This window comes from Pyricularia grisea, assembly GCF_004355905.1.
Source record: "Pyricularia grisea strain NI907 chromosome Unknown Pyricularia_grisea_NI907_Scaffold_2, whole genome shotgun sequence".
NCBI classification, from domain to species: Eukaryota; Fungi; Ascomycota; class Sordariomycetes; order Magnaporthales; family Pyriculariaceae; genus Pyricularia; species Pyricularia grisea.
In genome coordinates, this window is record NW_022156717.1 from 512,032 (window position 1) to 580,491 (window position 68,460).

The following is a 68,460-nucleotide window of genomic DNA, read 5'->3' on the forward strand; positions in this document are numbered from 1 at the left end:
CAGATTAATATATATTTATGGGAGAAATGTATATTTTACGATTGGCGTTTGAACCATGTCCAAAAGCAATGTAACCTGGGTTTGTGAAGGAGTATTCCCAATACGGCACAATCTACCAAGTTCGCGAAATTGCTGAAAGATTCGAACCTGGTCCTCGCGGGGTGTGTGGAGACGACTGAGTACCTATTTGGCTGAAATCCGGGGATAATACTGACAGGGGCTGCCCAGCTCCTGGTCCGACGGGCTTGAGTACTTCCTTGTACCTGTGTCCAGCTGTGGATCGATGAAAGGGTACGCAAGCTTGGCAACGACATGGGCTTATCCGCGTTCCCCTGTAGAACCTGTGTTAACTGCCACGATGCGGTACGTGGTGATTGTGAAACGCGTAAACACCGGTTTTACGCGCACTGTTGGCTCGCGTGGTGGCGTTGGCTACTTAAATAACGCCTGCCTTATAATCGATTCCTTTTCTCCTTTGTTTATCCCCAGGGTAGGGTTAGGGTTTTTTTGTGATCGGTAACATGCTGGTAATTGGGATATTTTTGACGCAGTTGCCTATGACGTTAACCATATTATCCCAAATGAGATGGTTAGCGATGAGGGGCAGTACCTCACCCGGTGTTATTGTTCGCCTGTACAGCGACATACCGGATTGCGCCGTATTATGCAATAAATCAATCGCATATCAATACCAGAGTGCGGCCAGGGTGGGCAAGTCAAATATAAAGGTGCACCATTGTTGTTGTTGCAGGGAATTATCGAGGGAACGATGGGGTTGTATAGGTGTTGCTTTCAATTGCAAAAAAGATGTCTTAAGAGATCCATTGCCAGCATGACGTAAGAGTCATAGCCCCGCATTTCGGTCGCTGGCTTAAAAAACCATTTCCCCAGCAAAATTTCCCCAACCACCTAACTAGTATAGTCGGAGTCGAAGTCAGGAGACGGCGCGTTATGCTTTTTGCAAATTTTGACATGTTTGATTTGCTATCGTTGTCTTTTCGTTTCCGTTTTTCGCTTACAATTAATTCTATGGTTTGCGGAGGTATGGGTTAATTCGGCAATTATGGGAGAGCTGTTCAGGAGCTATTGAGTCGAGGCCTCCAGGTCGTGTCTTTATACAGAAAGTTGTTCGCCCAGTGTAGGGGGTACGGATTGCGTTCGGCACGTTTGGAGTGGGTTGCTCGTTGATGTGACTGCACCGTCGAGTCGGGCTTTTCCGTCATTCGCTGCCGAGGACCTGTTTCCCTGTTAACAAAGGAATTTATCCAGCGTGGTTAAAAAAATATGATCTAGGCGTTTATCTACTAGTTTGTTGTAGGACGTTCTTTTTTCTAACCAAGCATGGCGCCCCGGGGGGTTTAAACTTTGTTTTTTATTACGTTAATTGATGGATTCGATGCCCATTTTTAGCGCTGATTAAGAGCCCACCCACCTATTTAGGACGCTGACCGATACCCAGTTAAATCGACAATTGAGCGTGTCCAGAATTGCATCTGTAATCTTACCTTCTCGCTGTCGTATCATATTCTGTATGTACGGTCCGATAGATAATCCGTGATTTGACTAAGCTCCCAGTGTAATGCCCAGTTTGCATAAGCAGTAGTCTGACAAAGCAAGCTTCCCTTAATTTGGCCTAGTGCGACAGGTACTCCACTTGCCATGCATCTTTTTATTGATGCCTAGGGCGCTTAGGCCCTCGAAATCTTTCCCAGTCGTATCACCTTGCTGATTTCCTTGATCTTTTACAACGAGTAAAACCATCCACCATTGCTCATTAATAAGCAAGATTAACGTCCCGTACCCACTATCGAACCCCGATATTACCTTTTCCTTAATGCACTACAGAGATGTTATTCGTCTTCTCATCTCTCGCCGCAAACCTTTGCAAGCGAAACATGATGCCAGTTTTTCACCCCGCCAAATGCGGGAAGGGCGGCCGAATAATGCGGGAATGGAACGGTTCCTGCAAGTACTACAGCTCGATGTGCGTACGACGAACTCGATTTCTAAAGTTGAATTGCCTAACATCCGTTCACTTCTTTGTAAAAACGTTTTAATTTTATACACGTAACCGGAACGAAAGGCAAAGGTAGCACCTGTGCCTGGACCGACGTTTTGCTAAGGTCGCATTTCCGGTCAAATGGCATTCCAGGAAAAGTCGGACTGTTTACGTCGCCGCACCTTATAAGCGAGCGAGAACGTATTCGAACTGATTTCGTGCCAGTTTCCGAAGTAATTTTTGCTGAGCGGTTTTTTTATGTATGGAATACGCTATTCCAAAACGCGAACGGGGATGAGGAAAAGATGCCCAGATATTTTTAACTGCTCACACTCCTTTCGGTGGACATTTTTAACCATACCGGGATTAAAGTCGGCATTTACGAAATTAATATCGGCGGCCGGTGGGATTCGACCAACTGCTGGGACGACACGGTTGTCTGCGGTTTTAATACTATCGGGCTCGACCATACCCCCAAGCTTGGCCGCACAATCCCAGAGATTGCCCGGAACAAGGCGGGCATTATGAAGCCCGGCTGCCTGGCATTTTCCGTCCTTCAAACACCTGAGGTGCGCGAGCAGCTGGAAGAAGAATCGAATCTGGTCGGCTGCCCATTTGTCTTTACCAACGACCGTCCCTCTCGTGTTCCTGATACGGACAGGCCGGAGCTTCTTTTGGAGCCGGTGCGCAACAATTTTGCCCTAGCAATTAAACTAGCCGACGCATATCTAAAGTTTTGTTTGAATAGCCGGCTTTCAGACGAAGATATTATCGGTGCCGTCCATATTTACGACTGGCCAGGTCGTTTTCAGATGGTCGAAGATCCTGGAACCAGAACACGGTTTTATTTTGATTCCCCTGCCAATTCTTTGAATATATCTGTGTCGCTTAATTGGTTTATAACCCAGGTGCAATACCACGCGTCCGTCGCCCTACCCACTCCTTCTAAACCTCGACAGCCTATTAGGATCTTGATTTTCGGTCATGACTCCACACATCGTGACGCTTTTACGGTCGCGCGAGCAATTGCTAGCCACTGTTATGAACTTAAATTTGCCTTCGATAAGATTATCCTTACCAGCCATAAGCATCCAGTTAACGGCTTAGTGCTTTTTGGGAAGCAGCGTGCTAGCGAGACGATGGGCGTGTGGGAGAAGATGTATGGATCTCCTGTTGTCTTTTTCGCCGAATTTGTTGAAGATGTTTTGGAAAGTTGCAGCCCCATTAACGATTTGGGCTCACATGTGCTAATTACTGGACATACCAATTTGGTATCGTCGGCCTTACCGGTATTAATGACGGGGGTCAAATTAAAACTAAACAAACTCACCAGTTATAATGGGACCTCGGGAGGAAGTGGAGCACGGCTATAATGTTACGAGCATCTATCTTGTAATTCGTGGAAGGAAAGCAGTTAATTTGAATTTTCGCTGTCAACTTTATATATTAAAAAAGATTTACAACAAATAAATTACATTATATACTTGAAAATCTAATCCCGGGTTAACTTCCAAATTTAATCCATCCACGCCCCATTCCTTTTAGCTAGCGGAAATGTTTTGATCGAATATCGGTGCCATCCTTGGTCGTCCGCATTTCTGGGCATAATTTCCTAGTACGTCCAGCCAAATGGATCCATGACCAATAAATTGGTAATGTCGGCCATGTTCCAGAAAGAGTTTACCCGACTTTGTGGCGAGATTGTGTGCCTTGGTATCCCCTAAACGAAAATAAATCTCGCTTTGGGCGTACAAAACAACCATCCGCGCAGATTTATGATTACGTAACCACTGATTAGCGACGTTAACTGCCTCTTTCCAGTAGGACAGTGCCGCAACCCACTCTAACCGCATTAAATTTATTATGCCAAATCCTGAAAGTACAGCGAAAAGTGAGTGATTAGCTGATATATTTGAACAGGGCAAATCGCGAAAGCTCGAAAAAATTGACTTTGCCGCCGAAAAAGAGCGAAAGTTGACCGTTATATTTTTATATTTCTCCCACAATGCTTCCATAAAATAAACATTTGCAATTGCCAAAAGATGTCGCTTTCCGCCGGAGGAGAACGGATTAAGTCGAAAAGACAAATATTCGGAAACCAGGAAGTTGGTGGCCTGGGAAACAAATCCTAGCTCGCATTGGATTTCGTTCCAAGCTGAAAAAATCCTAAAATTGCTGGGATAAACCTTGTTAAACAAACCAAAAAAACGTTCGCCAGCCTCTTTAAATTTACCCTCGTGGCGTAAGCTTGTCGCTAAAAGCAGCTCGGATTCGACAAATATGTATTTTTCCAACGTCGAGGTCCCTGTGAAAAAACGGAATCTAGAAAGGGCTTTTTCGACCGACTGGTGTCCCTTGCAATTAAAAAGGCGTGCCCTGGCCTCTGACAGTAGGGCCTTGCCGAAAATGGCGTTCCCATACGCACACCGGATATCCAGGCTCTTAATACCAGCGTCCAGACCTACAGAAAAGTATTCCTTGTATGTCGACCTCGATAGAGAAACTTGCCGAAAACCTATTTCCACGGCAAGCTGGTTGTTTTTAAAAGAGGTTGCAACCTGAGATGCGATCCTCGTTAAAAAAATCTTCCATGCGGAATCGCGGAACAAGGACGCAGCCCGGCAAACTCGAACGAGACGTTTTGGGTGCTCGGTGGTGGTGCCTTTAAAAAAATAGCAGAGAACCCGGTTGAGGCAGGGTGTTATGGCGCGAACGATTTGGGTAAAGCTGGATATCACTAATTAGTCAAGAAGTTGATTGAATGTGGTTGCTTTTATGGCGTCGATTTGCTTCCCCAGCTTACTTTATAGGCTCCATGTAATAATCTGTTGGGAACACACGAAAGACAGTGTCGATAGCTCGGCGTTTCCATTCGGCCTTGTTAGGTGTATGCGCTTCCACGGACTTAAAAACGATAGGGTTCACCAGATATATTGTCTGGCTTTCCACTGCTGATAAAACGCAGGTTTTTTGCTTTAAAAACTTTAGGTTCAATTTAACCTCTTGTGGTGTAGGTGTTTTTTCAACCAAAGATTCTAATTCGCCGTTGCTGCCCCACTGTTTGCTAATCCCAGTAAAAAGGATTTCGGGAGCCCAGCCTCCAACGAAAACGAGCAACCGCAATATATTTTGAAATTCAGGTTGCAAATTTTCGAACTTTCGCAATTACTCCTGATAAACATCCCAAATAAAGCCAATGTAGTAAAGTTTGGGAATATTGGCGTCGCTAGGATTGTAATTGGTGGGACTCGGTATGTCCTACGCCCGGTATGGTGGAACAGAAAATTAATACGGTGTATCATTATGGCAAAGCCTCGAAACATCGATCCGGTAATACGTTAATATAACCCGTGGTTTAAAACATTTGGTTAATGTGAGCGCTAGCCCTGGCTGCGAAATTGGGGAAGCAAATATTACCTGCTGACCGATGGGAGGAATAGGGATGGTTAATCGGGCTGCCAAAAGGTATAAGAATATTGAAACGGGCTCAATTATTGCGGTGGGATAACCTATTGGGTAATTCTTACCTAAAAAAGTTTCACATGGTAAGAAATTGTCATTTGCCTTAGCTTTACCTGTCCCTGAATCGAAGCTTGTCTGTTTTCGTTTCAAAGAACGGGGGCCCGTCTCCGTGTTATTTGACTGCTTTTGCTTTAGTGTACATTGATGAACTGTAGGGTGAACCTTATTTTCTGTGGTCGTGGATGCTAGTCCGGCTGCGTAAAGAGACGGATGCATGTGGTTACCAAATTTTGGTATATAAATAAGTATCGCTTTGATTTTGTTTGATTTTTTTGATTTTTTTTTCAAAAAGAAAAATTAAAAAAGAGATAAAGAAGTGGGCAGAATAAGTATATACCGTGGTAAAAAGAATGATTACAAAACGAACAGCCATCCAATTATAGCCGTTTGTAGCAGGACCAAAAAAAATCAAATTTCAAATCCTTAGGTTTGCTTTGGATTACAGGTATTTCCGCATCTATTTTATTGAATATATGTGGCGGAATAGAACCTTTCGCAAATTTTTTCGTTTCTTTTTCGCCATAAGACTGAGCTAGCCTTAGAAACTGCATAAAATGAAGATTTTTAAGGCTTTTTTCGCAATATTTTAAATTCGCCCAAATATGGACATTGATGATGGCTTCGCGGTACTGTTTGCCGAGCTTCCTTATTGCTTTTGCTAACGCCACATTCCTAGCCGCGTCCTGCAACTGCATTTCCGACTCGTCCACAAGTTTATCATATTGCATATTATTATTGACCACAGGAAAGACCAAAAAAGATGATATCGCAGAGAGTGGAAAAAAGCTGCGTGGGGCTGCAGATATTTTTAAGAGGTGCGTAGGGCTGCAGATATTTTGAAAAGGAGCGTGGAGTTGCAGATATTTTGAAAAGGAGCACGGGGCCGCAGATATTTGGAAAAGGAGCGTGGGGCTGCAGATATTTTGAAAAGGAGCGTGGGGCTGTAGATATTTGGAAAAGGAGCGTGGGGCTGCAGATATTTGGAAAAGGAGCGTGGGGCTGCAGATATTTTGAAAAGGAGCGTGGGGCTGCAGATATTTTGAAAAAGAGCGTGGGGCTGCAGATATTTTGAAAAAAAGCACGGGGCCGCAGATATTTGGAAAAGGAGCGTGGGGCTGCAAATATTTTGAAAAGGTGCGTAGGGCTGTAGAGATTTCTAGAGAGTGAAATCGCCACCCCTCTATTCCGCAATCATTACTGTTAAGTTATCACCCCTGTGTTCCGGCCACCCCCGCATTCCGGGTGGGTGTACATTAGGGAACCTGCGAGAGGTTACGGTTAGTTGAATCCACCTTATTAACAAATTTGGCCCAACAGCAAACAGATCACACGGTTACTAGCCAAGACTTGAAAGTTGGAAGCCCAAATATGGGGTGTTAGGTCGACAAATCTATCTTTGTGCGATATGTTAGTAAGTTAATCAACTATTGATTAAACCCAGTGCGTTGCCCCGGTTTGTACAATCATCCTACCCCACGCAACCAAAGTGATGTGATCACACCGGGTTTGATAAACTGAATTGCAATTTCCAAGCTACTCGGATGTGGTATGCCTGGTAAAGCGGCATTTTTCCCACCATGCTACAATGCGTCGATATCCTTGGCACCCATCCCACCATGGTCGCATTCCGCGACCCAAATAGTCAAGATCCAACCTTGGCTGCCGCCGTGCACCGGATTAATGTCCGCAGTGGCAGACTTCGTGTTTCTTTGAGTTTAAAATTTTCAAGCTGATATAGTAGAGGCTGGGGATCGCTGCCGGAACGCCATCTGCATCGCGTAGCTTTATTATCCGATCACGTCGTCTCGCGGAAGACGCTGACGAAGCTACTTCCAGCTTTGAGAGAATATAACTAATAATATGGTGCGTATAATATGCCGTAAGTAGGACTCCTTTAATAAGGCATTCCAAAACCCGTCGCGGGCGCCCACGGGGGCCCATGGGCCAAAAAATACCGTAATTTACGGGCCCCCGTCTTATTTGCACGTTGTGGGGCATGTATTTTAATATTAACTTTAGCTCAATAAATATAAACTCCACAATGAAAGAAACCGCGGGTTCGTGGGCTGTTGGCCCACGGGCTTTTTAAGTAAGGTTTCGGGCCCCCATGGGCGGGTTTTGGAATGCCTTAGCTCTTTGCTAACAGTACTTTGCAGATGGGGCGTTCGTTGGTACAAACATGCCATAATATTGTATTATTTATCAAAATCTCCTCATCTTTACTATCTTATATTATTATGCCCTTGCTATACAAACCGTACAGATTGTGGACAAGCCTGGGTTCATATCTAGACCGAAAGGAACGGAAGAGGTAAGCTTCACTTTTTTGTGTCTTGCTCGCGCGAGGGCATCCATGGAACGGACCTTGGGTTTAGCTGTTCATGGCAATGGGCTATAGAGTTAAAATTAGCTCAAATAACTCGCACATACTAGTGGTTATTGCAAACGCAAAGGTCTACTAAAGCAAGCAGGCGTTAGTCAGGCAATTTACAGCAGATTTGATCGTTTTTGGTGTAGTATGGTATTTCTGGCCGATATCGAATGTGCGACTGAAGTTTGTTTTTATACCGGTCACACCACTCCGCAGCAATGGTCCTCCTATGACCGCAGCTGTAGTCCATCTATAGGGGGTATTGTTAGTCAATTGTGGTTTCCCGGATGGAAACATTGCTTGGAGGCGAAGAAAGTAGATAAACGGGCGAAAATCCATCCAATATACATATTGGTAGGTGCACATGATAGCCAAGATGTGCCGTTAAATGGAAAGGAAGAATTACAACCAAAAGGCATGCGATTCGGTCGTTTCAGGATAAAGGTTGCCTTAAGATGATTAAGTTGAATAACGAAGAAACTTTTATAAGGGCGGCAGGTCGATAGATATGCGTTATATTGTACAGTAATATGTATTTTTAGCGATAAGATGCAGAATGGAAAGGGATGGTGTTTTTTAAGGCTGGTTTTTTTGGGATATATACCCACGTTGACCCAAATAAGTTTATAAAAGGGCAGGGAGAGTGTAATATAGAGTTGAAATATTTACTGGAACCCTTACAAACGATCGAATTGTATATATTTGGAAAGGATGGTGGTTCTCCTTTTATAGCCTTGTTTTTAGCCTACAGTTGTTTGGAAAGCGCTAATGTCTTCCGCCTTTAATCTTCACTTCCAGCAGCGGTGTAAGCAGGGTTCGTAGATGAGGGCGTGCAAAAGTGGAGACGTAAGGGTGTAGTGGGTGGATATTTTATGTACTTGACAGTGGAGAAGCTAAAATAAGCCTAGATCTCGTTATTAGCCCTGGTTAAAAGGTTTAACAGCTGCGTATAAAACGGATTAATGTTGCCAATATTTGGCAGCTCCGATAAGTATACGATGCTGTAAATATATGCATTAATTGTTGAGATTTTGTTTTGCCCATTAACGGCTGGTACTGGCTTGAGGCGTTCCCAATATATAGTAATTATTGGCCTATTGAGTTTCGATGTTTGGTCCCCGCAAACGCCTGCGAGTCGCAAAATTCGCGTATGTAGAAGTAAAGCAGATAAAAACACCGCCTTGCATCGACATCTCTTGTATAATGCGAGCGGACTTTTGGTAGGTTTGGCTTATTTTTTGAAAATTGTTATTAGCAAAGTTTATCTGATGTGCTAGCCTGGCGAAGATCGCGATATCCACTTTTTTTGCACCCAAAGAATACCAAGCAAGGATAACCACGAAATAAATAAACAATTTCCACAAAGTTACCGTCCGTTCGAGTTTTTGCAGGGATTCCGTATAAAGCCATCCGTCCTCCATAGTTTTGGGCGCCAAACGTTTATTATAGAAACATTAGTTAGCTTGAAGTTCAAATGCCGAAAAGCAGAATGCTTACACACTGTCGTCCTTTGAAAATTTGAGCCTTTGTGCATCTTCTAAAATTGGACCAAAAAGGCAAAACGTACCCAATATTAAAGCCCCGGTTAATACGATCGAAAAAAAGGCTGCTAGGTATAGCGGAAAGCCTGCTTAACTGAGAACCTTGACGAAGGTGATAAAGGTCGATTCAACTTTCAGTATGGTTTTTCCGATAATAGTAAGTAAGTCGGATTTGCGGATTAATCGTTTCACTAAACGGTCGTTCGTTCTTTTCAACGTTTCGTCTGTAACGGTATTCAAAATGGGCTTTATAAAGCTCCATAAACGTTCCTAAAGGAGGTTTAGAGGGAAGGAAATGGCAGCAAGTAAATTATTTTCCAAATGCAGGAAAAACAGGATGGGATTACAGCCAACGCACATTAACAATAAAAATGTATAGGAAATCCATCGATAATTCCACCGGGCATCTTTAGCGCGATGATTGCCGAGCAAGTGAGTTTTTTTAGTTGCGAACATTTTGCGGCAATATAAAACAAACCGTGTGTGGCGATTACGATAGGCAAGCTGTATTTCTGGCTCAATAATATCCAGCCCATCAATTATATTCTTTCGGAACTGTGGGTGGTTTGGGCAGCGTCTTCCACTGGACGACGTAATAGGATAATGAAGCTGTGCGATGTAGATAGCAGATAGCCCTACCAGCAACCACCATAATGGCTTAAAAGTTCTAGATTTCGCAATACGAAGTCTGCCCCTTATGATAATAATGTCTGTATCCGGCCAGGGCGGTAGCCAAGGTCTGATCTTCCTTACCATTTGGGTTATGAAATACGGCCAGAGATATTTAGGCAGTACAGCATTTTTGGAAATTTGCCATGCATATTATATCCGAGTAGCATGGACGTTGCAGCTTAATTTATCAAACCCGGTGTGGTCATATCCCTTTTGTTCGGCAGGATTGCAAACCTGGGCAGCGCACCCCTGTATTTGATAAGAAACCGCTTGCTTTCGTGGGGTAGTAACGTGGGTCTGGACTTTGTTGTTCTGACGTTTCGCGAGCTGCTTTTGGGTTGCCCCACCCCCACTCGCCAAACCCAAGAGTTGGCCAGTATGGGTGCCCACTTTCCTGCTACAGCAGGACCGACATCAACTGCCCAGATACCATCACTGGAGATCCCCACATAGCTAACAATAAACACGCCGGGCGCGGAAGCTTTGCGTACTGCCGCCGATGGTCAGGCCACAACAATTTGCGGAAGACTCGGATCCAGGGTTGCCGGGCAGCGAGAAGCAGGAACAAACCGCCTCCTGATAATGTAGACAAAGTGCTCGTCATGTTACAAAATGCGCACTTCCCGTTACATATTCCCGTTCAGCAGAAACAGTCGTGGTAAAAGGACTGATCCTACAGAAAAGAATCAGTTTCGGTCTTCCAGATTTTTAACAAAAGCCAAGCCAATGCAAGGGAATTAAAGTGGCGAAGAAGCGAGGATATGGCGGCCCTTTTGCTAAAAACGGATGGTTTCCTAATAGGACTTTTGTTTTGTTGGATGTAACGAAAAGTGCCATAGTCAAAGTTCAATAAGCTTCTTGGTGCTAAGTTTGTGACTGCTATATTTCTAAAGCAGATGGGACGTTCAAAGCTGCAAGCGATCAATCAACCAAAACATCCAGTGCATTCCGTTATATTTAGCATAATGATCGGAAATTTAGTTGCGTAATCCCTCAAAACTTTTACAATTCGTAGAGATGGTTTCTTTTCTGGTATCGGGACATTAGGCTGCGAATCTTGTCAGACCAATTGAACATAACGGAAATAGGACCTTCGTCCATCGGTTTGGATGCTATACCCAGAAAAACTAATATTCAAACCCTAACCGACCAAAAAACGAAGTGACGGAGCTTATTTCCCCTTTTTACCATATATATAACTGCCCATTTAATAGCTAAAGAAAACTTTCAGCCAAAATGTCGTTTGTCGTACTCGTCAAATAGCGCCTGGTACTTTTCCCGGGTGGCTTCATCCCCTGTCCAGATGTCCACCGCCACAGCAATATCGTTTTTGCCATAGCCGACGACAGGAACTATCTCGGCGACGTATACAGCCACCTGACCGCCATTGTGGGCTTTCTTGTCGATGAATTTGGCTTCGTTATTGGTAACCACCGCGGTGTAGTACGGGTGAGCGAGTATGTCCAAAAGGACCGAGGCATTTGGATATATAAACGAGGCAATACCGTCGAAAGAGGTTAACTTATTTGAGGCCGGATTATCCTCGCCCGCGTTCTGTGGAAGGATCTGCCCGAATGCTTGGATTTGGAAGTAGCCAGTAATGCCAAATTTAAAAGCTAAAGGGGCAATTGTTTTTTGTGGGATTTTTAGGTCCAATGAGTTAGACCAAACAACACGCAAAAGAATTTACAATATTTGCAAGCTATTAACAGCCGGATGGTTAATTGACCAATGGGCGCATAAACTTCAAACCAATGTTTTAAAAAGTTATTACGTCGTATACAGGATTTTCTTTTTATGTAGTTTAACATCTGCATGAAGTTGCTGGCCACAGATGGAGTGATATTAGGGACGACCATATAAGCCGCTAAAGCTGCGGGGATGAGTATAGCGGCGTATGCGGCCAACACCGTGACCTGGGTATGCATAACGGATGTGCCCGATGGCAATATAACTGATGAAAGTCGTGCAAGATGGAAAGGAGCGGGTTAAGCAGGTGGCGAATAAGGTTGTTGTTGGTTAATCAAAAACCGGGGAGCTCGCCTTTTATGGTTGCACACGACCTTTTGCGATCCACGTAAACAGGGGGTTTGGTTCGCTGTCAATCCATACAATGGCCGAGGTATCCCGATTACCCGAGATTGCTCGCTCAGCCTACGGGTTATTAGCTAGGATTTACTGTAGTTAACAGGGATTAATAGCCCGGCAAGAATTAAATTGAATCTGGTCGCATACGGTGGTTAATCCCTTTACTATAAACAAGGGCGGTGGGGCTGCGTATATAAAATACTTCACGACGGTTATTATGCAATCGTTAAACATTGGATTTCCTGAAAACTAATGTACGACAAAAATAGGAAAGATTTGGAGAGATTACATTCGAAAACGCAGCATGTTTAACAACGCGTTGTTATTAAATTGATGATAACCAATGCGCAAATACTAATTAGCACGAATACAAAGTTGTGCAAACTTTAACACCATATGTAAAAGAGGGAAAAGGAGTTGAATGGAGAGGGGTTATAAACGTTATGCTGACGACAATGGAACTGTACCACATTGCAACGTTTTTTAGGTTATTTGGTAAGGATTAGCCAACAGTAATCTATTATATAACTTATATTTCCGTTTTCGTTCACTCGTTTCGATACGCCGCTTTTTTTCGAGGAAACCCCAGATAATTATAGCTTTCCAAAATTAACACTAAACCAAGCCATGTTTGCAAACTCTTCGACAGTTTTTCCTGAGGTAGACGGAGTTACCGTTTTCGCCCTACCTTCCAAAGGCTATACCCCCGATCTTAAGAACCCGGCAGAATAGAGTGCGCTGGCGCACTTCCTCGTCTTCGGGATCGTTGGGTTTCTGGCCTTTATCGCACTGTGCCAGCGCATGTTTACCAAGATTTTTCTCATTAAGGCTATTTATATTGAGGACTGGTTTATGTGCATTGTTTGGGTATGTATCTTTATTCTGCCTTTCGATATTGGTATATGTCGTCTGGTTATCGCCTGTTTATTAATTTTTTGACGGACAAATAGATCTTTTTTATGGTAATGCAGTCATTACAAATACATTTAATCGTTATTGGCGGTTTATGCCATCATATATGGGAAATGCCAATCGAGGTATTCGAATCCAGTATGATTGTAGGTTTTAACCTTTTTGCCTGTTCCTCCCTTACGTTCCTAACAGCTTGGCTCAATATAGGTCTCATATATTGTTGCGCCCTCCTTTATTTTTTGCAACGGCTTTACTAAGATATCGATATTGTTGTTTTACCGGAAAATTGCGCCGACCCCATGGTTCCACCGCATGATTTGGGCTTTAATTTGCGCAATTAGCCTTTATACGATTATCATCGCAAGCATGCTTCTTTTTGGCTGCAGACCTATTAGGTCTTTTTGGGTGCCAGAATTACTGGGTACGGGTCACTGTCTTGATGTAGCGGTCCTATATATGGCGATCGCAGTTTCGAACATTGTTTCGGATTGTATTTTGTTTATATTCCCAATCCCGATTATTTTTCCGTTTAAAATGCGTTGGGTCCAAAAGTTCGGCGTTTTATTTATTTTAAGCATTGCTAATTTCACCGTTATCACTTCGGTTATCCGACTGCAATTTTTACCTGCGTTGTTGACATTAACGGACATTTTCTGGGATGCAGGGCCTGCAAACGTTTGGTCGTAAGTTTTCTGTTTTTTGATCATTTTTGCTATAAATAAAAGCCCCATTTTATATTTGTTTATCCAGCATTTTCGAAGCCAACTTTTTTATCATTTGCGGATTTATGCCCATTTTGGGCAAATTCGCCAAACATTTTTGGGCTCCTTTCCGAGATAGTTTATCCAGAGGACCCTCCGGCGGAGACGGGTATGGTGGAAATATACGGCTCAGAAGGCATAGCTTCGGCATTGGCTCCGCGATATATGAACTTGGCGTCACCAAGGCGTTATCCTTTATGGGTCCAAAAAATGGTAACACAGGTTCGGGTCCGTCTTTAAGCAGCTTGAGGACAAGTGGCATGGCCGATTCCTCGACGCAGCTGACGGGTTGCTGAAGCAGTTGCTCTTATCTCCAGTGTACGGGCCTACGGGCGATAAGGGTGGACAGCATAGAAGGTAGCAAAGTAGGAGATGGCTAAGGGGCAAAAAAGCTTTCACTGCCACATTATTTTTTTAAAAGGCTCAAAAGCAAGCCACCGCGCATGCGAGTGCTATAGTTATCTAAATTCTTCATTTAATTTCGAATATAAAGCCCTAAAGTATGACGGAAGGTGATTGTGTCTCCGTAACCAACCCGCTCGATCCTGATGGACCTTTTGATGTCACTGAATGTTTCTTGGTATTGGAATAACAATAATCAACTGGCGCGTAGCATGTTAACTGGATTGGAGATTGTGGATGGGTACCTTGGTCACATCGAAAAAAGAAGACTTTATTGATATTGGAGTTATTGACTTGTCCGCCCTTAGCCGTTTACAAACTTGTGACTTTGGAACGTGTCAAAGAACGTGCCAAAGATGTGGCGAATGCCTTGCAGACTTGTGTATTTGGGCAAGGCAAACTGGTTAATTTTTTGAGCTGCTCCTCAGTTGTACTATTTCCCGTGAACTCTTCGCTGTCGTTTCCGGATGGCTTGGTAACAAGAACGATATCTTTCACTTTTGGGTTGTCGCGGTTAACAGCAGTATGAACCCAGTGGAAGACCACTCCTTTCGAGCTGCTCCCTGGGGTAAGGAATACGCGGAACTCCCCTTTAGCCGCCAAAGATATGTATTCCTGGTGAAACCAAGGTACATTGGCGGTGCACTCCTCGGTGGACACCTGCCCTCGTTTCCGTTTCGTCGTGATAAAGCTTTTCGGCTTGTCAACAAGTGGAAAGCATGGTATAGAAGACAGTCTTTCGTCTAGGATGCGCACATGGGATGAAGCTGCGCTCCAGGAGCGTTTGTATACTGTGGTTTGCTTCTTAATTAACGGACAGATGCCTGTTCCGAAACAAGTCTTGGGTCGGAACTGGAACTTCCATTCTGTAGCGGTTTTTGCGATGGTGTCCAAGATTTGGATCAGCTCCACCTTCCCCTGCTCCGCCTCCATTTTTCGTTGGTTTGGGTAGAGATTGACATGTTTTCTGTCTTTGAGTTGCAATGTTTGCACCCAGGGCTCAGGTGCCTTTTTGGGGTCGCCGTCGGTCGTGTTAAGGAAGAGGAAGGTGACCTTTGTCGAATCGTCGCCAGGGAAGTCGTCAAATACGTTTGAGTTCCACTCTTGAATATTAACCGTGAACTCGCCATAACGAGAATTAGCAAGTCCTGGGGATTATTCTGTGTATTAGCTGAACGGATAAAATTGGTTAAGCCCAAACGAACACTTTCGAGGCCGGAGGCCTTTACGAGAATTAGGTAGTTTACAACACAAACACGAAGGGAGAGTAGCTGAGTCCTAGGTGGCAGCGCTGAGAAGATGACCACTTCGAGGTGGATCTGATGGCCGTGGTTTTCCTCATGTACGACCAACTTTCTGGAAGCTGCTGGGGTCCTTCCATTACGTTAAATTAAATTTTACTGTCCGACTGTATACCTCGTGCTTTGCAGGGCCCAAATAATCCGCTTCCCTGGTTAATTTCAGTCTTCGTGCCGGCTTGTCCGGCGTGGTTAGATGAGAATATAGTACTACGCTCGCCAAACGTATCACATTTTGCTCTAATAAGGATCGTAATTGGGACCCACTTATCCCATTAATCTCAATTCCCTATATGGTGCCCCCTACAAGGTAATGGTTTTACAAATAGCGCTCGAATCCAGGAAATAAATCTTATCCATTGTTCTCACGCTTTTACTATTTTTATTTAATATGCCTTATCGTGTTAATAGCTGATATTAGCCTAATTAGTTATTTACACTCGAAGAGAAAACAACTTTTGGTATAAAGCACCAAATAAGAGCCCCTGGTGCGCAAACCAAGATTTGGCAGGATATTTTTAACCAGTCAACCGTGGCTGCCCCTAACAGCAGCATAATACAGCCAAGGTATGCATAGATTTGAGACTATTACATTCCCACAACCTTTGACTAACAAATATCGCACAAATGCTCCCCAACATTAGTACAAATCATTCGGAAAATAATGCCCACTCGCTTGGAACTTCACCAATCGTATCGCCAGCCTCAGATGCTGGTATTTCGGCTTCATCTTGTATAATTATTGCCTGCGATCAACGTTAAATTTCGGTTCCCGTCCGCGCCCCTTAAAAGAACAGGCGATTTGCCAAAACCAAAAAGTCAAAGGCCCGCATACAATTGCCGCCGTCTTCGAAAAGGCCGTCGTTTAAAAGGTCGATCCTGAAAAACAAAAGCGACCTTTCGCCACCGTTTTTCGACTTTCGAAACTTTCCCAGCCTATTATTTAATTAATTTCCCGAAAACGCGATCGATAATAACGATGCAAATGAAATATACCCTCCCGCATTTCGAATCCTTTTAGTAAGGTCGAGGCCAAAATCTAGTGGTCCCAATTTTCGACAGACGTCGAAGTCGCAGTCTGTGGAATACCATGTGGGTAAACCGCTGCTAAGGGTTATTGGTTTTAAATATTCGCCGAAACGATTTTTGTCGGACCGACAGCTCCGCTTCTTTCTGCGTTTTGAGGTTATAATACGATCCCCCACTATAATTACGGATAAAATACCCAAACCGTTTTTTAAGTTGGCCCCAAAATGCGGTAAGCAGCCTCGTAAGGCACCTCCATCACCCGCAAAATCCGACCTGCGAAGGGTTACAAAAGGTTAATTCGGCCAATTTGGGGAAATTCTTACTCCCTTCCGCTGTAAAAGTCGAACGCGCGGTTCGGTTTCGTCTGGCAGTGTCGACGAGCTCTACCTGGCGTGCGAGCGGGCGGCACTGAGGTTCGATACACCTGCGTTATTTTGCATTTATTTGGTTGCTCTTTTCTTTTTTTTCGTTTTTTCCTAAAGATTTATTTTAAAGGAGGAGCCCAACCAATTATGGTTTAAAATTGGTTTTTAACTAACACGTAATAGTTTGCCGACAGGTTTTCGGTTAAAAAAAATGGGGCTTTTCCCTATAAATTTATACCGTCGTCCTTTTCGCGAAGGTTGGGCTTGGCCACAAGCATTAAGCCTTTCGAGAGGCTTCGCGAATCGCTGCCCAAACCCAAAACCGCGATAGGTTCCCGGGGCTGTATCGACGAATAAAGGCCAAAAAAAATAGCAACTCCAACCGATTGGAGACCTTTTACCGTTGCAAACAGCCCCCATTTATCCAAATTTAAAAAAGGCGGCTTCCACGGCCGATTTACCTATGGAGCCATTAAAATTGGGTCGTTCTACCGTCGATTACTTTCCAGCCGACGCCAGGAGCAGCATTAATTATAGTAATGGTTTTTTAATCCGTTTTGCTGAGCGGAGTCCCATTAGCCCATTGGAGCTTATACCCGAGGTTTAATCGGTTATGCGCTCGCAGTTTAAAAAGTTTAAATGGGCAGATGAGTAGAAGTTAGACCAGGATTAGAAAACGGATAAGCAGGCCCAAAAGGAGCCAAGCGAACAAGCATTTAAAAAGGATCGAAAGTCGTTAAGGTCTAGGTTTGATCCCAGACCTGCTGCGGCAGGCAGACGACCCTTAAGACCATTTACGATTGACAGAAGCGGAAGGCGACCATTCGGAGGTCTCGTTGGGCGATCCACTGCCCAGGTTCATACTGCCCAACCTATAGGGGCTATTTTTACACCCTTGCTATCCGTTAATACGATCTTCAGGCCCGTTTCGTCGGCCACGATAGCCAAATCGCCCCTGTCTGCATTACCCGAGGCGCCTTCAACGGCGATAAGCATTGTTTCTCCCATTTTTGAAAATATGAACCCGTTCCCGGCGTTTAGGCGGGCCATATCGGACCTAATTCCGGAAAGGCCGGTATACCCTTACGATCCATTATTCGACAATTACGCCCTTAAGCAGCCTTTCCATATCCAATGGCGCCGCGGTAACGTCGATGGCCAATAATTGCCTGTAATAACCCATATGGCCTCGCCACCCATAAGGTTTTAAAGAAGTTTAACTTCCACTTTACCTTTATCGTTGGATTCCAACATTATGACCACGCCTTTTGGTACTTTTTATCCGGGACGACCGTTTGTCACTGAATCGATTGCGCGATTTGGCCAGCAGCGATGATTTTTTCGTTTAATTTGGTATTTAATCGTTAGGGGTTAACAGTTGCGCGGATTTCTAAAAGATTCCGAGGAGTGTATTAAGTAATGCAAAAAGCCCGGCGTTCCTGTAATTAGCTAAAGGTCGGGCCCGGAATGGCTGTAAGGCCCACCCCCGCTTTTCGTATTCTTTTGACCAGGCAGCCGCTAAAGGCAGGCCTCTCCAATCCTCGAGTTTTGCAAAAATTGTAATTATAAGATATTTTAGCGTAGCGAAGCTGTTTTTCGATGGGATATAGAGAGATCCAGAGATTTTAAGGATTAGGTAAACACATTAATTAGAATATATTTGGAGATGCAAAAGGAAACCAAGAATAAAAGACCTAATGGGTTACGAAAATCAGCTTTTGTATTTAAATCGGATTAAAAACAACGTTTTTTGATATTCGATTTTTGTAATGGCCAGTTAATTTGGGGGTGGGAGGGGTAGGGTACGCAACGTTAATGGATTCGAAATGGGCGGTTTATCGTTTAAGGGCGGTTTATAATTTATATCGGGCCGAACAACCTTTTACCTTAATGCTATGGAAAGTAAAAGAGAAGCGAGGAAGGCGCCGCAGTAATGGATGTTGAAGATGAGGAAGCATCCAGCACCGACGGATGTGCGGATGTAAATAAAGGGTAGTTGTTTTATTTTAGTGTTTTCGTAAGTTGCGGTTGATAACTTTATAACGGTTACCTTTATTACTAGTTCCGCAGAATGTGGCGTGACGGATGTTGTGGCGAAGCCCTAAAGTTTACCCGTTTTTTATAAATATGAGCAAGGCGATAATTGCATTAAAAGAGCCCGTTCGCATGTTAGGGCCTGCAAACGTATTTCGAAATATCATGCTCCTAATTAGTTAATCTCAAACCAGAAGTCCATTTGGCGTTTGAGAAACGATAGTCTGAACTTAACACTATTTGGGAATGGCTCGGGCGCTCAGAGCTGTATTAGTGTAATTGACAGGTGTAGTGATTGCATTTGGCATCGCCAGCGTGGTTCGTTTCTAGACATGACCAATCTGCAAAGGAGTGCCATGGACCTTCTTTTGGATACACCCGTTTGGGCACATGGCTATTTCGCGTTGGGTTGCATTACAGGGTGACGAGCACGCATCCGGTAGCCTTGGCGCTGGTGGGTAGTTGACAATTTAACCACGTAGCCCGTGATGGTTGTGTGGCTGTCTTGTGCCGGAGTTAAGGCAGCTAGTTTCAGCCTTTCCAAAATGCTAAGCAAAAGCCAAGCTGAAATTGAAGAGGGACTTTGTCAAAGGCACCACAGTCACAATTTAGCAGCTTCTCGGTGCTAAATTGTTAACTGCCATACTTCTGAAGCACATTGGATGTGCAAATCTGCAAGCGATCATGCGGCCTCACGCCACCCTCACCAGTATCATTGTTTGATCACCTAAACCGATCGTTTCCAGTAATATCATACTCTTGAAAAAAATAGCGACTCAGCACCAGCAGGGAAAAACGAAAGAGGATACAAGTACTACGGTAGAGGGTGGTTTTGTCTCGATATTCTCTTCCTTGTGGTCTGGTTTTGTACATGTAACCACCCAATTTACTCAGAAAATATAGGGATCAAAATTTAAACCTACTCTCACAAATAGAAATCTTATTTTTTCACAAGCACCAATGGACGCTAAGTAATAGCACCAACACATTGCAGGTGCGGTCAGGCTCTAGGTCGATGCATGGTCCGCTTGAATGAGGCATAGATATATCGAGCATCACACAGGAATCGATTCCTATTGGTACCGAACAAAGGGTAGAGTGCAAAGTCTTTCAGCTGCTCCTCAGTTGTACTTTTTTCCGTAAACTCTACGCTGTCGTTTCCCGATGGTTTGGTAACAACAACGAGATCTTTGACTTCCGAGCCGGTTAACAGCAGTATGAACCCAGAGGAAGATCACACCTTCCAAGTTACTTTTTGGGATGAGGAATACACGGAAATCCTCTTTAGCCACCAGAGGTAGGTACTCCTGGTGGAACCAAGGCACATTGGTGTTACCATCCTCGCCGTGTATCTGCCCTCTTTTCCTTTTCGTGGCCTTAACAAGCGGCAGACATGGTATCATTGACATTCTTTGATCTGAGATGTGCACATGGGTCAAACTTGCGCTCCAGGAGCGTTTGTATAGCTCTCTGATAAGTACCTGCAAATGATTTACTGCAGGTGGGGATATCGATGCAGGGCATCAGTTTGCATCGCCCGCCTGTGGAGTGTGTTTCCGTCCCTTGTTCCCTGCCTCTCTGCGCACTGCAAGCAGATTTCCTGTTTTCCCGGGCGGGAGGTGCAGAATCACCCACACGCCCAATTCAAATTTTGCATGTGGCGTTCCGGCAGCTGCACCCATCGGCAACCATGACGCGCTTGAAAGCTCTAGATTATGAGCACCAAGAAGTTCACGACGGCAGCCAAGGTTTGATCTCACCAACTATTTTGGTTGTAAAATGCGGTCAGGGTGGCGACGAGCATTTAGGGATATCGACATAGCGCAGCATTGGGGGCAAGATGCCGGCTTGCCAGGCATACTACATCCGAGTAGCTCGGAAACTGCAGCTCAATTTTTCAAAGCCGGTGTCGTTACATCGCTTTTGTTGCATTCGGCAGGATTACAAACCGGCTTGATAGGGAACCGTGTGCTTTCGTGGGGTGTTGCGTGGGTCGGGGCTTTTGCAAGTCCGTTGTGTCGTCCAGACAAGTCATTTGTTTGGCCTGCTCCACCCTCACTCGACCCATTTGCAAGTTCGCAAGGGCCAACCTGGTAACGGTGTGATGAGTTGTTCGGCCTACTTCGCAGCCTCGCAGGTTCCCAATGTTCACACCCCTCCTGCTACGTAAGTTGCTCCCGGCGTGCATTATATCCTAATGTAGCTAGCCCGGGCGCATAATTTGTATCCCAGTGCACACCTTTCGAGGGGTTAGGCGCCGCAGGAATTGAAGCGATTAGGGAGGAACCACAGGATTTTGGGCATCGGCGGAAGCGGTTGTGGACGCCTAAACCCCCGTCGTTCCTCCTCCACCGCTTCAATTTCTGTCGTTCCTCCGCCCACGCTTCAATTTTGCGCCAAGCACGGTATCGGTATCACACGATTTGGGGGCCTCCGCATCACCCATAGGGAAGGCTGGGACGACTGGACGGAAGGATCACTTCTTGCTGGACGCTGGCTCGGTAGAGCTTCTTGCTACTGTTGCACTTGCTGAACTTTGCGCGTCAGGGACTTGGATACCTGCTGCATCATTGGAGAAGGAAGAAGGCAAACTCCCCAGTTTGTGCCTGCCGACAAACGTGACACAGTCACTGTCAAGAAAGGCGAATGTTGCAAAGCACCGATACGAGCACCGAACGTTGACTCTATGCCCCACCCAAAAGTCTGCGGTGCCTCCTCTGAGTCGGCGCTAACTCTACCGTCATTACTGCTCTCAATATCCCACCCGAAAGCTTGAGCGTGTGAGCTCTTTCTGGGACTCACAAAGTGAATCGTCCTCGATACTAGGCCTATGAAGGCATAGGTATGGGTAGACCTTGGCGTACCTGGGCCACCCATTCGAGCCGCCGTTATGTCATGCTGTTACGGTTGGCTAAACGGTCATCTGACTATAGTGCATGCTAAGCGATTGGCTACAAAGGAGCGCTGGTTGAGCTTAGGGTCGTGAGGGATATTGCCACTCTTCTTTCCTCAGGGCAAATCAATGCGCCCAATTTCTTCAAATACTGCATGTCTTCAGTCCAACTATCCCACGCCTCGTCCCGCCTGTCGTTACCGACCCAAGCTACTACTCATGGTCCGTAACAGACTTGGCCCTGATCAGTGACTAGAATAAAGAAACACGCCAGAGCCAGCCCCCACCATCAACAAAATGTCAGGAGAGCAATTCCTTTTCTCCGCTGAGCTCATATGCCCGGAGGTTCAAGCGACTCTTCCCAAACCGTATTCGATCCGCCCCTTACGCAGATCTGACTACAGTAGCGGCTACCTCGAGACCCTTAGCGTTCTCACCGAGGTCGGCGAGATCTCCCGCAAACAGTTCGAAGAGCGTTTTGATGAAATGGTACGGCGGAAGGACACATACTACATTGTCGTCATCGAAGACACTACGAGCAAAAAGGTCGTTGCTACGGGGACCGTAGTTGTTGAACTTAAGTTGTAATTATATCAAAACCTTCCCGCTGCCGTTTTCTCATCTTGGTCACTCGGCAGCTAACCCGTTTCAACTTCTCCAGCATCAACGGCATCAGCAAGGCCGCCCATCTTGAAGACGTTGCGGTAGCCGAGGAATGCCAGAAGATGGGCTTTGGCTTGCAAATTCACAGGGCTAGAGACTTCATCGTGAGGCAGACCAGCTGCTACAAAGGCGTTCTGGACTGCCGTGAGTACAACGTCGGCTTTCATGAGAAGGCCGGCTACAAGCGGTGTGGCGTGTACATGAAGAAGCGTTATGATGGAGTCCCTGTTGAGGCTTTTCTGCCTGCTTCATCTTAAGTTGATCAGCAGACGGTTGCTACGGTTTGATTTTGCCTTGGCCTCGAGTAATATGCATGGGTTAGAAGCCAAGCGAAACATAATCGGGGTTGCTTGCTTATATATGTTGTGTGTTGGTTAGCAAGCACCGAAATCGAGGGTTACGGGCTCGGCAGAAATGGATTACATGAGATAAGATCATGTGATTTTTTCAATCGGTTGATGTGATTTTTCACTTTATGGTTATTTCCGTAGCTATGATAATAACTCATTCCCCAAAACGCGTTCAGCCCTGGTTTTTATTCCGGTTTCTGTCTCTCTCGTGACTTTCGTTGTCCAAGTCTTTGATTTACTCACAGAGGTGGCCCGTGCAGTCTATTTGACAAGATCCCTGCACCGTGTTAACCCAGCGAGGGACTTCCCGGATAACAAGGCACAGCAAGGCAGAAAGCAATAGCTCTAATGTACTGGGATGCTTGTTATCCGTTACTAAGATGGAGTTGAGCTTGGTCTAGCGAGTTGGGTAGCCGTGGCTGTGCTGCGGGATTAGAACATCGTACATGTAGATATAGAGAACTAACGACGAGGGAGTGCGGGGACAAAGGGAAATGCAAAGGAAACTGACAGGTGAGTGCGGCCAGCTCTAAAGCAACGGTCAGTTTTTCAATCCTGGCGCGTCGGTCAACAGCCCTGGTAGGCATCGTTTCAATCAATTGTGCGGGGTCTCATGTGGTATGCTGCCAAGACGATGTTTCGGAGCGTCTCTCTTAGATCTTTGCTGTCATGTTTCATCGTATTAAGGCAACGTGGATGTTCTCGCATCTTCTCGAGCGCATGGAGGGTCGTTGCAAACCGCCTCTGCAGGGTTTTAGTTGTTACGGAGTGGCGTGCCTGGGCGACTGCCAACCGTGACTGGCTCCACCTCACGTGACAAGGCACCAGGGTGAGTTTGTTGTTTGTTCGCTTGGACGCGTGTACGCGATTGGCACTGCGTGCCTTTGTTCTTCTTTACACTTAGCTTTGGATCTTCGAATAGAACCGCCCCTATATTGCAGCCTTGTCTCCTTGCGATCGCTTTCGTGACAGCTGCACGTCGAGGGGTTCATCATCCCCAGGGAGAGTGTATCGTGCGGGGAACGCCCGGGACCGCATAGTTGTACCACCTTTGTGGGATTGTAATGGAGGTTCCGTTAAAAATCCTTTTAATTTACTCCTGTGCTCCTGCTTCCAAAAGCTTGTCTTTAATCGTTGCGTTGGCTGCCCTAATTGCCCACCCGGTGGGTGTGCGCATAATTGCTGGTATCTCAGCCAGGGTAACGCCCACTGCTTCGCTCGTTTTACGCCTGAGGGCGAAAGGTTCGCGTGGGTCCAGGCCCGGCTGATGGACCCGGATTAGAACCTGGCGGTCGGGCTGCTTCCTGACCGGAGGGGGTGGGGTGGAGCCCCCCTTCGACGGGGTTGTAATCGCCGATCGTGCGGAGATTGCCGCGGAGGCAGCTACGGTAGCCCAACTGCGGTTCGCCGCCCCGGGCACCGTCGCTTTTCCGGCGCGGTTGTCCGCAGGCGAGCCCTGGTCGGTTTTCGGTGGGGACCGTGACGGAGAGCGGGGGCGTTCTTTCTCCCCTAACATTTGTAGGCGGAGGTGCCCCAACACTACGTCCTCGATCGACATCGCCAACTTGCGATGGTCTTCATACTTGTCGCCCTCGTGGTCCCGCAGGATGCGGGCGAAGTGGGCTTCGACGTTCTGGTACACCTCCTTCTGTACATCGACGTCCCGTTGCAGCTTTTGTATCAGCTGGGTCATATCGAGCCAGGCGGCGCCGTCGCTCGGGGGGTGTCTTGCAGCCGCATCCTTTGCGGGTTCGGCGGCGCCGTGGTACGGCCGCTTCGGCTGCTGCGAGTCTGGCACGTGTTGCGACCCAGCCAGGTCAGATGGCTGGGCCTGTGCAGGACCCCTATGAGGCCTGCGCGATGCTGCCGCCGCGGCAAATGCCTGTGAGGGCATCGCGGCCGCGGTCGAATGAGGGTGAAAATTTTCAATCTGTTAGTGTTTCTGATGTTCTAAATGCCGCCGCACTAGCAAAGGTGGGGCTGCGGGGCTGTTATGTCGGAAAGATGATCGCTCATGCCAACTTCGAAATAACTCAATATTTCAATCGAATTCACCTTTCTCCCAAACAGCAAATCTTCTCCGTCAGCAACCTTACATCTGTTCAACAGCTAGCCTACCTTACCCTTCTCAAGAAGCACCATCTTGTCAGCGTGCCTTATGAGAATCTTCAGGCTCATTACTCTTGGAATAAAGGGCTCGGTGTTTCGCCGACACGTCTTTATAAGAAGATTGTCCGCCACCGCCGCGGTGGTTGGTGCTTTGAAACGAACCAATTGCTTAATACGGTCCTCCTGTCGCTGGGATTCGACGTCATTCTGACAGGTTCGAAAGTCTTTAAGCCCTGCAACGGCAAATTTGGCGGACTTGTGCATTGTGTCAATATTGTCAAAATCGGTGGCGTACACTATTTGCTCGATGTGGGCTTTGGTGGATAGGGTCCACCCCAACCTGTACCATTGCTCGAGGGAACGGGAGGCATTGAACCGAACGGTTTACAACACATAGGACCTCGAGCGGAGATGCGAGTAGTGAAACAGGCGATTGCACAGCAGGTCGACCAAACTAGGCGGCTATGGGTATATTAGTTCCGACGTGGCCCTGATAAGGAGTGGCAGCCAATATGCTGCTTCAACTCGGACTTTAAGTTCCTGCCCGAGGATATCGAAATCCTAAACACGCATGGCATAAGCCGCACATGTTTCGCATCACGTGAATTGTTGCTTCAGCGATTCACAACATCAAATGAGCCCCTAACTGCACCTGGGAGAACGAATATGAAGGATGTTATGGATGGCGAGCTGGACGGCTTTATTGTGCTATATCAGAATAGGTTGAAATGGCGGAGGGAAGGGGATTTGCAACTGAGCCTTGAGTTCCGCACCGAAGCGGAACGTGTTGAGGCTATTCGGTTATATTTTGGAATTGTCCTTGATTAGGAGGAGTCGGAGGGAATTAAAGGCACTGCAAGTGAGATTAGGGGTTCTTGGTTTGGAACAGCCTTTGACGAGGAGACGATTTAACTACAGCCTATTGTGTGCCTTGCACCTATCATCATTATTAACGTTTTTAATGGCAGAAGTAAGCTGTCTTTCGATTTATTGCTTCATTGGAAAATGGAGAATTAAAATCAGAGAAAAGTAAATCCAAAAGTGAAAGATTGGTCGAGATATTTATAAAAGAACATGAAAGGTGAACGTGGCTGTACAGTTATTTTTAGGTGCCAGAAGTTGGGGGTGCCCGAAGTGGGGTACGCAACGTTAACCTGGGAATCGATAATGACAAACATCATACCTGTTGGTTGATGGGCAGACATGCGAGTGGACAGATCACGTGTGAGACCACGTGATCTCGGAACACGTCGCAGAGATTTCAACAGATCCATCCGATCACGTAGATAGTTATAGAAGATAGATGCATGCATGAGAATACCGTTATTTTGTTATGTTGTTTCTACCGATCGCAGCGATCATACAATTCCTATCAACAATACCTGCAGCCAGAGCGGATGCCATTGCCTAGCCTGCCAGCCCGCAGTATCACGGCTCACTACTCTGACTGGGTTTTAAAGCATCTGGTTTCCGTGCCTAGTAGACGCACCAGGCATCGAGCTGGTTTCGGACGTGGTACATGGGGTGGGCTGGTTAGGCTGGGTCTGCATTCATATGTGGCTGCTAAATGGAAAGTAAAGCAACAGATTTTTGACCATAATTGACGTGAGCTTATGAAGAGTTGTCCCACTACCCACTGCTACCACAAATTGAAACAAACAATCAAAATTCGCTTCCGAAGCGCCGCCCTCCACCGCTGCCACTCATTTATATCCTTAGCCCGCCAGGCTTCGGTATCGTGGCATCGTGCCCGGCTACGTGAGGAACTGGCCGAGCACCGTGCCGCTGTTACATCGATTTCGCGATTGAGCGAAACGGCCGATGTCGTTTTCACGATTAGTAGAGCGCGGTTTGATGGACACCCTTTTCAAAGTCACATGCTTATTGCGGTGCCCGCAAGTGTACTGCTGTACATGGTGGCCAAAAGGGGTCGAAACGCTATCCTTGTTGCATTTAGCCAGGTTAGTTAAGTGGGGCGGCGCCTCTTCCGAAGTATCTGGTGGAAGCTTTCTGGTGTGCATTTCATATTCAATCCACTAAAGACCTCCACCAGCTACTTTACTGATTGGACAGCGGCGCAAAAATGTGAACCTGGACCAGCAATACAGCACAGCCGCATAGTTCATTTCTGACTTGCTGCAGAGAGACCTTTAGGCGTATTACGTACTCGCCGGTTCCTTGGAGCGGAAATTCGACGGACACTCGTATAAAGGCATCCAGTGGTGTTACGGTGTAGCAAAGGCGCGTATACTATTACAAGGAGTTGCGAAAGCGGCTACCGAACATGTCATTTGATCAGGGAATTCGCTTGGACATTGGGGCTAGCGGGGATGAGAGGCTTTGGGTCATTGAAATCACTCCCTGGTACTCGGCCCACTACGTTTCATTGACTGGGTTGCCTTCCCCAAATACACAAGTTTGTAAGACATTCGCCAGATCTTTGGCATGTTCCATAGTTCCAGACTTATGAGCGGCTAAGGGCGTATAGATATATACTTATTCTCATCGACTTGGTCAAGGTAGCCATCTTGAGTCTTCAACAAAGAAGTCATCAGGATGTATCCAGACCTATTTGGGCAAAATGGGTTACAATTTTCGACTGAGTTCAAGCGACAGTCGACTATGAATGTGTATCTACCACGCCAGATTGCTCGAGAACCAAGCAGCCTTGCCGTGACCCTCTTGGCTGACCAGCTAAGCCCACGCATAGGGTTGTTTTCGATACAAGCACAAACCAGCACCCTTGTTTTGCGGCGAGGCGTTACTCCATTGCTTTCAAAGAATACAAGGTTGTGTTGAGTGCCAGGCTCGCTAATTGACTGCTCTAGCAAGGGTCATAAGGGGACCCACATACACATTTTAGGTCATCTACCCCAGCTTTTCTTGCCTGGTGCCCTTGCAAGGGACTGTGTTATAAACATAGCTCGAACCACGATTTTGTGAGCCAGGCTCGCTCATGGTTCTCGAACTTCTGGTCTACTCAGCCTACATTCAACTGATACAATTCTTGAACTCAAAGATCAAAAGGGCAAAAGGTCTTTTGGTGGCAGTCACTGAGCAGTAAGGTATGCAGTGTATCCCGTGGCTGCCCTGCATGCCTCTATCGCCGTTTCCCATGAGACCATTACCCGAGACGTCCATCCTCAAGAAGGGTGACCCTGCGCCGCCGCCACTAGACCCTCGAGCTTTTCCCAGGTTGTCTCCCAGTCAGCTTCCGGAGAATGCGGTTGACGACGATGAGGACGAGGACATGCTGCCTCCCGCCTCGATGATTGCGATCCTCCCAATAAAGTCAAGGCCAGGGAACATGAGGCTTCCACGGTACCCCAAGAATCTCAACTCTATAGTTCACGATCAGTGGCAGAGGGCACCTACCCAGCCATTTAATCGCCCTCCTAACCCCAATCAGAAGCATCTTCAGCGCAGGCTGCCCGAGGAGACAGGCCTCCAGAATGACTCAGCAGCTGGCGAAGGCAATGCCGTTGGTCGACTACTCCGCTCACAGTCGGATACAACAGTATTCGGAAGCAATCCCGGAAATAACCCAATAAGTAACATCCGTTCCAGTTCCCAACAGACATTGATGGAATACGACGCGGATAAACCCCTGCTACGAGTTGTCGGCTTCGAATACTCTCCGAATCCACAGGCTCGCTCATCCCTGGTGGTGGCGGCCTCGCCCTCCGGGTCCGACCAGCAAAGAGACTGCCGCCGAATTGAATTGCATACGTATTTTTTTGTGAGCGAGCGTCTTAGACTAAGCCCTTCCCGCGATATCAGGTTATCTTCCTCCAGACCTTATACGTAAACCGATCAGAGAGCACTGGGCCTGGAATATGAGTTAAGCTGATGAGCGACGACTATCTGCTTTGACTGCTATGGGTTCATTAAACAGGTATGCTCAGCCGCGTCCCGACTGGCCTGGGTATGGGCAGCAGCATGGCAGCCCTCTGAATCAAGGCACAACCCAACCAGGTTAGCCTTCGATCTCCAAGAGCGGTCCAACGGCGGGCTAACACGATTCCAGACTGAAGTATGGGTCTTGTCCTTCAGAAAAATGGATTGATGAGATTATGAGCCTAACGTACGATCCCAATCGCGGCAATCCTAACGTTGTTCTTTTCGGCTACGATATTTTCAGGCTTTATGAGGAGCTACCTGAGCCAGTATATCTTTACCTCTGCATTGACGATTATGAGGGCGAATCCCTATTCACACAATCCCAGATTTTCGACTCGTTAAAGCAACACACATATCAGCCAGAAACTAGAGAAATATATATTAATGACGGTGATATAACTATTCTTCTAGAGAACCCTTATAGGGCAGAGTTAGTCCTCGCAGATCCTCGAAGGCTACTCCACATATCAAAAAGATTGTTTCAGACTAGACCTAAGGGATGGAAAAATTTACTTGCGCAACGCAAAAGAACCCCTCTCACAGCCCCAAAACCCGAGTTCTCCAAAAGATCCCAATTAGAATCTGCTTCCCTGTATTACAATGAGAATAAGCCTGTCATATATAAGAACAAGAGTATATGTGAAACCGGTATAGTAGGGGGAGAAAGGATCGGAGGGCTGCCGAGGTGGCGAGCTTTGCAAAGCTTATAGTCGACAAGGCGGGTGTGAAATTTTCTCGTTCACCTACAGAGGATAGTATCATAGGCAAGGTCCTGGGGATGTAGATTATCAGTCAGCTCTCACAAATTTCTGAGGGTTGACCCAGCAGATTTGTCTCACCGGTCATGGATGCATGGTCGCTCAAAAGGGAAGGTTGGCGGCCGCTAAGCCCTCCTGTTCATAGACCTCGTCTACGCGTAGGGATTCGGGGTTGAGACAATGTAACTAGTGCGATTCGCTATACCTAATTATCTGTCTTGTTTTCTACATACAAAAGAGAGTAAAAATGCAATCTGGCTACAGAAGGAGATAAAGGGGTGGTGTGGAGTTGTGGATGCCCGAGAAGTTAGGAATTCGGATCGCACGTGATATCTGCTAGTCAGCGTGCATCCACACGCCCAAGTGCGATAACAGTGACTATTATTCCAACACCTCCCTCCCTGCCTTTGCAGCCCCGGTCTGAGGTAGCATCCAGACCCCCTTGGCGGTACGTGTCACTGGTGGTTTGCATCGGCGGCCAAGAGGCATCGTGCCCCAGTTATCGAACCGGCGCAATCAGCTACATGTGCATACATGCATGTCCATAACAAACCAGGAGCCGGACTGGAATCCCCCTGGCGTGCAACGTACAAACCAATACCAATGTGACGAGTTTTTCCTTAAGCGAGATCATGTGGGACGTTCATATCACACTTGGTAAATTATGCATAACTCCCTCGCTCCTAAGAAAATAAATATACCGACCCAACAACACTAGTAATAATTTTACCCTAATCGGATTGCTACATGTCAAAAGGCTGATGCCTACCCAGATTCCGACGCCTATATGGTTGCTCAGGTGGTGGCTTACTTTCAAAAGTGATATATCAATGAGCCCAGCCTTCTACTATTCTGGAGATATAAAGCGGGAGGTCTATCCAGCGCCATCTATAACAGAATATTATGCGACAAGCTCGCCGGTTAACCCAACTTGTCGAAAAAAATCAACCTTTTTTTTGCTCTTCCAATATTCGTTTGCTGGCATAACGTAAAAGACAGCCCAACCTTTTTTTTTGACAAATACAACACACCATGGCTGCTGTTGCAAGCACTCATCATGAACTCGCCGTGCTAAGCGGAAAGCCAGCCTTCCATGCTAGTAGTCCGGTGCCCCTGATTTACACCCAGGGACACGGCCCAAATGGTGACTTTAGCATTGTCGACGCGATCCTTGGCAACGAGCCCAACGAGGAGTCCAAGAGCCGCGCCAGCCAGCAGCGCTTTGTGGCCAAGATCCTCCCCGGAGTTGAAGAAGGAGCCGGCGTCAGCTTCCGGACTCAGCTTCAAAACCGCATCGGAGACTTTCTCGGACTCAACCCCGACAAGAGCTCAGTCTTTTGCGTCACGAGCGGCACTAATGCAATCCGAGCGGTCTTGGGGGCTTTCCGCGCTATGCAAAGGCAGGATAAGACCCAAAAAAACGAGGTAATTATTCCTCAGACAACCGTTGGGGCCACCGTCGAATCTGTCATCGCTATGGGCTTCGCGCCTGTCTTTGTGGCCGTTGATCCCAATACTTGGCTTCTGGATTCAATGGCAACCGAGCGCGCGATCTCGGAAAAGACAGCCGCCATCATGACTGTCGACTGGCTCGGCACTCAATGCAATCTCGACCCCTTCCGCAACCTGGCCGATAAGTACGGCATCAAGCTTATCTCGGACAGCGCCCAGAGCTTTGGCGCCGGCGGCAAGCTGCCACCTGCGGTCGATCTAGCCGACGCAACCATCTACAGCATGGGCTACCCGAAGGTCCTCACGGCCGGTGGCTCAGGCGGAATCATTGTGTGGCCGAAGATTTTGACGGCTCAGCTCGAGTGCGACGGCACGGGGATCCTGCGCCACGAGACCCTGACCGAGATGAATGCTTTCCAGGGCCTTCGAGCACTTGAAGCGCTTCCGACGGCTCTTGCTAGGCGTTCTGTGGCTGGCGAGCTGTACCGAAACCTGCTCACTGTCGTTCCTGGCATCGCCTTTCAGCAGGTCCCCGAGGGCCTGGGCACAAACCATTACCAAGTCAGTTTTACGATCAACCCCCGCGCCTTCGGACTCAATGCGCAGCAGCTCTGCCAAGTGATCAAGGCGGAAAATGTTCACTGTAGTGCGGACCGGATGCCGTGTGTGGCGGCCAACCCGAAGTTTCTGCCGCACGGCCGAGTTGAGGGAGACGACAAGCAGAGCCGATTGCTGGCCTCGAATTCTGTCACATTGCCAATCTCCAACGTCATCGGAACCGAAACCGTCCAGATTATCTGTGCCTTGGTCAAGCTTGCCCATGAGAAGGCACAAGACATCCTCAAGGCTGGAAACTTTAAGAAGCCGACCCAGAGGATTGAGCTCCCGACCGCTAGCGCCGACCTCGAGTCCAAGTATCGCCGTCAGATGGTATTGCCTGTCCTGAGCAACTTCAGCGTGCACTCCAAGATCATTCTCCCGCACACGTACCTCCTCGAGCGGTCTATTTCGATCGACGAGCTGCTGATGCATTTCCTAGAGCGCAAGCAGTGGAGTAGGGGCGAGTGCGTTGTCCAGGATATTGTCGTAGATGCCATCGTCGACGGCACCTTTTGTGTCATTCTTGCTCGGAAGAGCATGGCGACAACTTCGGGCACTTCTGGCATTTCGGTTGTCCTAGACGAAAGCGGATCATCGGCCACCGTTACGCTGGTACCCGAGGCTAACGGTACGCTTATTATCCGCAAATCAGCCGAGGGATACGGCGTTGACGGCAACGGGGCGCCGTGGCTGAGACGTCAGTCACTTTTTCTGAGCAACAGCACGTCAGCAAGAAATACGAACATGTTCGTAATACCTAGCAAGTTTAACGACCTAGGAAGCCGTGTGACGCTTGAATTGCCGTACATCCCAAGCCATTCATTCGGTGAGCTGGTATTTGCCAACGTGGGGGCCAAGCCGCTGGTAGCTGCTATGGTCGATATGCTTGCTCGCATGGCCACCTCTGTCTGGACGGAGGGTCAGGAGGTGGCTGATTTGCAATTTATCGAGAAGGCACATTTCGAGCGCATGAGGCGCCGGGTCAAGATCGCGCGCGAGCAGGACCGCGTTCTCGACAGGATTTTGGACCAACAGACAGTTATGCTAAATGGCAAGCAGCTGCTCGGATTCGATGCTGTCATGGACAGGCTAACTAATCATCCAAAAATGGCCGAGATTGGGCCTACAATCCTGAACGAGATCCATGGCGATCTCAACATCCACAATATCCTCAGCCGGCTGAACCCCGATGAGGACGAAGACTTGGCACTCATCGACCCGCGCGGCGTTCCACTGCTTGGCGACAACTTGGACAAAAAGTTTGAGCGTGGTGACTACTTGTACGATATTTCGAAACTTCTCTTCTCCCTGACCGGCTTCTCGGAAATCCGGAAGCGGCTCTTCAACTACGCTGCCGACGGCGACTCGCATTGGCTCACAATCGCGCCCCATCCGGGCTCCGACACGATGAATGAAGCCGCCCACCTACTGATCCCCGAGCTGGTGGCTAACCAGACGGTAAGACGCTGGATTGAAAGCGTGGAGAAGCGCAGTGTCGAGTCCTTCGAGCTGCGGGTCAGGGTCGGCGAGGCAGCCCACTTTGTCGCAGACTGCGCTTGCGCTCTCGGCAGGGATACTCCTTGGGAGATCGTCCCTCTGTTCCTGCTCGGGCTCAAGAAGCTCAACAGCGTCGTCGATCATCTGGATAATGGTAGCAGCTCGCTACTTACGGAGCCGAAGTCAAAGGAGGTTTTCGCGTCGTCCGTGCAGCCAAGCGCAGACTTGGGAGTAGCAAAGATTCAACGCACGCTCTTTAAAACAGATAGTGCGGCGGCATGGCCCTACGACGTGCTGGAGATCTCGATCAAATCCGAGTCAGCGTCGATGGCCCAGAGTTTGCTGCGGGATTTGGTCGGAACGTACCTACCCAATAGGACGGTAGTCCATCTGTCGACCGATCCGCTCGAGGAAGGCCATCTTCTTCCCTATTTCCGTTCCCCCCACCGCCATCTCATTGTCCTAATTCATCCTTCCAGAGGGACCAGGGGCCAGACGCATATGCTGGCGGCCGCAGCGCGCAGAAGTACGGCCTTTTTCAGGGACAACTCCTTCATCCAGGGCGATATGGACCGGCTCCGGATAGTCCATATCTCCTCAACTGGGTCCTCCTCGCGCTCGCAGTTCACGGCCCGAAGCAACGATAAACTGCTGTCCCCGGGGGTCTTCGGTATCTCGCCGCTCCAGCTGGCCGTGATGCAGTCTGTTCAGTTGCAGTTTCCGAAGCCGGGCCGCTGGATCGTTGAGAACGACTCGTTTTTTTTGCTCAGCCAGAACTTGGCGTTCAGTGGTGACAATCTCTGTCTTCTGGCAATCAAACGACCGACATCTGGGTCATCGTCGTCATGGCGAGTGTGTATTGACAAATACGAGGCAGCGAGCGGTAAGAACGGCGGCTTGACTGTGATCAAGAGCTTCCGCAATATCCACCCGCACGAGAATGGGGAGACGCTGCTGCGGGCGACGACGGGCATGTTTGTGCCGCACCGGCTGGCGCAGGCGCTGGTGCTCAAGGAAGACGATTACGCGACACGTAAAAGCTCGCTGCTCTTCGATCTCGTCCTACCACGCTTCATGGTCAAATCGGAATGGGTCTCGCTCTGCCACAAGCGAGGCTATGGTGTCAAATCACACCTGGCGTGGCAGAATGCCGCCATGTTTGGAAACGACTTCTCTGAGCTAGTCGAGCTGGCGCACGGGGGAGATGGCGCTTTCTATCACTATGGCTCAGATGCCGAATACCACAAGATGCTCGCAGGCGTCCGAGAGGATCCTCGCCTCAACAGCCTTGCCTACGTTGGCGCGGCGGTGAACTGGCTGCAGGCCACCCAGGCGAGGCGCGCACATTCGAGACCGGCACGTGGAGGAGAGTAAGACGATGGTTGGCTGAGGGGGCATGAACTACTAGACTTTGGTATTGGGGAGACTTAACAGTGTCAATGGCGGCAAAGAGATAATGAGGAATCCGTGAATTGAAGGCAATGCCTCTGATGAAGCAAAGCAATCGAAATTAAAGTTGGCACGCCAGCTTATAAAATAGGAGTCCGTAAAAATTTACAAGTATTTATTAAACCTTCGAGGAAGCTCACTCTGGTAAATATGCGCAACTCCGAAGTATCCAACCTCAGAGCATCCCCGTTTGCAGCTTCTGGTGTCGTCTCACTTGTGAGGAGTAAGAACTTCTCCCTGCAGATTTCCCTTCAAAGCTTAGCTCAGTCCGCCGCCATCCGCGCCAGGATCTCGTCCCGTAGCGTCTTCGGGTCGGCAGTCGAATCCACCGTGATAATATGGTCAACGTTAGAAGGGCGACAGGGCTTCGTCATCCACTGAGCAAAGCGCTCGCGCGCATTCTCACCGACCTGAGCCCCGTTCCCCTGTGCCGATTCAGGCGGGCAGTCAACCGCAGGCCGCTGGCTCGCCTTTGGGGTACGGGCGCGCAGCCGCTTGTCCAGCAGGTCAATGTCGCGAGCATTGCATTCGACGTACCAATAGCGGTATTCGTATTTGACCGCCAGTGAGAGTCCTTGCGCAACCACCTCAGGGTAGTTGCAGGTGCTGTCGATAATGATGGAGTCGACCCCCTGCTTCATAAAGTCGCGGGCTAGCTCCCACTGGAGCGCATAGGCCTGCTTAGCGGCCTGGTCGAACTGGAATACTGCAGTGGAGATGAGGTTGGAGCGCAGAACATCATGGTCGATAATGGTGGCATTGAGGTGCGGTCGCAGCAGAGCTGCGATTGTACTTTTGCCAGCGCCTGGCGCTCCGGACATCTGTATTAGAAGCTTGGGTGTGGACGGAGTGGGCATCTTTGTATTGCTGTGTTTTCTGGGGCGGTCAGGAAATCAGAAAATAAGTCACGAAGAACCAGGACACCGGTGGCAGGAAGTAGAGGGTCAGAAATTACAAAACACAAATTGGATAGCGTGCCGACAGATATGCAATCAACGCAGACAAGGGAACTTTGCGTTGTGGGTCCCCACTGCTGGTCACTCGGTCTTGTTATTGGATGCCATGGTCGCCTAGTCTCAGGGCTCATCCCTGAACGCGAGCTCCACTAATTAAGCCGTGGCTCAATTCGTGGCTTTGCTTTGTACCTGTGGGTCCACACAAAGATCACTCTGGTTCAGGTCTGAGGACAACTTGTCGATTTTCGGCGCAAGTGGAGGTGATTTCGCCAATTCGGCGACCGACACTCCGTTATAATTAATTGAATACAAATTGTATAAATAAACGGTTTGCACGTTGGTTTTTTAATAAATTTTGGAATTTTTCGTGTTTTTTTTTAGTAATATTTTTATTTTAGTTAAAATTCAAAATCTTTTGCGCGTGGAGGGTAACATATAATATATATCTACAATTATAAATTTTGGTTATAATATTATACAATATAACCTATTAAATAACGGGATAGGTAAATTTAAATAAATATTAATATATTTTACAATCGAAATGTGAGGATCAGGCCCCTAGACCTACCCTCAGAATCACGACTCGGCTCCACACCGAGCCAGGGATCGGACAAGGATCCACTACCTCCGGATTTAAGCGCGTCTCTTGAGCGCGTCGTCGATTGTAATTTCTCTCTTCTCTTCAGTTTAGAATTTTCGTCGATAGCGCCTAATACACTGAGGTTCTCCAATGTATGCCTGGCCGTGACAGCTATCGGGATTGTCAAGGCATTGGCGTTGCGTCGGACTAATAACGAAATGAAGAAAATAGCATGTTATTTGTCAGAGCTATTTCCATTTGAAATTTAGTTCGGGTTTTGCAGCTATTTTAGTCCACTGAAAATAACAGTATTTGAAAGTCCTGAGCGCTTTCCGTAGTTTTCACTGCCCGTAGCGAGTGTTGGGTAAGTCTCCCCACATGTAATCACCCGCCCTTTTAATTCCCTCTTCAAGTGAGGTCAAGCTGTCATATTGACCCACTTTCTCCCCTGCTGGCACATACCCAGGGTAAGGCCTTTCGGCAGCACCTGCCGAAAGATGGTAGGGTACATTTACGGGAGCTGACGCTTGTTGAACTCCCTCTCCAAAAACTCGATATTTTCCACCTTCAGTGGGATCATATTGAGGCTTTTCGTTAGATTTCTTCTTATCCCGACCTGGAACGGCCATTGCGCCGGTAAAAAGCAGAGGGAAAATAACGGTAATAAAACGCATTGTTGGAGACGGAGCGAAGAAATGAATAAATAATTTTAGGTGAAGAGTAACTTATGAAAACCGAAAAGTAAAACAGCTTGTGTAAATGGTGAGCGAGGTGTAGAGTTAAAATTCGGAAGACCGGAATAAATATTTAGTTGAGATAGTGTTGTGAATTGTGAATTTTCACGGCAAAGAAGGGGGATTATATACAGCTTTTATAATTTTAATAAAACAGTAAATGCTCTGATTTGATAATTTCCTTCCCTTCCTCCGTTGGTGTACACGAATCATTGTACAAAATTGCCAAATAAAGTAATGTTAACTTTAATAATGCGATCTGCTAATTTATGGGCATAATATGTTTTCTAATTATATATAATTAATATAATTCATGCATTAATAAGTTATGCCCTTCTTTATTTATATACAATTATTATAAGCAATAGATTAATAAGCTATACCCTTCTCTATATATTTAGATCACTGCATAAAAAGGACCCATGGACTACTAATATGCGCATTAAAATAACATGCTAAATAAGTAATTGGAAGTTGGTAAAGATAACCCCTTTACCGCTGTTGCGGAATGGCGTGTCTAGGCGACTGCCAACCATAACTAGCTCCACCTCACCTAAAACCCGGCAATCTGAATCGGGCGACCCAAAACAGCTTATTAATCGACTGGAAAACCCCCAAAAGTTCTAGGGAGGTAGCAGATCAACTGAAACGATATGCTAGGCTGACTGGAAACAATTCTACGCAATGTTTATTGTTTTCAAAAATCCGGACGGGATGGGACTTCAAAGTGGAGCAATCATGTCCAGAGATTTTACGGTGAGCTTCACGCCCCGGCGCTTCCAACAGACGGATGCATCCGGAAGCGGAAAAGAAACTAGCGTCAATCAGCGGAAAAAAAAGAGGTGAATAATACGCAACAGATCGAAAAGAAGAGAAAGTTTTCGGATAAGGGCCGACTGGAGATTTATGCGGGCAAATTAACCTTATGCCTTTTTTGCAAAATGACGATGGAACCTGGGAGGTGCTTTTCCAAACACCTAGGGAGGAAGCATCGGGATATGTTTAAAGTCTGAAATTCAATGCCTCAAATGTTTAAAGTCGGATGAAAAGGTTGCAATTATTGGTAGGTATAATTGGACTCGCCATATTTCGGATATTTATGGTGGCGACAATGGCGCTTTGCTTGTCGAGGCTGCTGGTTTCTCCGAAATGACCTATGTTAAGGATGTTATGAGCCAAACATCACGAATAAAATGATAAATCCGTTTCTTAAAGATTTCCAAATAACATGATGCGCTGTTTACTTTGCTACTAAAGCCTAATTACCTTTACACGCTTTTCATCATATGCCTAATAAATTAACATGCCCAGTTTTCGAACGTTGTTACTATCGGTGATCCCCAGCCGCACCCTTCTAACACCTTCCGGGATTTAGTGAGGGCAAAATGCCCAGGGACCGCCAAATTTGAAGGGCTACACCAAAAGGTACGAGAACCAACTCCCTATTTTTAACGTCGAATATTTGGAGGCATTTAGCTCTCACAATTTTATCAAAAGCCTTTTGAGCACTTTATGCATTTAGTAGTAGTAGTAGTAGTAGTATTATTATTATTTAACGCCGGGCTCGGCCCGGCTTGTTAGCCGGCCGTTAGCAACCTCCTGAGGTGTATCTCGGCGCGCGTTCTATCTTCTTTATTTACACAGGGGGAAAACAAGGAGGGCAGAGGCGGATCGTGCCTGACCGGGTTAGGGACACCGATCGTAAGCGACTCAAACTCTGACGAGGAATAGACTTAATGCCTTTTCACCCATACTTCACGGCACAAGCCGTCAGACGAACCCTCCGTGCGCCTCACAGTCTAGGGATGCAGGCACTGAAGACTGCCCCTACAAACTCGCGCGGACCATCACACAGCAAACAACGCCAGCCGGCCTATAAGAAATTACAAATAAAGTATGGAGCATACCTAACGGTTGCCAATCAAATAGAACCGCCCTGTTGAACAAGGGTAGGCAGAGGGTGAGCAGTTGATAAAGGTGAAGATTCAGCGGTAGACAAAGGGGACATAGAGAATCAGGCACCAATATGATTGTTTATTGCGTCACAGTGCCCGGGCCCTAGTACGGGACGAGGCAAAAAAGTCCCTCCCTGCTACCGTTATGTGTATGTGCGGGCCTTAAAACTACCGCATAGTAGGTTTTTTTCTTTTCTTTTTTTCTTTTTGCACAAGTATCACCGAAATCGGGACTGCCCACACAGCCCACAGCGCTGTGCTAACTGTTTAAGCAGGGGGACTTCTACCCCTACTGGAGAAAGCATGGAGAAAGCATGTAAAGAGCATGTAAATGACAAAGAAAATACAGATTTTTGCATTGGCCCAATGCATTATGATACATTGAAGACAAAAGTATGTTCGAGGCGCTTCAGCCGCCCGAACTCTGCGAATAGCACCCCTAACTCATGTGAGCACGTCGTCTGCGTATGCCAGCCGCCACTTCGCACCGTTTTTAACGAGGTACGCCAAATATAGCATATATAGGATCGGGGAAAGGGGAGACCCTTGCGGGGTGCCGCACTCAAGCCGCCTAAAGCCCGTGGTCGTATCCTCCAGCCGGACTCGGGCCTGGCGGCCGCTTAAAAAGTTAATCACGAACCTGAGGAGCATTTTACTAAACCCGAGGCTCCGCATTTTCCGTATTAATCGCCCATGGAGGAGGGCGTCGAAGGCGCCTTGGACGTCGCATGCGACAAGGGTAACTTCCTCCCCGCGAGCTAAAGCCTGCTCGATATCGTGGGCGAGGGCACAAACCAGATCCGTCGCCGATCGCTTGGGTAGGGCACCGCCGTGGGTGCAGCTAAGGAGCCCGTTGTCGTGTATGGCCCAAGCTATCCGGCGTGCAACGAGCCTCTCGAGGCCTTTTCCGATGCAGGAAAGGAGGGCTATAGGCCGCCAGGATCGAACGCTGCTCCGGTCTTTCTTCCCCGTTTTCGGTAGCATCGCGACTTCGGCCTTCTTCCAAGGCGTTGGGAAATGTCCGAGTTCCAGGCAACGTTGGTAGAGCCTGCGCACCGGCTCGGCCAACGAAGCCCATCCGGCTTTGAGTAGCCGGACGGTCATTCCGTCGATGCCCGGGGACGTGCTCGTAACCCCAATGCAGGAGCGCTCCGCCTCTTCCGCACTAACCTGGGTGTCCCAAGGGATTTTAGCCTCTTCCGGCGACCAGGCCTCCAAGGGGTTTCCCTGCAGGTTATCCTCCGCCGAGAATAGGCCAAGCACCTCCCGTTGCAGTGTTTCCGTTTTTGCTAAAGGTTCGCTCATTTGCTCGCCGTTAATAACCAGCGGTGGGGACCGGAGCCGTGGTCCGGTTCCCAATCAGCCCACCATGTTCCACAAATCCTTATCGTCGCGCAGTTGGTTAATCCGGTGCCTCCAGTACTCCCGCTTCGCGGCCCGCACCCCTTTCGTATAGGCTTTTTCCTCGGCAGAGGCGTCTGCCCTATTTACAGCGCTCCGTTTAACCCGCTGGAATTCGGACCAGAGCCGCTGGCAGTTTTCGGTCCACCAGGGAGCCGAGCTGCCCCTTTTTCCCGCCGGCGTACCCACGACCCACGTCACTTGCTCCCATAAAGTTGTAAATTCAGCTACCCACGCGTCCAATGCGTAGCCATCGGCCGCGGATCCCGGGTCCGGTATGTTTTGCATGCCAAAAGCAAGTAGCTCCGCGAACTTTGGTAGCCGGTCGTCCCTAACCGAAACGTTGACCGCCTCCGGGCGGGGGGCGCCGCGCGTCCGCAGCGTGGTATAAAGGGATTTGTGGTCGGAGCCTGTGTAAAGACTGTTGTTAACCACAGTTATTGTGCTGGGGAGGTTGGAAAAGACCATATCCAGTAAACCCCCGTCGCGGTGGGTGGGCACGCCGATATTTCCTGTAAAACTCATCCCCTGGGCTTGCGCCCATGCCGTTAGTTGATCCCTTCCGCGTGCGTTTGCGCGGCCCGGCTGGTATGCAGCAGCCGCTACGTTAAAATCGCCGCCTAGCACCGTGGGTCCATTTGGCACGGTATTGCATACCATTTTCAGCGCGGCCTTAGTACCCGGAGCCCTATATACGTTAATAAATAATATTCCGTTAATTTCGAGCCAGAGTACGTCCCGCGTATTTTGGCCCTGCGGTAACCGTCGTTGTGCGGCCCCTAGGGCTGCCCCCTTTTTAACGTAGGTAAGCACCCGAGGCCGGAGCCCAATCATGGCTTCGTAAGTGTTTGCGTGCCATTCGTCCACTGGCGCAAAAACATCATAGCCCGGGTGCGTTTGTATAGTCGTATTTAGCCCGCACCATGGCTCTTGGACGTTAACCAGGTCCACTTCTCTCTGGTGGCACAACTCCAATAGGCTCAGATGTATACCCATTTTTTTACCTACGTTGGCCCAAATTGCGTCGAGGCATTCCCGCTGCATATTGCCGAGCGAGTCTTTCGTCATATCAATCGATGGGTTGCTTCCAAGTCTGTCACATCAGCGGGGCAGATTTCGGCAGCCGCTGCGTCTTCCTCCATTTCGGCTGCCCAAACGATTTCGTCGTGCACACGTTCCTGTTCAGCCTGCAGGAAGTTGCGGATGTCCGCCCCTGCCGCCTCGCATGGCCGCGCTCTTTTATTTGAAATGCTCGATCGGGAGCTCGAAGTTTGCGAATGCTGCGATAAGGTGTTTAGGACCGGGATTGCAGGTGCTGGCTCTCGGCGGGCCGCCTCAGCCCGGTCGTTAATAATCGCGGCACGGTTGGCACGTCCGATTCTGCGAATCCCCTTTAGTTTACGCTGTGAAAGTCGTTCAAGTTTCCCATTTACCATTAAAGGTCGGGCAGGGCAGTTCTCATATCCGGATGGGAAATGGCCGTGGCAATTGACGCATTTGGGGGCTGCCTTGCACGGCTTTTCCTATCGCATGTTTTGCTTTACCATATATGCCGTAACGCGCTTGCCGTACGCAGCGACGTATTTCGCAATATCCCTGGCAACCGTCGTGGTGGTGTGTAATTTTGCGTGATTTTTCAACCTTCCGCGCACGTTTCGACACTCCAAAAAGCTGAAAAGGCTTTACGGGTTGAAGAAAGGACATTATCCACGTGCCCTTAACCGTATATAGGTCGTAGCCATGTTTGGAAATATGCCAGTTAACTGGCTGCTGGCCTGCTGCCACGGTAATCTCCTTCTGGATTACCTCATATACGTCCTTTCTTCCGTCCAGGCAATTAAGCGTTCGGGGCATTCCAAAGACGGCGTATATGTGCCAGGTTGTCGGGACAATAACTTCCCGCGCGTCCAATACGTCCATAATGGCCTTAACTACGTTAAGGCTGAGGAATTTTTGCCGTATTTCCTTAAAGGCCACCGTAATACCCCAGCCCGTGGGGATACGTTTGGCGTTTGGGATTTTACTATGTGGTACTAAAACCAATTCGGCCAATTTAATCGTTACCGCGTATAGCTCCCTCGTCACTATCCGCAGTTTATCATTTACGCGAATCAGGATGCGATTGGACGGTTATTCTGTCAAACGTTTCGGGGCTTGGGAGCGGTCCCGGCCCGATTGGGAGGAAACTGCGGAACTGTCAGGTGCATTGCCGGGCATCGTACGTATCGGGTACGAGCGCGTGGCCGGGGTTAAAATTTGCGTTGGGGCCGCCGCTGGTGGCGTGGCGGCTCGCTCGGCCCATATAACCGATTTGTTAATGGGCGTACCTCTGCCTTTAAAGGCCGACGACGCCGTGCCCGTTTTTGTAATTAAGATGCTGCGCCTTTCGCTGGAATTGGTCGGCGAACGCGACGGGGAGCGCGAGCGCTCTTTTTCAGGGAGGGTGCGACTGAGAAACCAGCCGCTGATCACGTCGTCAAGTTCAAAAACAATTCTCCTAAACGCGGCGTCCTCCGGGGCCTGTAAACTTTCAAGCTTGGCTGCAAAAACCTTTTCGAACCAGCTGCCGACTATTTCCACGTTTTCCAACTTCTATTGCAATGTTTTGATGGCCAGGGCCGGGAGGCTGGAATACCTTCCGCGGCCAGCCGGCTGAGGCGCGTTAGCGGTGCGCGTGTCGAGAGATACGTGTCCCGACTCGGCCTGGCCCTGCGGCAAAGCCTGCGGCGTGCTCTGCGGGCGCGCGCGGCGGTTTGAGACCTCTGGTGAGGCCATGACGACCGGCGCCCGGAGGGCGAAAATTCTTCAGCTGTTAAGCTTATTGGTGTGTTTGGGTGTAAATCGCTAACAAAGGTGGGTCTGACCCATGAATGGTGGAGGACCTTGATAAGTGACGAGGTATTTTCACCGGCCGAACTTCAAAATTATCTCGCCTTGGTCTCATCGGCTGACATGAAATTTAACCTTCCCCACGGCATCAAGCACCCGCAGAGTAAAATTACCGCACCGCCAGCAACCTTTAAATAGCTTTAAGTATGTTGGCCGATCATATATATCGCCATTCGCGAAGGCAAGATTGTAGCGAGGCAGCAAGCTTTTCTCCATCTCATATATATAATCTATACAGAAAGCAAACAATTGTGTGTGAAAATAAGTTTACTTTGACGGCGTTTATGTTTTCTCAAAAAGTTTGGTCAAATTACATCTTCCGAAGACGAGAGCCTACAAAACGATTGGTTGTCAAATAAAATTAAAATGTCCTGAATTAAGGTATTATTTATTTGGAAGTTAGCTTACCGTTATGGATTTTCCCGGAAAAGTTTTTCACAAAACTGCCAATTTTTTGTTTCTAGTAGCGAGGCTGACAAATTATTTATAAGCCTGAACGATATCCCGACGTAGCAACTGTCGCTTTCACGTTAACGAATACGCAATTAAATCTGTAACTTTAGCAATATGAAATTTCTCAATCGTTTCGCCAACTGCTTTGGCAGTATAAAAGATGGTTATTACCCTTTTAATGCCCACGAGAAGCCTTGCACCTCTTCTGCCGTTCGCTCCGCCCATAAGATATCGGACGTGGTCGTGGAACTCCTTCGCACCGCCGAAAAAAACGATGCAATATTAAGATATTAAATCAAAGACGCGGTGGGCGGCCAAGGCTGGACTGAGCGTATCGCCCACGCAATTGTCACAGGTCTAGAAGCGCTCATCAAACAGGGCCGACAGACGATTGGGCCATTTTTGGAGGAATTTATTAATAAGGCCGAAAAAGCTACAATTTTTAATTTCGATTTCCCATACGAATACCCGTATTTGACCGCTGGTTTTGCCATTATCGTTGCCGTCGGCGTGCTGGTGTTTGTGGCGCCGTGGGTTGTGGAAGCCCTTGGCTTTGCAGAACTGGGACCCGTTGTTGGTAAGAAAGTCCTAATTGGTGATTTTTGTTTTAGAAATATTTGTGGGCTGATAAAAACCTAGATTCTTTCGCAGTTTGGTGGCAATCTACCTATGCTGGGTTTGTTCCTAAGGGCTCGCTATTTAGCTTTTTCCAAAGGTTTGGTATGGTCTGGGAAAGATTTTAACGTTATTACTAATTATATGAAATAACGTATTCTGTTAAAAAAAGGTCGGAATACTGGCTTGTAACATCGATTTCACTATACCTCTAGCTTGAGATCAGGATACGCAAAATCTGTTGTGGTCTGTACGTTTGTTTGGAATTTTAATATGAACTAAGGTGTTCCCAATCGTTTGTAGCTTGGTGGTGCGACCATGTCTTTCCATCGTTACTGCTATGCAGAGATCTGCGGGGATGTTTGAGCTGCCTGTGCTGTCTGCGCTGCAGGATCCGGAATGATTTCAACAACTTTTTTGCCAGTTTTTTTGGCGGCGATGTGAGGTGGGTGACCGGCATAGCATAGGTGATCCGGGACTGGGCAGTTTGGGTCTGCCAAATCCTAGCTGATGTTCCTAGAGTGAAAATTTCACGTTCGGGCGCTGTGTTGAGCATCGTTGGTAACGATGTTATAGATGGCAGCCTTTGTGATTGCCACCAAGGATGTGACAGGGGGTGGCATGTTCGAATAGGGCAAGTGGTGCATCCGGGCAGCCAAAGTCTCCACTGGATGGTCAAGGTCCTATGAGTCATCCACTACCTGTACTGTTCCCAGCTGCAGGTAATTTGAGAAGTTTGCCTTTTACACGGTAAATTTTGTTTTGGCGAAGATTTACGATCACCCATAACGGCATTTTTCCCAATTGGCTCTGTTTGCAGAGCAGCGGTAACAGTAATCCTTGCCGGTTTTGCGCTTTTGTGCATTTAACATTCAACTCCTACCCGTACCCGACCCCTGCCTACGGTGCTGTGCCTTTAGGCTTCTGCCTTTCGGCCAAACGCCCATGCAAGATCCGGATGGGGGTGTTCTCGTTGGAACGTTTTGGCTAATTAATGTTATTTTCCAGCCGTCGTAATAACACACCACGCCCTATCACCACTAACGTACACCCTGTACAAAAAAGAGATTTCATTCATTTTCTGTCTGCATAACCCCCGAACTCTTTTATTTTAGAAATAGATAGGGGTTCTGCCGTCGTTGAGAGGAGCTTGAAAGATTCTGCCAAGACTTCCCGGATGTCATCCGCCACATCCATCCCCGCATGTCTTGGCGACAAAGAGGTGGACAGGGCCCGTGCGAGCCTGAAGACTTGATGGCGCTGCGTTGCACAACCCGTCCAGGATTTACGCTCAGTCCAACGGGCCGGAGTATTTCCATTGTCGTTCCATCGCAATTGAGTCACTTTGTTTTTTTTTTTTTTTTTTTTTTTTTTTTTTTTTTTTTGAAAGAGCATGGTATAACTGAATACGATGGGCTTAGGTGATCGAAACAATGATCCTGGTGAGAGTGGCGTGTCTGCATGCCAATGTGCTTTAGAAGTATAGCAGTTAATAATTTCGGACCCAGAAGCTTGCTAGATAGTTACTGCGGTACTTTGGATAAAGTCCTGCTTTGAGATCACCCTGGCAAAAGGTTCTTATTACCGAAAACAGACATACCTTTTTTGTATAATAAAGAAGCTAGAAACGTCTTTTGCCCACTGTCTAGATTTGGTTGGAAAATGAGGCCAGGGTAGGACGGGCTTTGTTGACAGGGAACATGCGGCAATTTTTGCAAAAAAAAGATATCAAATAAATAGATGTGGGCTGATACTTTTCTGGATAGATGAAAAGATTTTCAAGTATGCGAAGGAATAGATTGCAGTTGGGGCTGAATTCACCCCCACCTTGGCAGTGTTGTTGGTTGCCAAAACATAACAACCAAAACAAGCATGAGGGAGAGCATGCAGCATCAAGGCAACCTTCCCGGCACCTGCAACGCGACGTAACAAGTTTCCATGTTCTTCGGATATTATGATAGGCGCTAGACACCTCAAGGCGGCTCGCACACAGGTGTTGGGTGGAGAAAAACGATGAGATTGATCAAACAGCGAGAAGTTTTGCAATCGAAGAGGCAGCCAGGCTTTTCGGCACAGATTACCGCGAAGTACTCAATAATACGCATAATTGGGCGAGGCTGCGGTATGATAAGACGAACAGTAGTCTTACTGACCTGCGTATCGAGTATTTTGTGTAGTTGGCGAGATGCTGCCCTTTGAAGTTGTTGAAAGTGATTGTAGAGGGCCGCATCCCGGATAGGATCCTGACCCAGTTGAGGACAGACCTTTTTGAAGTGCCATCAGAAAAATCAACCAATTATAAGGTGAAAAGCGACGGCGTTTATTGTTTATCCTATGGGGGCGACATACCATGCCGGTTTTTGGTTGGGGCAATTTCAACCGAAGGCCCAAAATTGAAGTCACGATGCAGGTTATCCGCCTGAGACGGTCGTTATGCCATAATAGTAGGGCTGGGAGTTATGCAAAAAGCCGGTATTAGCGGAAGAGTTAAGAATACTGCTAGAGGCTAGAGATAGAGAGCAAAACTATTAGATTAGTTAGCATTAGTAACCTTATCCGGTAGTGTAGAGCACTATTAAGCTAGTTCAAACAAAGATCCGTTTGGCAGGTTTCTTTCGCGCTGACCGTAGGGTTGTTCAGAGATGGTTGCAGGGATTTACAAGCATGAGCATCGCAGTTACTGGGGATATAATTTCGTTTACAGCTTTGCTAGGCTGGATATTTATGTGACCTAGATACGGGGGGGAGAAGAGTGAGAAACCAAACAGCGGTACACGCGTCGAAGCCGATGAAAAGTCATTAGTCTCCTGGACGAGCTCCGGATGGAAAAGTCAAGATCGCAGGGTGTTTAGCTGGACGGACCCCAACAGGAGCGCGGCTAAAAACCCCCAAAAACCGGCATTATTAATCGGATTGCGCGCTTGCTCCTCGCCCCGCTAATGGAGAGCTCCTGCATTTGGTATGTTTGACGGTGGTGGTGAGTTCCTGTCAAAAAAAGCTTGCACCTTCGCAGAAATGCCACCATGATTTGGTAGTTCGCCATTACAGCCCTACATAGAGTTAAGCCATTTTGAATCGCTTATCCCAGTCAGAAGGGTGTCCATTATGATGCGGGAGGCCCCCCGCGGCACGTTATCTGTAAGGCGGCAGAATGCGGAGCGAAATAAAGTGGAGGGTAGGAGGCTAACTACGAATGGACCGTTTTTGGTGGAATGCCGCTAGGCTGTCGCCAGACGATGGCTTGGGTGGAAAAAGAGGGGTAGCTGCATTTGTGTGCTGGTGGCCGCTTCGCCAACCCCTCCTCGCTTGGTACAATGCGTGCCCTCTATACCATAACGTTTTATTTATTTAGTTTTATTCATGTTTTCCAACATCAATCAAAGCTAAAAAGAATAAACCTAATAGTTTTTTCATACGTGGGCTTTTCAACACTTTCAAAAACGCGTATTCGCCTCGGTGAAACATGGGTTAACCCCGCTCAAGTGTTAAGAAAGTCAAAATTTTATCAGACGGTCTTAATAAAATACCAAGGTAGCATATAAGACTGTCAGTGTACTTCTTACAGCCAAGTTGCTCGCTTAAAACACGCGTCAGTTCCTTTTTTCCCAATTAACCACTTGCGAAAATGGTGAACGAGTTTGACTTAATATCGTACATATGCACCTCGCCACCTCAAATTCTTTGGCGCGTACGCCATGCCAATATTTAATCGCATCTGGACAAAAGTGGCGACGTTGCTGTTGACAGTACTCGCCAGTTTCCCAATAAGGCTAATCTTACCGGCGCCCTTAAACGCCATTTCGAATGGTGCCCGGGTCGTCCTAGTTGCTTTTTATCACTATTTAGCGACAAATCCCATGCTTTGAACTGGGCTAAGCAACGGGAGAGATTCGCGTACAATGGCAGATGCGAATTTGCTTGGATTACCAAAATGTAGTAGTAGTAGTAGTAGTAGTAGTAGTAGTAGTAGTTGGAGCACCACGGCGCGCTATCTAAGTCTACATAAGTCTATATAGCGGATCGATCGTCACGGGCCGGGCCCGGGGCGATGTAGGGGTGGGTGCCTGCTACGGCCCTGCAACTTATATTCCTGCAGAGGTATGACCAGCCTGCGGCGCCTTCCGCCGTCTATTCGTGCGCACCGTTGCGCGCGGGGGTGTTCACTAGGGCGGGTTCGATGCGCTTTCAGCGCGGAGGGAGGGTAAAATGGCCAGTAATGGCTGCGAACTCCCCGAAGGCCGCGGATTCCCCAATATCTTGTATAGGTACTCTTGTCTGGTCTGTTCTGCGTGTTTGGCCGCTGAGTCGGGCCGTCGGGCCACTTTTTCCATAGTTTGACACTGTTTGGGCAATGGACCAAGTGATCTGATGCTGTGGAGTTATCGCAACAAGGGCATTGCGTTTTTGCGCCCTGGTGAGCAAACCGGTCGTGGTAACTTCGGAAGTCCCCGTATCCTGTCCGCATAGCTTGGTAATGCCCCAAAATGGGTTAACAAAGTTCGTTTGGTTCCTTCGTTGGGTTATATTCCAATTTCCACCGGTCATATGCATCTTACCTTTTCCTGGCCTGCCAACATCGCGCGCTGGCCTCTCGGGCTGCCTTCCGAAGTTCGGATCGAATGCCGCTAACGGTTGCGCCTTGCGTGCGGAGGTCGGTGTCCGCGGGTCCTTTCGCGCCTTCGTCTGTTAGGCGGTCTGCTTTCTCGTTCCCTTCGATTCCTTCAAGCCCCGGGCACCATCGTATGCGGACGCTAACGCCTTTATCCTTCAGCTCCTCCACGAGTTCGTGGAATCGGATATAGGCCCATTGCGACGACAGCGACACAAATCCTCTCAGGCCCCAAATAACGGAGGCGCTGTCCACGCATGCCTATATTATGTCTCCTGGTTTCGCAGCGGCTGCCTCTAAGCCGCGCAATGCCCCGACCGTTTCGGCGTTAAAGACGTGGCATGGCCCGCCCAAGGCTGCTGAACCTTGGGCGGTAACTTCGCCGTTGCGGTACACGATAAACGCGTGTTCCGCCAGGTCTATATGCCAGAGGCTATTCGCTCATATCAAAAAGGCAGTAAACCACCGCCCTCAAGGCGATCAACCACTGAAGGATTTGGCAATATTGCTTTAAAACGGCGGCTAATATGCATAAGGACAAGGAAAGTTTACAAAGGTCGAAGCGCTATTCTTGAAAATTATACAAACTCGCAAAGAAAAAAAAAGGTCGAAAAGCTGGATGTAGGATTTTTGGAAAATCGTAAAAAGAATCTTTGGCGTCAAAATCTTTTATTACGTTATCCCTCTATCTGAAAATGCGCCGGAGCAGATGCCTCAAAACGACATTGTCTTCATCCAGATTCTCAAGCCGATTATGGTATATCTTCTTCGTTTCAATCGTGTAAGATCGCAGATCCTCCAGGCTTGCAAAAGTTTGGACCGGCTGCACGTCGTGCCCACGCTGCGCCCGTGCCCATTCGATCAAGTCGACAATATTGACATAGATGCTTCGCACGGCCTGTGATTTTTCCAAGAAGGAATTTCAGCATAAACTCATCCCTAGCACTACTGTTTTCCTTTTTTTCTTTTTTTCTTTTGGTGAGATTTCTACAGACGTCACTCACCCTCTCGCACATTTCGCATGTTTGCGGCAGTGGGTCGACGCCAATGGCGCGGCAGAGAGCGTGCCACGCGGCTAGCGAGTTTCCCGAATCGTACCACATGCGAAGCTCGCTCTCAAGCGCGGTTTGGTATCTGTCCCAGGCGTCATCAGAATCGGCATCGCCCCTACGCCAGCCTTAGTGCCTCCGTAAGCGGTTAAAAAACGCGGCCGGCGGTTCGGAAAGGTCGTGTTTAAAGGTTTTAAACGAAAGAAAAAACTGGTCGAGCGGGGTCCGAGGTTGCTGCTGCCGCCGGTGGTGGGTTATAGAGTTGAGAAAGTGCTGTTACAGAGCTTCGTTGCTGTTGAATTCTCGATTACAGACAACGCAGTCGAAAGATGCAGCGTGCGCTTGAGAGTCACGAATATGCTGCTGCAGAAACTTTTCGCTGTTGAAGGACCGATCGCAGATGCGGCAGTTGAACAAAGACGAATGCGAGCGGGGAGAGCTTCGGGTGTGCTGCTGCAGCGCCTTCTCGCTTTTAAATGCCTTCTTGCAAATTTCGCAATTGAATGATAATGCGGCGGCACGATGCGAGAAAAAGTCCTGGATGTGGTTCTGCAGGTCCTTAGTGTTGCCAAACTTGCAATTGCATTGGGTACAATAGATGGTTTTGCACGCGGGCGAAGGCAGCGTGGTCACTGCTGTAGTTATTAACATCTCGATAGTACTAGCGAGGTTTTTTGGTGAGTTGAGTTGAGACGACAGTGAGGTTTGAGCGCTGGCGAGACCAGTCCGTGTTTTGTCAGTTTTGAAAGTGGAGAATTGCACGAAAATTGAAGGTATCTATATTGGTAATAGGTATTGGTGTCGACAACACCAAGTAAAAAAGCTAACAACATACCGTACCAACCAATTGGATTCTGGACGTTAAATGCTAAAAAAAACCAAAAAAGGGGTCTGTTTCATTGCATTAATCTCCCCTCACCCGCGTTACCACCAAACACGGCAAGGTATACATGCGGTTAGGTCTTTGTACATACGATATTTCCTACACTCATCGCTTTCATCTACCATGTAACCCTCCATCAACAGGCTTTCCAGTAACGAACTTACGCCCCGCGCACATAAGAAATCCGGCAGGTGGACGTCCTCCAGCGACAATGTTAGAGAAATTCCGACAAACCTTATTATTGCATAGACAAAAAGTGCTCGCGCAAAATGATGACGTCTCGCTTTCGCGAAAACAGTGTATCCGTGATGAGGCCGGCCTGACCGCTGCTCCAAGAAGACGGTTTCGCACTGTCGATCAACAGCCTTCGGGTCATGGTGCCTTACCTGTGGCTGGTCGCTTCTTGCTACACAGCAGGCCCGACGACACCGAAGAAAGTCCGTCGAAAAGCGTCTCGGAAACTACGCTTCCCTTGTCTTATCCGTCGAAATCGCGTGCGGCCCCTGCACTTATATTCAACCGATTGCCCCCAGAGTCTAACGTGAGCCACCCCCTGATGCCCCCCNCCCCGCAAATGGGCCCCTAAAAATATCTACTCAGCCACTTTCACCTCGTATCGTTTTTTATAAATATCTCCACGAACTTTTCACTTTTGGATTCAATTTTTTCACTCTTTTTCTTAAGCTCCCAATGAAACAATATACTGAAAACCAGCTTCTTACCGCTATTTCTGACATGTAAAATGGCCAATCAATCCACAAAACCCCCCGAAAATGGGGCATCTCTAGATGTACACTTCAACATTGATTTAAAAGGTTCACAATCTTATAAACAAGCTCAAAAACCGTTCCAAAAGCTTTCGCCGGAGCAGGAAAAACATTTAGCTGATTGGGTATTAGCCCAAACCGCTTTAGGGCTACCGCAAACGCATCAGGAATTACTTTTTTTGCGGAACGAATCCTTCAAGCTTCTGGAGAAACAAAGGGCCTTGGAAAATGTTGGATAGCCCGGTTTTTGGCTCGCTATCCAGTCCTCAAAACCCAAAGGCCCCGTCGAATAAATAACGCCCGGGTTAATGGCGCTACTACGGAGGTAATTGAATCTTGGTGGCTTTATATTACCAATCCCGTTATCAACGATATTAAACCGGGAAATTGGTGGAATATGGACGAAACCGGTATAACGGAAGGTAAAGGTTCTAATGGCTTGGTATCAGGCCTTAACGGGATCCGGCCGTTACAGCGAAAAGAGCCCGGAACGCGGGGTTGTACGAGTATACTCGAATGTATATCGGCTGTGGGCGTTGCCCTGCCTCCTCTCGTTATATTTAAAGGAAAAAAAGTACAAAAACAGTGGTTTCCAACAAATATGGACCTTTTCGGCAGGCTTTCGTACAAGTCGTAAAGCAAGTTGATGAATTCCTAGGTTGCTTCGAACCGCGGCGTGATACAGTCCTCGATCGAGTTGTCTTCGAAGTCGGAAAGAATATCGGTAGCTCTGCCTCGAACGCACGCCCAGTCGGTCGCCTTATCGCGGTCTTGAGGGTAGAGGAAAAGTTCTTCAAGCAATTGATGCCCGTGATGCAGAAATACGGTAATCTGGCTTTAGGGGTTTTGAACTATCTGAGGCTTCTTATCCCTGCGAATACGCTAACTAGCATTATCTCATGTCAAAACCACCATTGCAGGATGTCCTGTTCTGATAGCTACATTGCTCTACAGGATTTGACGGATGAGCAGCGCCTTGAATGGATGCAGGATGCGCACGAACAATTATATTTCTGCAAGGATAAAGATACAACTAAGTATTGATCTAAAAGAGTTTACGAAAACGGTCGCATCCTCCCAACGGCCAGGTCCATTTTTAAATAAAGATACGGAGCTACATGCAATGACAATTGCCTGACTATTCTGGCCTTTGACCGATGATTAAACCCATCGACACGCAAATTGTGAATATCAGAAAACCAACCCAGATAACCGAGTGGCTTGGGCTCTAAAACTCCAGCATTGGCGACAAAGAGCTGCACAAAGCCCGTCTCAGCGGTAATGCGTGCGGCGGTGGCGACGAACTGGTTCTTTTGCGGCATGTCGACCTGCAAAATAGTTGTGACCCTGATAACGGCGTGGGCAGGTTTAAACGAAGCAGCGCTTTGTTTGAGTTTGCCAAAACGGCGGCCAAGAAGGTAAAAGCGCGCGTTGCCATCAAGGGCCATGGTTAGGGTGATAGGGCGACCTATACTACTCCCAGCGCCCGTAATGATGGCGACCAGGCCGGAAACATTGAAAAGGGTACGATGGTAAAAGACGGCTGGATCTACGGCCCTTGGTTGTATGACTGCCATTTGAACAGGTAAAATGCAAGTATACTGGATAATAGCTGTAATATTCAGAGTGTTTCTGAGTATGATAGCAGTTTAGGTTTAGTTTACCCTGTTGGAAGCCTGGTAGTTGAAGCGTCCGTAATATAAATATAAGTTTATGAATTGAGGATTTAAATCAGCTTAAGTACCAAATTTGGCCCGGATGTGACATATTTGTGCATTCCCCAAAATGGAACTGCCTACCAATTTTTGGGACAGCCACGGGCAGTTATCACCACCAAGACCTAATGGTACGCAATCTCACCAAGAACGTGTTTTGGTCCACAACTCCCATATTTTGGGCTTCCCCAAATCTCGTTGCACTTTAGACCATCCTCCTCTTTCGTATTACTGTAGAACCACAAGAAACACTAACGCAGAAGCATCGTCGAAATTGGCCGCCGATGGAAAGTTCGGTATAGGTCACGCGCCCGATTGATCGTGGCAAGTACTTTATTGGCTACGCTCTCCCCCACTCCATATAACGCTCTTTGGTTGACAGACCGCTCGCGAGGGTCAGCTCGAACTCCTGTTGAGCCCCTGGCTGCTTAGGCTTGAGTTTTAGCCTGTACGGCCATTTCTTAATAATTGTGTGACGGTCTTTTATTTCCGCCCCAACGAATTTTGCCAATTCCCGAAGTTTGAATTTTTCCTGGAAGCTAATGATAGGTTAGATACGACGAAGCAACATTCGTCAGTGTACCTCATATTTACCGGCCGAAGTATTGCTCATACCCAATGACGAGATCCCGAGCGGAGACGAATTTGATAAGGTTAGGGTCGTACTTGCCGATCGGTGGCTTATTTGGCGGAAGGTATTCCACCAATATTTTGGATGAATGGTTGCTTATTGCGGTTTCTATACGGTTTTGTCCAGTTATATTCTCATTAACGGCGTTTATGAACAGCGTAATAAGTGTTGCGTGTGGGTTTATTGCCGGCTTTTGGAGTATCGGCGCCATGATTCCGATTGTGAAATGTGGCCCGAGATAACCGCAGTCCGATATGTTTATAATCTGGGCCAATCGTGTTAATATAGTTTCCCAAGGCAGTTCCAACAATATCTCGTAATAATTATACCTTTATTCGACTGAAGGATTTCCCTGCCCCAATGTAGCTTTCGAAATTACGGGCATTGATTTGCAGGAGTTGAAAAACGGCGGTAAAATTTGACAAACGGCGAAAAAACGAGGCCAGTACACTTTGTACGTGGCAAAATAGTTTTCCATATATATTTGCGGTTGCAGGCCCGCTAGAAGTGGTATGGATATTTTTTCAGAGCCACCCGTTGAAAGGATCGGCATTGTTCCGCAGAGGCCAAATGTTATCCGTCTGGAATAGGGTCTTACGAAAATTAGTATTACAGTATTTTTAAACGGATTGGGCAGCATTTACGGGTTAGGTTCGACAAACTCCTCGCGCCTTAGCCCAAATGGTAGGAGTATTCCGTCTTTCCAAAACCGATGTTTAATAATTCGATAAGATTATGTGTAAAATAATAAGTTCCTGTAACGATAATCTTTTCTGGATTTAGTAAGGGTTACTGTTCGGCGTATCCGCTGGGCGCTTTTGTTATCCAAGCCAAATGGTACATCCAAATACGATAATAGACGACTCCACGCTGATTGTTCCAGCATAAGTTTTAAAGAATGCTGCCCAAACTTCCACGTTTTTCCTTGGATGCTCCCGGGCTTTTTCTGCTCAATCTTTTTGCAAACGTCCTGGATAAGTGGGCGGATTTTCTTTTGCAGAATTTCCAGGTGATGTTTGCGGATAATAGCAGAGTACCATATATGTATAATACAGTCGATTGTATCGTTTATTTGGTTAACGACAAACGTAATAAGAAGTATGACTGTATTACGAGCCATAATGTCGAGATCGAGGTCGTTTAGAGTCATATTAACAGTATGGCGATAGCTGGCGGGGATTTGAGCGATGGTTTTTACGACGTTCCGGAGATCGCCAAATGCTAGGATTATAAAGGAAAAACAAATTTGTTAGTTTAACTGAGTGAGGGTGGTGGCAAATGAACCGCAAATATACCGGCGAATAAAAGGTTTAATTATTTATTATAGTCTATTCCCTCGTTGGATTCAAGGTTTAAAACATTAAAGGCAGGCGTGTTGCCCCAGAGATATTTTTTCCCCCCAAAATCTTGCCCCATATTATCTTCTATAAATGCGGGTTGTCGGTTCTTAGAAACCCAGTCGGGCTGCTATGTTTTCTTGCCCAAATATGATTTGCAGTCGGGCTTGTGAAACGCCCAGTGAGATCTCTGGCAGGCTGGCCCACAGTATTAAATTATTCCCAGTGTTAAGTTGTTCCTTGTTAATATGATCAAAGATCTTCAACTTACCGAAATCAATAAGCAACTTTTGCAGGTAAAATTACCTTCTTTGTGACAGGGTGTATCATCGACGGCCCACGCAGCACAAATAGATTTTGGTGTTGATATATTGAATTTTTCCCCGAGTTTCTGCAATGCGAATAGGAGCCGAAGTTCAATCAGTCGCAGGTGACAAGTTGGGGATATTGGCATGGACCGCAGCCGCCTAATATAATGTTCAGGCGCCCACTGTAATCCAAATTACGTGGATTGCATGCGAGGGCAGGCCACTATAGACAGAGTTTTATTCACGTATTTATTATCTGGCCTTTACCGTTCCAATGAGCCTAGCAAATAATGCATTCGCTTTACGGTAATGGTACGTTCGCTGGTTTATAGGTATGGCATACCAATCGATAATTGTTTGAATTTTAAATGGCCAGCACATGTGTGTGGAGTTTATTGCAAGGAAAATTGTCGTCAGCACATGTAGGATTACCCCGCTTTTTTCCCGTGCATAATAAATGGAGAACATATTATGCGAAATAAATTGTAATTCAATAAAGCGCCAATTCAGCCACAAGCGGCCAAGGTTGTCAATTGCTTTAAAGGCACGCCTGTTCCATGGTTATTGCCAAGGGGTTAAGATCGAACAGGCCTGTCGCGTAAGGATAGATAAGGCAAGCAGGCTTAATTGTCTAAGGCTGTGAACGTCTGACAGGGGGTAATTTTCCATTTAGCCACATGTTTTCCAATTCCGTAGTGACCCCAATTTGGACTTGCTTTCGCGAGGGAAAAATGTCGGGTAACGTATGAGAATGCGACTAACCAAATAGTTTAGAGAAATATGGGGGGAAGGGGATATATGGTTGCAGTTGCTGCCAACACTACCATTCTGCATTAGTAGGTGTTCGGTACAAGGGTTGATAATATAAAATGGGTTCCTAATTCAGCCATGCAGCCTTCCTGCGCAGCGCTGTTGGTATTTTAGGTTTTATTAGCCTAAAGACGCGAATAAGCACACCAATATTAGCATAGGGGCGCCCAGGTTCCAGGTCGAGGTATGACCTATAGTATCCCTAATGCCCGGGTGGTTTAGATTAATTTGCAGTTAAAGCTTTATAAGTAAATTTCGGTGCGTGAGCCTAAATGCTTTCCCAGCTTTTATTTGCATTAGGTATTATATAGGAAACGTTCCTTGTTAGCCCCAAATAAAGGTCGCTTTACGCTGCCTTTAATGCAAACCTGCCACACACTTTAATGCATTATTTAATTACATTTTTTTCTAAATTGGAGGAGGAATTACTTTATAGGCCAAAGGTTTTGCGGGGAATATTGGGGGTTTAATCCTGGAAATAATACCCGAGCCTCCTACCATTGTTGCATTCGAACTGTGGTTGTTCGTGGCCCGTAGCGTTTATATGCTGTTCGCGGGAGTGCCAGCCTGCGGGAAACTTGCGCCAACACGTGCCACAAGTGAAGGTCATGGTGTCGATCACAGAATTCAAAGCATTGCCGTAGCACTGAAGACCGGTTGGATCCCTAAGATTTTTTGGACAAGAAAATTAAAAAATCAAGGGTTAGATTAATTGGTGGCTAGAGGTTTTATGTAAGAAATCGCATGTCGAAGGTAGCCATGAGCTTCCAAAGCAAGTTGACGGCAGGCGAGGTTGTATGGGCAGGATGATAAATCTCGTTACTCCGGTTGGGGTATGAATCGGACTGGTATTGTTGTTGAGAGTGTGGGGCCGTTGGAGCCCCTTGACTGCCAGCACAGTGCCAAGATGGGTGGTTGGCGTTTTGTGAAGGAGTGGGGAAGCAGTTTAATACTACCTGTCAACTCTCAATGTCTCCCTCCGTGCATCAAATTGGATAGATGAGCTGATTTTGGCCAGTGACTTGGATGGGAAGGGAGAGGGGTAGCTACCCGCATTTGGTTATTGGCGGCCACTTCGCCTAGCCAACCATTCCCGCTTGGCTTATACCGCTGCAAACCCGCCCGTGTCTCCACTTGGCATTGCTATCGACCTTGCAAGCCAAAATCGTCTCATAGCTGAATCACACACATTATGCCAAGCAACCATTCGTCATTTCCACTGCCAAGGGGAGTTGCGAATGACACCCCAATCGCTTACTATTCCCCAGTCAAAAAAGCTAACTACGCCAATTAACGCTGCAAGACTAGCCAATCGGATTGTGCGCTTTCTCCCTGACCCGCTGATGGAGGGCTCCTAAATGCCTGTCAAAACTTGCACCTCCACAGAACTAACAACGTGATTTGGTAATCTGTTAAGATAGCCCTACATACAATCACACTTTTGAGCCACTTATCCCAACGACCTGAATCACCCGTTTGAGCCAAGCAAATAATTTGCGGTGCCAAAGTGGGGTCTCGGTCGACCGCTCAATCCGCTTACTATTCCCCAGTCGAAACCACTACTCCGTTTGATTCTGCAAGGCCAGCCAACCGGGTTGCGCGCTTGCCCTCCGCCTCGCTGATGGAGGGCTCTTGCATTTGGAATGTTCTACGGCGGTGGTTACTGCCTGCCAAAGAACCTTGCACTTTCGCAGAACTGCCACCATGATTTGATAGTCCGTCAGGGCGTCCATCACGATGCAGGAGGCCCTCCATTACCGTGGCACACTATCTTTGGGGCGGCAAAATGCGGGGTTCAGTGTCACATGGTGATGCATGGCGAAATTAATTAACTAGAGGTTAATCATCGAACGACAAGAGATTATGCAATCGACCAGGCCACCCTCAAGAAGCCATGCGCACATTCTCCAAGACGTGGTAGTGGTGGTAGTGGCGTCGGCGGGCATGGTAGCCTGTGCACTTGTACACTAATAACTACATGGCCGAGAAAGAGTGCAGTAGACTGAATTGTGAACGATTGATAATGCGGTTTTTTCAACCACCCAGAATTCCGTTTTGCTCCACGCCGAATAGGACCGCCGGCATTAGTGAAACGGAGGATAATCAACTTTACTACCACGTATCATGTCACACAAGGCTCAACCCCAAATTTAGGACTCTCGAGTCCGGACGGTATTGTCCGACTTGTTGCCACCCGCTGGGCCTAACAGCCACGCACCTTTGCGTATGAAAAAAAGTCACGTTGAACAGGGTGTACTGCCGAAGTAATTAATCGCGGCACCGTTTGAATAGGGTGAAAGCTCCCTCGACTGGTTGATCGAATGGGCAGCGAAGATTTAACTTTCTTTTTCATATTCCGGGTTAGCCACCCAACACATAGGGTAGAAAACCCGAATACACGGAACGAAAGCTCCGCCGCCCAAGCGTCACAAGAAAACAATTGTGTAGAACTCGGTCTGTGACGCCATCTGATCCTTATGTATTGTCTTCTTTATGGCCGACACTCCAACATTACCACGAAATGAAACAAACAATCAAAGTTCGCTTCCGAAGCGCCGCCCTCCACCGCTGGCACACATTTATATCCCTACCCCGCCAGGTTTGACGATGCTGTCATGGATAAAGTAGTAAGGAATAGTCGAGTCGTCGTATACAATCGCAAGGATAGTCCGCTTGCCACGTCCCGGACCTGGGAGAGGGAGGTTGTCGCAACCTCGGCGGCCTCGCTTGCAGCGGCAGCAGCCTCGGCCACCGCAGGAGGGACGGGCGGGATCGAGTCAGAAGGCGGCGAACCGCTCGACCGTCTACGTCTCTGCCAGGTGCATGGGAAGCAACCACTCGACCTCTGGAGGCTGCGGGATGCGCTAACCACCGCCCGGCTTCACGGGAGCGAATTTTATTGAAGATTACAAGGCAAAAGGACAGTACACATTGCTCGCTCTTAACACAGTATCGAAATGGGTGGTTAGCGTTTCATCCAGCTGCGGGGAAGCAGCCACTTAAATTAGTTCGACTGCTTAAAATGTTCAAGTTAGAAACTTTTGTGTGTGGGTCCGTAGAGTTGCAGGGAGGATGAATATCTGTCATACTGGCTAGGGAGTTTGTTTAACTTATTCGATATGGCATCTCGCTGTGACCATTAATGTCCAATCACACTGACCTTATCCGCAAATTGCTCGATCTAGATTTTCCTGCTCGAAAAAAAACGAGCAGACGGGCAAACTCGCAGTCACTCACTAATAAAACGCCATCACGATATTGTACCAAATTTCCTAATAACCGGGAAAATGGCCTTTAACGAGATTTCGGGATCATTCGCCGCCTTAAATATCCAGGATAACACTGAAACGCAAAAACAGCTCCCCTTTTTCTGGGGCCCTTTCCACGCCAATCGGGAACAAATTGCTCCCGACGTACCTGCGTTTCTATTCCGAATTTGCTATCCTGGTTCTTCTGGCATATTATCTGGGAACTGGATACTTTCACAGAATGCCGCTCAACTCGACACGAAACTCGGCAGTCAAACAAATATGAACTCTCGACCAGCTGCAGAAGTGGCCGATGCTCTCAACCGACATCTCTGGTGGCTGCCGAAGAGCCTTGGGCATTCAAACTTCGTCTCATGGACAAGCTCATTTTTATTCGCGCTAAAGCTCGTCATCTTATTGCAACATTACCGCAACCTATCGCTTGAGCAGGTCCATATCGTCATTATAAATACAACCCGATTTCCTAAGTTGGTATTCGTCCGGGACGCCTACCTCATTGATAGGTATACCAAATCGCTCAAAAAGGATGCCATATCGTACAAGGACGGCTACCAGAAAAGCCTCAAAACTCTGTGGGGCATGCGTCAAATGGGTTACTACTTTGGCGAGTTCCTTTCGCAGGGGGCGCTTTGCATTAAAGGCAAATCCTCAATTGTCTGTGCTGCAGAACTGGCCCGCCGCGGTATTTTTGAACTACACCCGGAATTGTTAAAGGATCCTACTCAATGGCCCAAATGGGTCACGAGGAAGCGTCAGCAATGGAACAGGGAATACGCCAAATTTCACTCGTCGCAAGGCAAACAACTGTCGGACCTTCTCGCCCCGGTCAGCAGAGATTTCCAGCTTCCTATGGCTGTTAGCCTCTTATCCCTACAGGCTAGGGACCCCGCAGACCTTGAGCTCCTAATCTTCCTTGCCCAATTCACGGAACATATCGACTTGACCACGTTAAAGCATAACGGTGATCTCATCTGGAAACGTCGGCGGTCCCTCAGCTATGAATCACCATACGACTCCTTGGACCAAACTATGCCCGAGCTACAACAATCTCTCACCTTGGTCAAAAACGTGGCTTTTTTACTTGACGCAAAGAAAGATTTCCTGTTTCTCGTCTCCCGCCTCGAAAATGTTGTCAAGGCTATCAGCAAAGTCTGTGCGACAACGAAGCAAGGAATGGAAAAACTCATCCTATCAAAGAGCTATCTTCGTCTAACAAACAGCGTGGTCATTAACATTGAGAGGTTCACTCGGAAACTGTTACTGGCAGTGAATGGTCAATCATACACCACTTTCTTCCTTATAACCAATGGGAACGCCTTGGAACGTTTAAAAAGGCTGAAACAAGATTCAAAGCTTTCAAAGATACAATTATCGAAGTACATCAGGTGGGAATCTAGCGCGCCTACCTAAGTATGCCACAAACGGTTGGAGTGGTAGAGTTTGCGGATCTGCTCGCTGAGGAATGTCCAGCATGCTTTGAGCAGCCGGACTGTAATGCCGTCTGTGCCTGGAAACGTGCTCTGCACCCCGATACAGGCCTTTTCCGCCCCTCCACAGAAACCGCTGTGTCCCACTTTATTTTAGCTTCTTAACAGAGCAAGTCGTGAAAGGATCTTTTTTCAAGTCGTCCTCTTTGGAAAAACGGCCAAGCACTTCTGTCTGCAGCGTTTGTGTTTTAGCAGCTGGATCGTGGATGGATGTTCCATTGTGGACCAACTGAGGTGACCAGAGGTTGGGCGCCAGTTTGTGCCAGCCTACCACGTCCATAGGGGTTTATCGTCTGTCATATGGAATGAGCTTTCTTGTGCGTTTGCTTCACTTTACTGGAGTAGGGAGCCAGCGTTTGTGTCTGAGGTTATTAGGCCGGCCGAAGCTCGATCTTTGGGCGATCCACTCTACTCAAAAGATATATGTGAAATCGAAATTGGGCTTTTGTTTATCACAAGCGATTTCTTGGCAAATTTATGGTCAATTTCTATATTTTTTCGGGATACTCAGCAATAATGGAACACAGAAGCTTATGGTTTGGGCTAGACCTCACGATTGTCTGCAGTAATTTCTTTGTTATCTTTCGCTTTGTGCACGAGCGATGGCAAGTTGACTTTCTTCCGGTGATTAACAAGGCAGTACGATTATTTCATCGTCATTTCCAAGCCTTTTTGTGAATCAACCGAAGCGGCGCAGGCTGCAATGCAAATGAAGAATTCCCAACGGCGCCAGAGAAATGTCGCACGATGGCAGTGTCTTGAGATATTTAATTTCGTTGATAAGCTCACCAACCAAGCCTTCTAACTCCCAATGAAATTGACTTGTTAGCATGTGGGTAAATCGGAATGCACTTGCTCAAGGACCAGTGCAAACATCTTAGCCACTATTTTATCGGGTTGCCTTTCCGAGCCCTGCACCTGAATTGGACTTACCCTAACCCTGGAGCAGATCTAACAAGACGGTTGGTATTAATCCTGGCATAATTTTGAAAATGTGAGCCGAGAAAGATCACGTTTTCGGCTTCGTGCGTTCCTGTGTTGCCCTGCCATCAGCCTGCCATATTGCCCTTGAGACTTGTATAACTTTCTACAACGGTTGTAGACTTGGGGCGGGGAAACATGGGCCGGGCTTTTCAGCGCGATGTTGATAGGTATGGCCGATAAGCCAAGCGGGTCGCCAGCACACAAAGGCAGCTACCCCTCTTTTCCCACGTAAGCCATCTTCGGGCGGCAGCCTATCTGTCCAATTTGATTGATGCACGAGTGGACGTGCAATGGGCTAGCAGAAATCTGCGATGTAACACTGGCGTTATTACTCGCCCGGCCCCCAAAAAGCCCAATTGACATCGTGTGATGTGGACCCCGCCATTTGTTGCCCAAGCCTAGGAATCGGGCTGCGCTCTTGCTCCATCCCACGAAATGAAGGGCCTCTTGTATGACTTGCCGTTTTGCAAGGGGCCCAGTTCATCTCTTGTCCAAGTCTCTCATGCAGGCAATTACACTCAGAACTATGTGAATCGCCAGCAACGTAAATACTCCGAACCCCATGGCACAAGAGACCTGATTTATCGTTACCATTGCTATCTACGATTTATCCACCCCGCTTCGTAATGTCAACATGTTGGGAGTGCGGCAAACCTTTCCCTTCGGGCAGGCGGGCCCTCAAGCAGCACCGCAAAAGTACCAACCATACAAAATGCCGCCGGTGCTACGACATGTTCAACAGCGCGCAGGACCGGGTTAGCCACGAAGCGAATGAGCATTCGTGTTGTGTCGACTGCGACCGCGAATTCGCAAATCCTAATAATGCGCGCCAGGCAAGCACTGATCCCGAACCAGGCTACCTATACCAGTCACTTTTCCATAATTACTTGTCTCCCTTAGGCCCAGCTGAAAACTGTGGCGATATGTCTAACGCGACTTTCGTGACCAGCACTTAAACTCCAAAATCCACCGTGGCTCGTCGGTCCAGTGCCCTCTGTGCATGAAGGCATATACTACCGCAACCGGCATAGTCAACCATCTCGAATCTGGCACGTGCCCCAACACGCAGAACCTCTCGCGCGACGCCCTTTACCGCCTTGTCCGCAGCCGTGATCCGCAAGGCGTCATTTCTAAGAAATTAATCGGTTGGACTGGTGAGGTGGAATACGAGGCTACGGTTCACACCTGGAATGGATCTGGCTACGAGTGTTATCTATGCCACCGCGTTTTCCAAAAAATACAAAGCCTGGATCAGCATTTGAAATCTCCCGTCCGTAAATTGGCTGTCTAACCCTGCGCCGTCTTGCCTCGCTTTTACCGTTGTTCCTTTACAGCCCCTTCCTGTGGGCGCGGCGACAGTTTCGGTCTAACGGCATGGACGTGGAATTTCGTAGATCAACAATCATATTATCACTGCCCGAAAATAACCTGCCGCAGCGAATTCAAAACTCTGGCATCCCTCATCAGCCACCTCGAAAGCGAATCTTGCGGATATATACGATTCAGCAACGTTCAAAACCGGGTCAAAGAGATAATGCTTGGTGGGAAGCTCATTGGACATTAGTTTGAAACGGCAGTCTATGGCCTTTTCTCCCACAAACATCCAAGCGCTAGCGTTGTGCGGCAACTCGAAGATGGAGGCCAAAAACGTTAGAATTCACCAAATTGACGGGAAAGCCAGGTAACAGAGGTCAACCCAGCAGAGTATTTTCTGCGGAGATCGGGCTGATGAAAATGGTGTTCGGAGTTCACAAGCAGTAAAAGGTGTTGAATTTTACCCGGCGAATTGCTTTTGTATCAATATAACAGAACCACAAACGAGTTTTCACATGTTTAATGGAGCATTTGCCGAACTACGTTGGCTTGGTGTTCTTAACTGTGAGGCAAAGTCACGCAACATCTCAAACGTTTGTCGTCAATGGATATGTAGAGGAAATGGTTAAAATCACAAAGCATACTCAATGTTTCCCCGACGAACCCTCATCAATCATCCATCAATTTTACCCACTGAGACCTATGGACGATCAATTCGGCTCAACTTTGAGGGAGCTTTCTTATCAAGGCTGGACAACTCGGGATATGGTATAGGCCGATACTCCTAACGTTGCCAAAATCGACAATCTTCGGCGCGTTGGTGACAACCGTGCATTGGTAATCCCATCGCAGATCGACACCGTTCAACAGCCATCGAAACCAGATTTCGTAATTAACCATGCTCAATTTCGTATTTCCAACCAGAACCTACGTCAACCGGGGACTTTCCCAAGCGAGACCCGGCCACCGTTCCCAAATAGGCAGACCATTCAGAATCTAGGCATAAGGGGTACCTTTTTAACAATTAGGGCGGACAAGCTCGAGTCGCCCGTTTTACGCTATGAATACTATACTGCCAACTGTAAATGGGACAGCTATGTGGGTCCAAAATTACAGCGTTGGGCCTGGCTTGAATTGTACAAAATGGAGCCGGAAAGCCGTCCATCCCCTCTTAATTTTTCAAGTGCAACGCCCCTTTTATCCGATTTGTATACGTTTGAGAAACCGAAAAGTTGGGATTACGCCGATGATGAGATACCAAAATTATATAGAACAACGGAGTCGAATATAAAATAGGTTTCGCTATAGGGATGGGATTGGTTGAAATATGTGATGGCGAAGAAATATAGGTTACAAGTAGACCGGCCTCTCCCATTATAGAGCTTTTGGGCTTTTACCGGTCGTCAACCGTGTGTCAATTTGGTCATCTAGCATGTTAAAAAGAAAATCTTCCGTGTTGGGGCGGTTTGGAATGTTGCCCATCAAGGCTCACTTGCCGATGGGCCACTTGCATGTATTATGCACGCCAGTGTGACAAGCTAAATTTTAGGCCCGATCGCAAAGCGCTCAGTACAGGACGTCATGTGGAAGCCTACCCTTTGGGAAAACGACTTCAGATGCACTTTTTCCAGAACACCACCACGCTTGCTCAACTGACCCTCAAGCCCACAGCCAAAGCCTCGAAGGCCGCCATGAACATCGCATGCGACATCTTGATGGAAATAGCCGAAAAAGCTGCCAAACTCATTCCAAGACCGGTAGGCCAAGCCGTCAAGCTGTCAAGTGAGGCAGTCGATGGTGCTAAATTTCTCGCCGAGAAAGTCGGCGAAAACATTCCCGATGCCGCAACTCAGACAGCTCAAGACATTCCCACAAACTACGGCAAAGCAGCTGCGGTAATCTTGGGGATATCAGGAATCGCTATGGTTGCTGCACCGGCTGTATTTACGCTCCCAGCGCTGGGCGCGGTTGGCTTCAGCGCGTCGAGACCTATTGCAGGTGAGTTTGGGTATTGGGGCAAGACCTTTCGAGATGGGGATAAACAGAGTAAGTGGGAAACCCCGAATCTCGGTTGACGAAAGTCTTTTTTTGGTCCATAGGTAGTATTGTGGCTGCTGCGCAAAGTGGTTTAGGCAGCGTGGTTGCGCCTTCGCTCTTCGTCACTTGTCAGAGTGCAGCGATGGGAGGTTATGGGGCAGCGACTGTGTTTGGACTGGTCCAGGTCGTAGGAGGAGCCATGGCTGTATCAGCTGGAACTGTGATTGGGCGGATGAATTCGTGGTTGTGAAATTTGGAGCAATTCTCAGTGGGAGAAGAGCATGTTTCGCGCTTTCGGCTGGGACAGTCTTACTACTACCGGAACGAGGGACTGTTCAATTTCCTCTCGCCTTGCAACGCGGTATCGTATCTGGACTTCTGTGTTCGCAAATGTGGCGTTTGCTGAGCTAGTTGTTGTTCTGAGAAAACATGCAAAGGTTGTTAATTAAGGAAAAAGGCTGACGAGGACGATCGGGTTGGTAAACTCGTTCTTAACTAACCTTTTAGAACGTGGCGGTTGTGTGCAACACATGTATTCCAGGCCCCCAAATTGTGTCACTAACGCTCCAGAAGTGGAGTAATCAGTCCAATTGAGCAGCGAAGCGAAGCCAAAGCAAGGCCTTCCGATGCTGGTAGATGACTCGGATTTGCGGATCAGCCGCCTTTCTGAGCGGTCGGCCGAGCTGCTCAGCGCTTCGTGTGTGACGGCATTCACATACCCAGCCTGACCAGACTGCGCCTATAAACTCGACAGTTATCATCTATTTGTTAAAGTGCTCGGCATGTAGGGCATCCGAATAGTTGCGTACATCGATAAAAACTTTGGTCACAGTAGGAGATTCGAGTATTGTTTTCAGTGTTATACTATGCTTTCCCTGAGGCAGCCACGAACCTTGCATTTTCTCCGCATTATGGAACAATGCGCTCAATGCACAACGTAGATTGGGTACCGAAATAAACATTTATTATACATAATCTTTTATGTTTGCTGTGTTAATTTACACAAAAGTACATGCCATACTTGCAAAAACCATCTGGTTACACGGCTGCGTCAAACAACTGGTTTTAAAGTGTGTTGGTCACACAGCGTGCCCCATGGTGCTGTACAACGTCTAACGTTTTAATCCACTTTGATTCCCCATGTCCTTCGTTTCGCCATACAACCCCACTTCCCCATGCCAGTCCCATAGGTGCCAAGCTTCGCAACGTCCGGACTAAATGACCAACCTGAATTGTGCCGCCGAGTTTTTCCTTCCTGGCCCATCACGACAATTTTTTTCCGTCATCACCATACGATTTGTCATCACTGAGTTATCACAATCCCGAGGCTCTGGTTCAAATTACCAGCGTTCCCCGCCATCGACATCGCAGCAGTTCAATTTCAGCATACGGACAAGACGTCCGAGGTTGCGATTCTAACAATTGTGACAACCCGCCCGGTGCCACTTGCACCACAATCCTGACACTCTGGATTATTCCACCATCATTTCGCTTCCTTCTCATTTCGGTTACTTTGTCCGTATATGGAATTTGGCATCACTTTGCCAAGATCGCTGTCACCTGGTCGAGTTTCAGCAGCGTGGATCGTGGTGGTCGGCCTGCAATGAAAGGAAGGCTTAAATCCCAAATATGACGCCCCAGCATGCCGCTAATTTATCCTGTTTCTCCTCAAACGTGGCCCAATTCCTCGCAAATCCAGGTGGCCATCTTGATTTTCCTCTCGGAAGGATGGGCTGGAATTAGATGAGTCTGGGAATTGACTAGCATATGTTTTTCCATAACTTCTCAGGCTATATTCGAACGCAAGGTGATCAATATATGTACTTTGAGCATGGGAATACGGAGCAGAGTAACTGACTTTAAAACAGGGGTTCAGCATGCTTGAGCCCGTGCATGCCTGTACTGGTTCGTACTGCCCATCGTTTCACAAAAAAAACATGCCGGGAACTAGGCGTCATTCAAGGCGATGTGGAGGCGCTTTGCACAGAGGATCTCTCAACGACTTTCAATACAGCCACAGACCTCCAACAAGGAGGGTATTTGGGGGCTGCCTTGTCGCCATTATTCTTGGCACAGCAAAACTCCACATAAGTTAATCTCTCGTCATCACTTGCCATTTCTGTCATGTTTGGTCTTTCTCCGCATTCAGACACAGGCCTAGAACGTGCTCAGCGTACCAAGGCCAATGTCTCTCCTTGACATACCTTGCCAGCCGGCGGACACACCAGATAATCCGGTAGATGCCAAGCAGGTTGCTGGTGCTACCAATCGTAGATTCTGTCCACAGTACTGTCCGGCCGCCATCGCAATCCTCCCGTGTTGTGGCTGCGAACTTCCAATCATGGCCAACGATAACAAGTGCCGGGAGAAATGCTAAATCAGGTGTAATCGAAGGAGGTATTGAGATCTGGCTAGGTGCGGTAACGGCAGCAATATCTTGGCTCAGGACGCGGACCCCCGCCTCTCCTTCACCTATCTCGTCTTCCATGTCCATAGCGGCCAGCGATCGTTGTGAATGCCGTGGAATTTGTAGTTTATTCTGTTGCTCCTGCCGCTGCCATTCGAGCAACCTCCACTGTGCGGCCTGCCAGACCCCCACCTGCAGCTCGGCCTTCTCGCCCGACTCGCCGGGTCTCTTCGCTTCGGCGCTGATGGCGATGGGCCATTTGTTCAGCGGGCCAAAGTCGGTATGATTGATGGATGTTCCGGGCGTCCTGCGACGCAGTGTCTCAATAATTTGTGCCGGTGTCTTCCATGCGCCAGTCCTGTTGGCCGCCTCCATGGCTGGCTGATCGAAAACAGACGCGCCGTTGACTATAAAACAGTAATCGACCTTTTTTCCCGATGAAGAAGACCTCGGGAGGATGTCGGGAGTAATTCTTGCGGTTGTGCTAGGCAGTATTGGCGGCGCAAAATGTCAGCAACAAAGTTGAGTTGGGCGAACAATACGAGAAACGGTCATACCACGGCTCGAAGTCGACAAATCCATCTGCTGGAAGCGCCAGGCGT

General features: G+C 47.8%; 16 protein-coding genes across 16 annotated transcripts in view; 8 read left to right on the forward strand and 8 right to left on the reverse strand.

Moving 5' to 3' along the window:
• Positions 1–2,271: 2,271 nt before the first annotated feature.
• PgNI_02728 (uncharacterized protein) lies at positions 2,272–2,784 on the reverse strand (the record flags this gene model as incomplete). Its single annotated transcript, XM_031122786.1, has 2 exons — positions 2,272–2,700; positions 2,761–2,784. 2 exons carry the CDS (start codon positions 2,782–2,784, stop codon positions 2,272–2,274), a joined length of 453 nt encoding a protein of 150 aa, XP_030983649.1.
• Positions 2,785–3,540: 756 nt separating this feature from the next.
• Positions 3,541–6,249, reverse strand: PgNI_02729 (uncharacterized protein; the record flags this gene model as incomplete). The annotated part of the gene is made up of 5 exons (XM_031122787.1): positions 3,541–4,726; positions 4,803–5,155; positions 5,180–5,257; positions 5,348–5,508; positions 6,012–6,249. The coding sequence occupies 5 exons, from the start codon at positions 6,247–6,249 to the stop codon at positions 3,541–3,543; spliced, it is 2,016 nt and encodes a 671-aa protein (XP_030983650.1).
• Positions 6,250–11,332: 5,083 nt separating this feature from the next.
• PgNI_02730 (uncharacterized protein) lies at positions 11,333–17,956 on the reverse strand (the record flags this gene model as incomplete). Its single annotated transcript, XM_031122788.1, has 3 exons — positions 11,333–11,721; positions 14,703–15,416; positions 17,833–17,956. The coding sequence occupies 3 exons, from the start codon at positions 17,954–17,956 to the stop codon at positions 11,333–11,335; spliced, it is 1,227 nt and encodes a 408-aa protein (XP_030984886.1).
• Positions 17,957–20,211: 2,255 nt separating this feature from the next.
• On the forward strand, positions 20,212–21,527 carry PgNI_02731 (uncharacterized protein; the record flags this gene model as incomplete). The annotated part of the gene is made up of 2 exons (XM_031122789.1): positions 20,212–20,291; positions 21,287–21,527. 2 exons carry the CDS (start codon positions 20,212–20,214, stop codon positions 21,525–21,527), a joined length of 321 nt encoding a protein of 106 aa, XP_030984885.1.
• Positions 21,528–22,184: 657 nt separating this feature from the next.
• PgNI_02732 (uncharacterized protein) lies at positions 22,185–22,807 on the forward strand (the record flags this gene model as incomplete). The annotated part of the gene is made up of 2 exons (XM_031122790.1): positions 22,185–22,471; positions 22,549–22,807. The coding sequence occupies 2 exons, from the start codon at positions 22,185–22,187 to the stop codon at positions 22,805–22,807; spliced, it is 546 nt and encodes a 181-aa protein (XP_030984884.1).
• Positions 22,808–23,993: 1,186 nt separating this feature from the next.
• On the reverse strand, positions 23,994–25,273 carry PgNI_02733 (uncharacterized protein; the record flags this gene model as incomplete). The annotated part of the gene is made up of 2 exons (XM_031122791.1): positions 23,994–24,830; positions 25,019–25,273. 2 exons carry the CDS (start codon positions 25,271–25,273, stop codon positions 23,994–23,996), a joined length of 1,092 nt encoding a protein of 363 aa, XP_030984883.1.
• Positions 25,274–28,103: 2,830 nt separating this feature from the next.
• PgNI_02734 (uncharacterized protein) lies at positions 28,104–29,693 on the forward strand (the record flags this gene model as incomplete). Its single annotated transcript, XM_031122792.1, has 3 exons — positions 28,104–28,738; positions 29,088–29,339; positions 29,567–29,693. The coding sequence occupies 3 exons, from the start codon at positions 28,104–28,106 to the stop codon at positions 29,691–29,693; spliced, it is 1,014 nt and encodes a 337-aa protein (XP_030984890.1).
• Positions 29,694–30,699: 1,006 nt separating this feature from the next.
• On the forward strand, positions 30,700–34,590 carry PgNI_02735 (uncharacterized protein; the record flags this gene model as incomplete). The annotated part of the gene is made up of 1 exon (XM_031122793.1): positions 30,700–34,590. The coding sequence occupies one exon, from the start codon at positions 30,700–30,702 to the stop codon at positions 34,588–34,590; it is 3,891 nt and encodes a 1,296-aa protein (XP_030984889.1).
• A 338-nt stretch (positions 34,591–34,928) lies between these two features.
• Positions 34,929–35,522, reverse strand: PgNI_02736 (uncharacterized protein; the record flags this gene model as incomplete). The annotated part of the gene is made up of 1 exon (XM_031122794.1): positions 34,929–35,522. One exon carries the CDS (start codon positions 35,520–35,522, stop codon positions 34,929–34,931), a length of 594 nt encoding a protein of 197 aa, XP_030984888.1.
• Positions 35,523–43,750: 8,228 nt separating this feature from the next.
• PgNI_02737 (uncharacterized protein) lies at positions 43,751–44,379 on the forward strand (the record flags this gene model as incomplete). Its single annotated transcript, XM_031122795.1, has 3 exons — positions 43,751–43,799; positions 43,938–44,213; positions 44,288–44,379. The coding sequence occupies 3 exons, from the start codon at positions 43,751–43,753 to the stop codon at positions 44,377–44,379; spliced, it is 417 nt and encodes a 138-aa protein (XP_030984887.1).
• Positions 44,380–48,211: 3,832 nt separating this feature from the next.
• On the reverse strand, positions 48,212–50,754 carry PgNI_02738 (uncharacterized protein). Its single transcript, XM_031122796.1, has 3 exons — positions 49,865–50,754; positions 48,808–49,758; positions 48,212–48,718 (listed from the first exon to the last, which is right to left on the reverse strand). Exons 1-2 carry the CDS (start codon positions 49,961–49,963, stop codon positions 49,546–49,548), a joined length of 312 nt encoding a protein of 103 aa, XP_030984892.1. The 5' UTR covers positions 49,964–50,754; the 3' UTR covers positions 48,212–48,718; positions 48,808–49,545.
• Positions 50,755–57,725: 6,971 nt separating this feature from the next.
• On the reverse strand, positions 57,726–58,093 carry PgNI_02739 (uncharacterized protein; the record flags this gene model as incomplete). Its single annotated transcript, XM_031122797.1, has 2 exons — positions 57,726–57,823; positions 57,997–58,093. 2 exons carry the CDS (start codon positions 58,091–58,093, stop codon positions 57,726–57,728), a joined length of 195 nt encoding a protein of 64 aa, XP_030984891.1.
• An 882-nt stretch (positions 58,094–58,975) lies between these two features.
• Positions 58,976–59,263, forward strand: PgNI_02740 (uncharacterized protein; the record flags this gene model as incomplete). The annotated part of the gene is made up of 1 exon (XM_031122798.1): positions 58,976–59,263. The coding sequence occupies one exon, from the start codon at positions 58,976–58,978 to the stop codon at positions 59,261–59,263; it is 288 nt and encodes a 95-aa protein (XP_030983741.1).
• A 384-nt stretch (positions 59,264–59,647) lies between these two features.
• On the forward strand, positions 59,648–61,545 carry PgNI_02741 (uncharacterized protein; the record flags this gene model as incomplete). Its single annotated transcript, XM_031122799.1, has 2 exons — positions 59,648–61,005; positions 61,536–61,545. 2 exons carry the CDS (start codon positions 59,648–59,650, stop codon positions 61,543–61,545), a joined length of 1,368 nt encoding a protein of 455 aa, XP_030983742.1.
• A 3,485-nt stretch (positions 61,546–65,030) lies between these two features.
• On the forward strand, positions 65,031–65,892 carry PgNI_02743 (uncharacterized protein; the record flags this gene model as incomplete). Its single annotated transcript, XM_031122800.1, has 2 exons — positions 65,031–65,412; positions 65,514–65,892. 2 exons carry the CDS (start codon positions 65,031–65,033, stop codon positions 65,699–65,701), a joined length of 570 nt encoding a protein of 189 aa, XP_030983740.1. The 3' UTR covers positions 65,702–65,892.
• A 1,517-nt stretch (positions 65,893–67,409) lies between these two features.
• The window catches only part of PgNI_02744 (uncharacterized protein), a gene marked incomplete at its 3' end in the record, with an annotated part of 1,793 nt that continues 742 nt past the window's right edge, over positions 67,410–68,460 (reverse strand). The window contains exons 1-3 of the mRNA XM_031122801.1: positions 68,416–68,460; positions 67,656–68,342; positions 67,410–67,608 (exon numbers count right to left, since the gene is read on the reverse strand). The exon at positions 68,416–68,460 is cut by the window's right edge and continues 742 nt beyond it. Coding sequence (XP_030983738.1) covers positions 67,410–67,608; positions 67,656–68,342; positions 68,416–68,460 — 931 coding nt within the window. The remainder of the gene's footprint in view (positions 67,609–67,655; positions 68,343–68,415) is intronic.

Bases quoted from the DNA above. Each gene is read 5' to 3' on its own strand.
- PgNI_02738 (XM_031122796.1), bottom strand. From the start codon at position 49,963: ATGTGGTACGATTCGGGAAACTCGCTAGCCGCGTGGCACGCTCTCTGC. The intron at 49,759-49,864 runs GTGAGTGACGTC...GAAAAATCACAG, and splicing joins CATGCGAAATGTGCGAGAGG to GCCGTGCGAAGCATCTATGT.